At 35.4% G+C, this 65,628-nt stretch overlaps 1 protein-coding gene across 1 annotated transcript; it reads right to left on the bottom strand.

Annotated features, from left to right (window-relative positions):
* Positions 1-12,110: 12,110 nt before the first annotated feature.
* LOC136033963 (protein spinster-like) lies at positions 12,111-64,318 on the bottom strand. The gene is made up of 9 exons (XM_065714990.1): positions 64,125-64,318; positions 59,157-59,359; positions 53,965-54,116; positions 43,954-44,154; positions 37,576-37,710; positions 34,248-34,509; positions 22,035-22,133; positions 14,223-14,448; positions 12,111-12,781 (listed from the first exon to the last, which is right to left on the bottom strand). The coding sequence occupies exons 1-9, from the start codon at positions 64,258-64,260 to the stop codon at positions 12,717-12,719; spliced, it is 1,479 nt and encodes a 492-aa protein (XP_065571062.1). The 5' UTR covers positions 64,261-64,318; the 3' UTR covers positions 12,111-12,716.
* Between the last annotated feature and the right edge of the window lie 1,310 nt (positions 64,319-65,628).

Here is a 65,628-nt window from a genome sequence, read left to right as displayed (position 1 = left end):
AAAACTAGTTTTTTTTATTTAATTTCTGAACGTTTTTGAATTAATGCATGTTTGATTTTGGCTCTCCGCACATAACTTATTAAAATGAAATTTGCATATTAATTCTTTTTTTTTGGCTAAATGGCTTTCTCTTAGTTTTGATCAGACGATTTTGAGAAGTAAGGGGTGGGGAAGGAGGCCTAGTTGCCCTCTAATTTTTCGGTCACTTAAAAAGGCAACTAGAGCTTTTAATTTTTAACGAACGTTTTTATTAGTAAAAAATATACGTAACTTAAGAATTAACTTACGTAACAAACTTATGATATGTTTAAACAAACTATTATGTATATGAGGGGGTTTGTCCCCTCGTTAATACCTCGCTCTTCACACTAAATCTCTAGTTCTGTCCCAATTCTTTAAGAATGACCCCTGAATCAGAAAGGCCGTAGAATAAATCGCTGAAATTACTAAAAATACTTAAGCATAAAGAGCGAGGTATTTATCTCCTCCTATATACCTCGCTCTTTATTCTAAAGTAGTTTTAGAATCCCCTATGCGTAATAATCTCTGTTCGTTTTAAGTTTTAATGCTACTCCTTACTTTGAATTGAAAAAACTTTTTCATGTTTATTTTTTCATTGTTTTTTTTTTTCATAATAATGCTAGAAAATCCCGCGTCCTTTTCATTGGATTTCTCTTCCCCCATGGCATACTAATCCAAGGAAATATCCTCCCACATAGCCCCCTCCCCTCAAACCCCAACCCGAAACCAAAAAAGAATCCTCTTGAAAACGTCTGTACACTTCCTAATAACCATTACTGTATGTAAACACTGGTCAAAGTTTGTAATTTGCAGCCCCTCCCCCAGGGACTGTGGGGGAGTAAGTCATCCCCAAAGACATAGTATAGTGGTTTTAGACTATGCGGACAAAATGGCTATCTCAAAATTTTGATTCGTTGACTTTGGGATAAAAATGAGCGTGGGAGGGGGCCTAGGTGCCCTCCAATATTTTTGGTCACTTAAAAAAGGCACTAGAACTTTTCATTTCCACAAGAATGATCCCTCTTGTGACATTCTAGAACCACTTGGTCGATACGATGACCCCTGGGAAAAAAACAACAAAAAAGCAAATAAACACGCACCCGTGATCTGTCTTCTGGCAAAAAATACGAAATTCCACATTTTTGTAGATAGGAGCTTGAAATTTTTGCCATAGGGTTCTCTGATACGCTGAATGCGATGGTTTGATTTTCGTTAACATTTTATGAATTTTAGAGGGTTTTTACCCCTATTTTCCAAAATAAGGGAACTTTTCTCAGGCTCGTAACTTTTTATGACAAAGACTAAATTTGGTGAAACTTATACATTTCAAATTAGCATGAAAATCCGATTCTTTTGACGTATCTTTTAGCATCAAAATTCCGTTTTTTAGAGTTTCGTTTACTATTAAGCCGGGTCGCTCCTTACTACAGTTCGTTACCACCAACTGTTTGATGAGGTTAAGCAACGTCCCAATAGTGACTTGAAGTCAGTGGTTCTTGATATGATGTCAAACAGAACGTAGCTTGAAATATCAAACCAGGATGTGATAGAAGTTAAAAGATTAAATATAAGCAAAGGTAATAGTAAACAGGATGCAATTGCTCCTATAGTTGTAACATTCAAGTCTAAAGACCTTGCTTCTAAAGTGTTCAATGAAAAGTCAAAATTAGCTCGCACTGGTATTTTTGTGTCGGAAAATCTGACAAAACAAAGACGTGATGAACTTAGCACGGGATAAATACGGGAATAAGCGAGTGTGGTCTCATCAAGGTCGAATTTATGTGCGTCTAGCTAGTGATTTGTATCCACGTCACTTATGGTCTATCGACGATATTGATTAATAGTGTGTGCTATAATTTAAAAGGCGTTATATTTTCACTATTTTATCGTTTTTTGTTCGCTTATAGCCTCTTAGTTTTTTTATTGCTGTATTTTTTTGTGTGTTGTCCCGCAGCTTTAATGCACCATATCTTTAAGTCCTATGATTTTTTCTAGCTCAAGATCTGGGGATATTTGCTCCCTTGATGAACGTCTACTTCAATTCCAAAGTAATCCAATAGATTTTTTGAGTATTGTTAATAATTCTATTGGTCACATTCAAAACAATTCTTTAAATTTTTCCCATTCAATTAGTAGTAAGTATGTTTCCGATTTAAAGTGTGCTACTAGACGAGATGATAATATTTCAGTCCTTCAACTCAATACTCTGGAACTATGTTCATCGATTGATCAGTTGAGGCAGATGGTTTCTGATGGACAACCTGATGTTGTTGGGTTATGTGAGACCTTTCTGAATCTAGTAATGAAATGCTTCTTGATATACCCGGCTATAAAATGGAACGACTAAATCGCAGAAGAATGGCAAAGGGGGGTCTAGTCTTGTATATTTCTGATGTTATTCCCTATTTTGTTCGAAGCAATCTGTCAAGGAATGATGAAGGGGTTTTTGAATCCCTATTTATTGAAATTAAATTACAAAACAAGGTTTTGATAATTGGTAATGTTTATAGATCTCCGAGCGGATCCGTCCCTTCTTTTCTTCAGGTCCTTGATTAGGTTTTGTATTTAATAGGGAGATATTCGTGTGAACTAGTAATAATAGTAGACTTTAACATAAATCTGATTTATATGGCGTCCTCTACTACGGTGGATTTCCTCTCAACTATGCTTGCTGCTGGGGTTCTACCAACAACGTTTATTTCGACACGTTTAACTGTTACGTTAGCGTCCTTAATTGATAATATTTTTTTGTCTCTTAGTGTGGTTCAGAATTCTGCTGTAGTGAGTGATATTTCAGACCCTTTTCCTGTATTTTCCAGTTTTAACTTCAAAATAATGTTGAGGAGGAATACTCCAGCAGCTTCTTTGAGGTTTGGTCTGACGGAATTAATCCGCTTCAGATCCCATTTAGCTGAACAGACATGGAATATTTTTAGTGAGGATAATGATTTAAACGTTCCTCTTCAGCCCCTATATCCCTCCAAGTCTTGCGGTTGGTGATGTGGTTGTTGAGGGCATTCTATCTGTTCAGGAAGCATTTACATCATTTTTTGCTAATGTTGGGAAAACTACTGCTTCTTCAGTCAGGTCTTCGCTGTCACACCCAGATTACAAATCTTATCTTGGTGTATCCTGTCTCAAGTCGCTGCTGTTGTATCCTACTTCTGATGTTGAAGTAGTCAGGATTGTAAATAGCTTGAAAGGTTCTTCGGCGTCTGGCCCTGACTGCATTCCGACTATGGTAGTTAAGTTCATTCTTCCTTCAATTATTTCTCCATTGACGAAGCTTATATATCTTTCTCTTGAAAATGGGATTTTCCCCAGTTTTCTTAAACGAGCTAAAGGAATTGTTTTATATAAAGTTGGACCTCGAAATGATCCACCCAATTATAGACCTGTATTCTTGCTGTCTGTTTTTAGCAAATTTTTTTAAAAAACCATGCTTTCCCGACTACTAGCTTTTCTAGAGGCTAAAAATTTTTTTCATGATTTTCAGTTTGGCTTCCGAGCTAAACATTCTACGGAACATGCATGTGTAACGCTTTTACATTTTCTCCAAGCCGCGCTTGACTCTGGATTGATCCCTGCAGCTATATTCCTGGATGTCCGTAAGGCTTTTGACTCTTTAACTCATGGAATTCTTCTTTATAAGCTATCACACATTGGTGTAAGAGGACAGGCTCATACTTGGTTTGATTCCTATTTGTCCGGCTGAACTATCTTCTGTCGATTCTCTTTCCCGCTTTGCATCTGAAGTTGAGTTTGGTGTTCCTCAAGGTTCTGTTCCTGGTCTGTTTCTGTTTTTGATTTATGTTACTGACCTTATAGTTGCGGTTAAAAAGCAGAACTCAGTTTGCTGTCGCCTATGTTATCCTGAGTCTTTCAATGAAAAAAAAACGCTGATGACAGTACTATTTGTATTGCAGTTGAAACTGAGCCTGAGATGCTTGCTAAACTAGTGAACCTCTTCTAGAGAGTCGTTCTCTGGTTTGATGCTAATTGCCTTGCCCTAAATGTTGCTAAGTCAAGTTTTTTAATTTTTTGCCATATTTCTCTGGCATGCCATCAGTTAACTGATACCCACCTTTCTAGGGGTTCTCTCAGTAGACCTAAGGATCGATATGTCCAATTCCTCGGATTTATTCTTGATGAGAACCTTTCGTTCAAGCATCATATCGGACTAATTAATTTGAAGATCTCAAGGAGTCTTGGAATTTTGAGGAAACTAAAACACATTTTTTCCTGGATCAGTTTTAAAAATTCTGTTCCATTGCTTAGTTCAGTCCCACGTCTCTTATTACCCTACTGTATGGATCTCAACTTTTTCTTCTTTTCTGAAACCACTATCTAAGTCGTATGATAAAGCAAGAAGGCTTATACAGGAAACCAATTGTTCTACAACTAACCTAACTAGCCCTTTACTTAATTTGCGGTCACTCTACGTTCTTTCTTGGGCGTCATTCACTTTTCATCAACTTCATGGTGATGTTCCCTCAGCCCTACAAACTACTCCTTCTTTCGTCACTGATAGGTCTATGCATCACCTTCGCAGTTCAAGGAATATTAATATTTTGTTTACTCCATCGGTGAGATCTGACTTTAATCCATTAACTGCTTGTCATATGATTTGGAACAGCCTACCTGATTCAGCTGAAGAATGTCACTCGTTTGGTAGTTTCAAAAGAATTTTGAAATTTTTTTAATGTCCTGATATTTTACGTTTAAGAATTTTTTAGATGCCCTCCCGACTGAGCCCTTCCAACACCCAAAAATTCAGCTACCTCCTCCCTTCTCTCTGGGCTGAAATTGCACTTTGGGCCGTTTTTTTTTCATTTTTGTAAAATAAAAAATAATTAAGAAAGGTGTAGTCCTAAGAAGTTTTTCTACAAACTATTGATGGGAAACTGCCCTCCTCTCCCCCCCCCCAAAAAAAAAAGACGCCACTGCTTATAGCTTATAGGTTTGTGTTCCTTTAGGGGCTTAGATCTGAGTTCTGATGTATTTTTTTTAGATGTTGTTTAGATGAATTCGATAGAATTAAAGAGATAAACAAAGCAACAGGTGCAAAGGAAGGGAGGGTGCATACACAATTTGTATTTTAGTTTGTTTGTATTTTACAATTTGTTTTTTTTTATTTCTTTCTTTTTTAATCAAATTCGCGCAAAACCAAGACCTTCAAATTAAAACACACAGAAATTGCCTTGTAAAGGATGAAACTTCCGATTCAAAGTCCCTAGTAGTCCCTAGTAGAAATTTTTTTTAAATATATGGGATTAATCTAGGAAGCAAAAAATCATCCGTCCCGAGGTGAGGGGTAGAGGCTTGTAGCCCCCTGAAAACAGCGTTATAGTTTCTAGACTTGCAACTAGCATTCATTTCTTTTGTAGCTTAAATCTTTGAAAATAAAATACTAGACTTTGTATTTATGACTTTCTACTTTGTGATATTTTTGTAAACAGAAGTGATACCCGAATATTGGGTAGAAAAATGAAATACTTGCTCACGAATTATGCCATGTACTTTTTTTTACTTCTGTGTTATATTTTTTAATCGTAGTTTTACGTGATATTTTACCGAGGGATGAATAGCTCTGTATATTCTTTTGAAGGGAAAGCAAAAAAACGGAGCGGGATGTTTGAAGGTTCAAAACCAGGATTATATGCCCTTATTTTCACATTTCATGCGAAGCAGTTCAGATCAATACGGTCACAGGCCCATAAAGAGGGTGCACTTCCAAAATTAAGTATCCCTCTCCCCAAACTAAGTTTCTTTTGCTTTCATTTGATTCACTTTGACTCAAAATGAGTGGGGATAGGATTATGATGTTAAAAAGCATGGCTTGTCGACTATTTGTCGTAGAATTCAAGAGATAGTTCTGAAAAAACGGCTACGACTTTAGATTCTTCGATTTCTATTGTTTGTGAAAAATAGTGTTTATTTTATTATAATAAAAATTACAATAAAATGAAATGAACATAGATAAAAGGGGGTTTAATTTTCATTTTGTTAAATTGTAAAATGATATGCACCAGGGTCTAAAAAATTGGTTATGTATAGCCCTATTCAATCTGGTAAATAAAAAGTATGTCGTCACAAAAAGTAGGGAAAGGGATGGTAGTATTTCTTGAGAGAAATTTTTCGCGGAAGGAAGTTTCCGTTGGGGGCTGGAGGGTTTCTGAGAAACATTTCACACATAGAGAGATTTTTTGTTTGATCAGAAGTAGAATGAAAAGCACCTATTTCATCAAATTACAGTACAATAAGGAGAATTTTTCACGTGAAATCGTCTCCAACAAATTTTGTGGTAGAATTTTGTAGCGAATATCAAGTTTTCCGGGGATTATTTCCCGAGGGATAATTTTAAGCGGGAGGAAATTTCCATAGATAAAGGTTTTGTGGAGGCGGAATTTTTAATAGAGGGGAAGTGGATTTTCTGGCATTATTTGAAATATAATAAGAAATTAAAGTAAAAAACATGTTTTTTCAGCTGAAAGTAATTAGCAACGCTAGAATTTAAAACGAGTCGTAATTATTTCGTATGTGAAAAGGGCTGCCCTTCTTTAATACCCTCACTTTTTACGCTCAAGTTTGAACTTTTGTCCAAATTCTTAAAGAACGACTCCCTGAAACACAGGGTCCGTTTAATTGGAATTAGAATCTTTCTTAACAGCAGTAAAAAAGCTTAGCGTGAATAGAGGGATGTTGAAGAGGGGGCAGGCTTTTTATGTACGGAATAACCTCTGTCAGTAATAAAATTTAACGTTGCTTCTTACTTTCAGCTGAAAAAACACGTTTTTTACTTAACTGGTTAAAAAAAGACTTTTCCTACAATTAGAGCTTTTCAAAAAAGTAAAGTGCTCCATTAAATCAAAATAAGCAGAAGTCAAGTCAAATAATTTTTTAAGCGTAAAACTACCACAAACTACAATAAATAAATAAATGAAACTCAAAATGAACAGAAACTATTAAACCGTTTACGATATATCGCTGATGCATTTTGTTGATAACTTACTTGTGCACAATGTGTTTCGATTTAGCCCAGCATTCCCCCAAACAGTAACTGGAGAGTTTCACATTAAAACGATTAGACTTAGTAATATTAATACAGTAGTAGTAGTACTGCTACTAGTAGTAGTAGCATGTACATGGGTAGGGATAACCCAAACCACATAGGATAACCCATAAACGCCAGCAGGGAAAGTTATTTCGGGAAACAAAATGCCATCAAACATAGTATACAAACGGAAATATGAGAGATACTACACGATCTTCAAAAAGAAAAATCTGGTTTTATTTTTTCACGTCCAACTTTTGTAAGTTTCCTAACGACAAAGTTGGCCCCCTCCAAACTCTGCAATTTTTTTCCGGTAAGAAAATGACAGTAATATTTGTGTTAAAAAAAATGCAATAAAAAGGGTACTATCATTGAGCAGCACCTACATTCATGCTTAATTCAACTCAAAAAAGGACAAAGATTAGCTTATACTTCCTTCCTCCCTAGATCATCCTCTATGTTTACCGGAATGCTAACAAAAGATAAAAATAAATGTTGACGTAAAAATTTACTTTCTGAAACATTAAGCACTTGTCCCCCTCCCCACGATCTAAGAACCACTGATACTCCTCCAAAGTTACTGATAGAAAATTTTCCCGCAGACAATTCCATCTTCACTGACAATTTCCACCACGGAAATTTCTTGCGGACGATTCAGCCTCAAAAATAAAAAAGCATTCAAAAAAGACCATTTTTTTATTGTTTTTCAGGTTATGGCGGAATTTCCCTATGCGGAATTTTTTTTCTGGAAATCCCACTCGAATGGAAAGTTTCCCCGCGGAAAATTTCCCTATGGACAATTCCTCCATGCATAGTTATTCCCGTGAATAATCTCGCCCACAAAAATCTAGCCCAGAAAGATACAGTTATCGGTTCTTTCAACTATGATGAACAAAATGGCTATCTCTAAGTTTTGTAGGAAGACATTAGGGGAAAAAGTGCGTAAGAGAGGGCAGTGTTTTTGGTCAATTGAAAAGGCCCCTGGAAATTTTAATTTACGTTCAAATGAGCCACCTCCCGATCTTCTAGGACCATTGGCTCAGTACAATAATTCTGGCAATTCTTTTGGCAAAAAAATATAAATTCGAAATTTTCTCAAAGGGGAGGACTTCTCTCAAAGGGGACTTCTCTGATACCCTGAATTTGACGATGAAGTTTTCAATAAATTCCTTGACTTTTGGGAGTTGTTTTCCCCTTTTTTCAAAAGTCTGGCAAGTTTTCCCAGTTTCAGGCATCAATTCAAAACCGTCAGGAGCTTTTTTTGCGTGATTGGGGAGGGATAAAGTGTACGTTGACCTTTAACTTAGAGAAATCGGATATCAAAGATTTTTCACACATCTTGGCTGTCAAACACCGAATTTGCAGGATCTCTAGATCAGTTTGGGGAATGGAGTCAAATATTAAAGATAAAGAAAGAAGCGGGAGAGGTAGGGGAACTTTAGACTTTGAATGGGGGATCATTTTAAAAATCTTGTGTCTCTGGTAATTCAACAATCTTACGCTAAAGCTCCTTTGACATTTAGAATCTGAAATGAAAACACAGTTGCCAAGTGATCTAAAAACCAATTCCTGGTTAAGTAGCAATGCAGACTAAAAGAAACTTTGTGGACCCAGGTTATCGAAATAGCATATCTTCATTATCTCTGGAACAAACTGGAACCATGATTCCCTTGAGATTGTCGGGGGATTTTTGGAGGGGAGAGGAAATTTACCCTGAACTTTGACTTAAAAAGAGGGTCAGAATGTAATTACAGGAAAATGTATGTCTAGGTTGTCAAAATAGCCTAACCTTTTCAAATAGCTAAAAGATTTGTACTGAAAAAAATATCTAAGAATTAAATTTCATGTCTCCATTTAGCTAGTAAGAGAAACTTGGGGGCTGACGTCCTCACACCAACGCCCGAAAAATTTTTTGCAGGGGGAATTTTTTGGGGGAGAAACCGTTCCCCCGAGAACGATTTTCTGGGGAAAAATCCTACCACCGTGGAATTCATAAATTTCTTGACTAAGCAGATCCCTGCGCAACAAAAAAGCCCGACAATAATTTTGGCTACTAACCCCCCCTGCAAATGTTATATTTTTTTTTTGGCTGTAGGCTTACGGGGCTAGTAGACACTCGATTTTTCGACTATCTTGAAAAAACTGGCATTTCCAAAACTTCGGTCAATATTCACCAGGGGCTGAGGGTCTAAAATGAGGAAGGAGGGTTGTTACCCCCCTTCCTGTCAATCATTTTCCAACATCCCTTTCAACTAGCCGTGAAAGTTTCAACTTAATGCCCTCGACTGTTCCTAAGCTATTGCTGATAAACATTTTAACAACCCGCATGCAAATAATATGTTTTGATGTTGACCAATAACCCCTTCAAAATTACTTAAGAGCAGTCACAATTAGGATTGGTCAAAGTCGCAAGTCGTTGTTATCAAACTAATAAGTAGTCGCAGCCGCTGTACAAGTAGCAGTAGTAGGGAGCCTAAAAGTTTCAAGTTGAGACCCTTAGCTATTCCTAAGGTATTACATACACACATTTTTTATAAACAGGATGCACATAGTGTCTTTTGATTTAGCTGAAAACACCTCTCGACATTTATTAAAGTTTCACATTGACACCCTTACTCTTTTGGGATGCAAATGGGTTAAACATTCCCCCCTTTCTCAGTGATAATTCTTGTGCGTAAACATTCAAAAAATTATGTAACTTTGAAATTGCCAAATAATTTGTCCCAAAATAAGCGTGTTGCTTATTGAAAATATTTTATAAATTATCCTAAAGTTTTTTCTTTGATTAATTATTTTCTAAATTTCACTCCTCCATACATGTAACCGGGAGGCAAATTGTGGTTCAATTAAGACCCATTTAGACTCTTAACTCTTTGAGGGCACAGCCAGTTTGGAACACTTTTCCCAATCAAAAATTGCATAATCTATAAATTGTCAAATAATTTACCCAAAATAAACGTGTTCATTCTTCTCAATGTTTTATCAACTATCCTTATGTCTTTTCTTTTACTGATTTTTTTTTTAATTTACTCCTTCCTCAACTTGACTAAAGGCTAATGCCGAAAGGAACAAAATTCTTCATATTTGTCCACTTTTTACCTTCTTTCGTGATTTTGTCATATAATATCAGGTTATAACTGGAAACCCTGCTATTCAAATTTTGCTGCATCAAGTAAAGGAACGCCTTCGAAAGCCGTTTGCAGTCACCAAAGGATACCGCCCCTTTTTTTACAGTATGTTATCCTCGGCATAGCTAATTTATGGTAATCGGACTGTCCGGCCTTGAAAAACAAATTTGAAAGCCAATTAAGTCTTTCCCGGCGGGGAATCGAACCCCGGTCTCCCACGTGATAGGCGAGGATGCTTACTACTATGCTACCCAGCAGTTATTTATAGGTAAAAATATATTACTTTGAGTTGTTGACAAGTCCTCAGATCTAGACAGATTTTCATAAAAGTTGTAGGCAGAGGCGCCAGTATGCTAAATGTTTCGGGGGAAGGTGCAATGGATTTCCTCACTGGCGGGTCATTTTTACCAACCGATTCAGGTAAATATTGAATAAGTCACATGACTGGCCTCCAAAAACGGTGAATATTATACTCGATGCCTTTTTTACGCTCTTTCCAAATATAGTAATCGTTTTTGACACAAATTCAATGTTATGCCCTTAACAGACTTTCATGACAATGATCTTGTTTCATTGATTTTACGTCTAATATTCCCACTAGCCCTTTTATCTAATTAACAAAAAAAATGAGCCATCAAAATATGGGGCCCCATAGTATGTTGTATGTTATTGGGTGGCCCCCCAGGAGTGGGGGGCTCCTCACGTCATTATTTTACCAACTCATTTTTTTTACAGGCGGGCGGAAATATTGGAAGGATATCCCCGTTTCCTCATCATACGTGAGGCCCCTGCTCTTAGCGTTTTGCAAAAGCCATTATTTTACAGACTCATTTTTTTTTACCGACGGGCAGAAATAATGGAAGGATATCCCCTCTTACCACCACCATATTTGACGCTCCTTGTCTTAGGGTCTTGAAAAGTCATTAAAAGAGGGGTGGTTGAATTTCCCAAGCATTACAGAGGGTGGATACAAGGTTTTCTTTTTGTAAAATTACGTTAAGAGATCAGGGTAAAATCATAAATGAGACACTTTTCACTACCTTGTAATATATTGTGGGAATGAAACTTTCGGGAGGAATGGGAGGATAAATTATACACTAAGAAGAATATTTACTCCTTCGTTCAGCAAATTTGGAGTTTTTTCGCATTACTTAGCTAGACAGAATGTGAATATACTGCTTTTTTAGACTCTCCCCAAACATACTATTCGCTTCCCTCGAAAATTTTATTTTAAGCCCTTAAAGTGACACCTAGTTCCTTATTAGGCCTATTTGGCAGCAGAATTTCCTTATTAGGCCTATTTGGCAGCATAATTTCCTTATTAGGCCTATTTGGCAGCAGAATTTCCTTATTAGGCCTATTTGGCAGCAGGTTACCAAAAATTCTTGAAACTACTGCAAACAATCATAAATACTTATTTATATCACCACTGAAAGCGTATTCCTTTATTTCACCAGTCCTCACCTCCTGACCGATAATAAAGAGCTCAATAAAAAGAAGAAAAAAAAAATCATACTTGTAACAATGATTCTAATTGAGATAATTTTGTTGTATTGCATTTAGCCCCGTACAAGCTACGGCGTTTTGGTATTATTGTGGATAGATGTATTTCTTTTAATTAAAGGCATTCCTTTATTTATATTTTAGGTCTTCAGCTTTTAGTCTCTGCTTTTATCCCCATCAAATATCCTTTTTTGCGTCGAGGACAAAGTGTGACAGCGCTCTGAAATATTTATCATTTTTCCACTGTTATTGTACTTATTTTGTAATTTTTTTTTCAATTATTTTCTTAAAGTTATAACCTAGTAAAACCTTCATTTGAATGGGCTCTTTTCAAATACCTAGGTAAACTATGAGCCACTGCATAACGACATGTTCCTGAAATTGCGAGAAATTAAATAGTGCTGTTGATAGATTAAAATTGTTATTCATCTCAAAATACTTGCATGATATCAATAGGTCAAAAACTCTAAAAAAAAATCAAGCGGAAAGTGGCACTTTATTGCACTGTTATCCCTTTTTTTTTTACTTAAAACCTGATCTAGAAACTTCCATTTGAATCACTTTTTCTTACGTTTCTACGACCTTCTGTTCGACACAATTACAAAGGAAGTAAATGAAAAAAAAGAAACCAAAGAAGAAGAAAATAATGAAAACAACTTCGAGTGACATCATAACCGAGTGACATCAGGCCGGTTCCAATCTAGACTATCCTTACTGGGTTCTGGTAATCTCTATAAGAATCTTCGACCTGTAGGCTATTTTAATCTCTAAGCTAATAAAGTCACCTGTTTCAATTTTTGGCAATTTTTGACAAAGATGTTTTCTTTAAGATTCTCTGTGCTATCTTTTGAGGAGCTTCCTCAAACTGGGCTCTGATTGATTCATTTTAAGTCTTGATAAAGCCTTAAGGCTTTTTTCCAAGGGTCCCTTTTAGAAGCACTTTATATATCCTCACTTTTATTCTGTTTTCTTAGCCCTTTTTTCATTAGCATAATGTCATTTATCACTTTTCAACTGTCAATGTCTGTGTTTTCGTATACAGCGTCTTCTGCTTTCTGTTTAGCCTCTATGGCAGCTAAAAAAAAGAAAGTTAATTTAAACACTCAAAAAAGAAACACAGAAAATTATCTGCTTGTAGCTTCATAACCCTCATCCCTGAATAATTAGGCTTGCTTTAATATTATTGCTGTTGTAATTAATTCAGGTTGCGCTTGACGCTGAAATCGTTGCAACTGCTTATGCTGACATTCAATCTAATTGTATTTATCCTGCCTGTAAGGTAAATATTATTAATATTATTTTCATTTTCAAACGATTTATCTTTTGCTTGGGTTTAGAATTTAGGTAGTAATACTTTTTTCCTGGACATCAACGTCTATTGGTATTGCTGCTTCTCTCAAACTCTATTCAACACTCTTCACTCTATCGGGATATCTGTGACTTGAGCTTTGTCACGCCAATGCAAATTAGTGAAAAACATCCCTGCAATTAATTATTATTTTAGATGTTTCTTTCTGTCCTTGATTGACCAAGTACACAGTCATAAATATTTTGCTCGTTAAATTGACCAAAATATCGACAATGCCGACAGAGGTCTAAGTAACACATGAAAGGTCAACCATCTCACTAAATCAAAAGAGGCTTACAGAATTTACTTGAAGCGGTATTGATACTAAAACTAGAGCAGGTTAACTCCAAACTATCTGATAGAATAAGGCCAGACCCAAGGTCTATTGTGAAACTATCACCACTGAAAGTTCAAAGGAGACGAGACATCATATTGCAAAGCACTAATTACCCGTACATGATATAATTTAAATGAGTAATTTAATGTAATTTAAGCGGAGCAAGTATAAAGTAAACTAAAACTATATGTTTAGTTCAAAGATACACCCTATGAAAAATAAAATCATCTTTTACTGAATAAAAATGATAATTTTTCTGTTTAACAAATACATATCAATTACATGACATATATTTTCATTTCAAAAGAATAGAAGGTTTGATCTTCACTTGGCATGTGAATACGATATTCTAGAGCAATGATTCTCAAACATTTACTGCAATGGAAGCCTTTTTTGTTATTAGTAATGTTACAAAGGCTATATTTAAATTATTTTCAGTATAGTAAAGAAATATTTTTCTTGAAACCCAGTTTATTTACATATTCGCATTTTCTCTTTGTTTTTTGTTGTTGCTTTTTTGGGGGGAGGGGTCAATTTTCTCAACAAAAACACCAAAAAAGAGGTTTTTCTTCAATATAAATAAAAAATTTCAAAATTCAGGGGGGGGGAACTACGTAAGAAATACCCTCTACAGACTCTCCTCCGTCACCTGATGTTGATTAAGACAAGGAAAGCATGTTCAATTTTGAAACAACTTATTCTTCGGTCGATGTTTTCACCAGTTCGTTTTACAAACTTGCATCGCTTGTCATTGAATATTGTTGACTTTTTTGTCGACAAGCTCGTCACAAATTTACCCCCTATCGTTTTCTCTCAAGTATCCCTGCTTACCTTCAGCAAGTGCCCGGTCAGCTTTGTCCTTATCTTTTTCAAAAAATAGGGCACTATATAGGGCGAAAGCTCCAGCAAGTACGGTCACTATCACGGTTATGTACATTGCGTATTGTAGTGAAGTAAAGTCGTTGGGATCTAGGGACGATGAAGCACATTCATCATTGTTGTTTAATGGCTGAAGAAACACACTTCCTCCTACAATTGGTTTCAGGGCGTCAGATACCTAAAAACATTAAAGTTCCGTTTAATAGAGACGAAAAAATAATGCATACTATTCATATAAAATAACGTGAACCCATTTAGAGCAAAACACTTTTTTCGGAAGGGGAAAATAAGAAAAAGTTTTTCTCAACTTCAAAATATTTTGTTCGGAATATTATGGTATTTTGCCCTTTTTATACTGTATTATCAGTCTAAGGCAGGGAAAAAATAGGTACATTAAGCCTACTCCCCCTCCCTAGCGGTTGCCAAGTGTTTGGTTCCCTAACACCAGCTGGGGTTCCAGCGATTGCTCTGGTGTGAGAATGTCCTTTATTCTCTGATCTCTGTACTGACTGATGCAGAAAATAATGGTGATTCTTTTGTTTTAGCAGCCCATGATCTTGCCCGTGCTTTTGAATCATCTATCCACGAACATATTCTGTATGCTGCAGCAAAAAGAGGCGTAGAACATACGGTCATCGAACCGCTCTGCTCAAAATATAGCAATCTTCATGTTAGAATAAATTATCCCAGTTGGGATTTCGATATGCTTTTACAAATTGATAAACAAATGAAAAAGGATATAAAGCAAGGGGTATTAAATTCGTAGGGAGAAAATAATGGTAATTCTTTAGTTTTAACAGTACATGATCTTGCCCGTGCTTTTAAATCATCTATTCACGAACATATTATGTATGCTGCAGGAGAAAGAGGCGTAGAACATTCGGTCATCGAACCTCTCAACTCAAAATATAGCAATATTCATGCTAGAATAAATTATCCCAGCCGGGATTGTGACATGCTTTTAGAAATTAATATACAAGTGAAAAAGGGTATAAGGCAAGGGGCATTATATTCGTTGGCAGAAAATAATTGTGATTCTCTAGTTTCAGCAGCCCATGATCTTGCCCGTGCTTTTGAATCATCTATCCACGAACATTTTTTCGAAAAAGAGGTGTAGAACATTCGGTCATCAAACCTCTCGACTCAAAATATAACAATCTTCATGATAGAATAAAGTATCCCAGTTGGGATTGTGACATGCTTTTAGAAATTGATATACAAGTGAAAAAGGGTATAAGGCAAGAGGCATTAAATTCGTCACATCTATTGAATAATTCCCTAATCAAAGTTTAATATGAAGCCACAACAACGTGCATTGTATACGAGATCGCTGTGTCGCTTATAAGTTATGCTAACGACATTTTAAATATTAGCAGAACCCAGCATGAAATGAAGAGGTTTTTTAGTGCATTAAAGGTAGCATATGCTTGTGCTGGTCACACATTCATTACTTAGAAAACGGATTTGCTATCTTTTAATTATAAAGTATGGACTGATTATATATGCGCTATGTTGGAAGATTATGGAAATCAAACCTGTTCAAGCGCTTACTTATCTAGGAGTCCTGATCGATGCGTCAGTGATGACCACTCTTTGGTTTTTTTATGGATATGGAGAGCTTGTCCCGAGCAAGGCGATATTTAGTCGCGATATTCTAGCATGAATGTATAATGCTTTTGTTTCCCTGAGTTTCCTCTATCTTTCTTCGTCATGGGATTGTTTTACAGAGGTAGAGATGAAAAGGCTGCGTACAATTTATTCTAAGTATACCAAGCATTAGCTTAGGCTTCTATAATGAGTAGGGTTTCTATCAGAGTAGCAAATTTCCATAAGAAGTTCCTGACTCTTGGTCGTCTTGGGGTAACTCTTCATAGACAGAATTGAGTTGAATATTTTATTTGAATGCCGATATTGAGTTAGCCCGTTTTGTTTAATGTATTCGTTTAAAATTGTATTTAGTAGTTTGTCTCTCTCATTTTATTTACTAATTTCTTATACCCTGACGCCTATTGTGTTTTATACAGTTTTCTCAGGTAATAAATCTGTATCGCACCATGATATCGTGTCATAAATATGTTTCTAGTATATAATTAGTCTTTTACATAAAAAGAGACATCAATTAGATATAAACAATAATTTTTTTCTTCTAATTAAAGAGGGTTGTTAAAACGCAGAGCAGCCAGACTATTGCAAAGAATTTTAGGATTTACAAAGGGTTGAAATAACAAGCTAGTGAAAGAACCTTGATTAAGACAAAAATTAAGGAAACAAGTATGTTTATGTTTCATTTTTTCATAACAAAACAAAACTCTTCTTTATAAAGGAGCTATACGCAGATTTAAATAAATAAGAAAACAGTTACAAGAGCCATTTAATAAAATTGCGGATTAGATACTGCTATATTCAAGAGTGTCTACAGGAATGAGGTCAAGATGGCTTCAACCCAATAAAAGACCAAAACCTTCAAAGTTTTTAATTCATAGGAAAAATATTCTCCCTCACCGTTTACTTGAACTTCCATTTTAAAGATATTAGTAAAAGTTTATAGTACAGATATAGTGTTGATCGAAAATTATGACTGAATACTGGAATTTCGTCTGAAATTTAGAGTTGAGTCCGATATTTTAATTCTTTGGCAGAAGAACTGAATAAAAAGTATTCATAAAGTATACATAATAGTAACAAATAATCAAAGTATATGAATCCAAGACGAGCTGAAAGTATTCAAACAAATATTAAGGAAAAAAGGAATGTTTTACAGAAAAGTAAAGAGTAACTTCAAAACCTAAGACGATCACAAATAAAGTCCAACACCGATACAAACTTAAAAAAAGCAGAACTTGAGATCAACAAGAAAGTGACATCAAAATGAGCCGAATTAAAAAAATAGATCAATCTAAAAAAAAAAACTGACTTTCAGATATAAGCTTCAAGCCAAACAAAAGTAAAGGTGCCACACCTCCCCATAAGCCTTTTAAAGTTTCAGAGTTTCATTTGAGCTTTGATGAAAACAAAATATATTTATGTAGTTTTTCTGTTGTAAATATAAAAGTGAAAATCAAATTGCCAAGATTTTCAGGAATTAATATCATTATAAATTAAACAATCAATCTACTTTCATTAGTTTGATCCAGTTATCGACTTTTGCGGTGATTTTTTTTTTTGTCGATGTTTCTAGAAATACATAAGCAAATGTGTTATTTCTGAGTTGTATTTTATGTTATGACAAAAAAATCTACCCGCAATATACATTTTCTTCAGTAATGGGCAATTGACGCTCCAATTCTTAGAAACTTTAAGGGTTTGGTATTCCTACTTGTGTTTGTGGCAATTTCTGTTCCTTTTAAGTTTGGCTTGATTAATAATTTTAGTTTCAATTCGTTTTACTTCTTCATCCAAGATCTTTTAATCTGGTCATCTATAGCAGGTTCTATTATATTTACGTTGATGTAATTATTCCTTTTATTTTCTGTTATTTTGAGTGTTCTTTTGATAATAAGTATTATGAGTTTATTTCTGCTTATCTTAGGTTTAAACGTGACTCTTTACTTTTCTTTAAAAATGTTCTTTTTGGGAGAACTTTTTTTTTTATAAATTAGTATCATACAAAAGTAAGAAACCAAAATAGGAATTCATGGAGAACAGCATCTACAGGATTAACGTGGAATTATTATACTATAAATAACAACAAAGAGCAGTAAAAGCCACCTGAGGCCAACACAGCTATGTACAGTCATCTTCCATGCCAATCTGTTTAAAGCCCCTTTCTTAACACTCTCCCGAGAAGTTCCCATTTCCTTTAAATCTTTCTTTATGGCATCCTTCCACCCCATGCAAGGATGACCTGCTTTCTGTTTAGCCCTAGATAATTGGCCAAAATGGATAAACTTTGGCAATCTGTCATCCTTCATGCAAAGAACATGCCCTAGCCATCCCAACCTTTCTTTCATTATAGCCCTAGAAAGCGGGGTTGAACCACATTTTTCGTAAAGCCTACTGTTTGAAATACGGTCAGTCAGCCAGGTACCCAGAACAATCCGTAAGCACTTTCTCTGGAAAGCATCTAGTAAATCTTCATCCGCTTTTCGGAGCGCCCATGCTTCAGAACCATATTTTACTATTGTCATCAATGTAAATTCCAATTTTCTAATCTTGGTTGGCAGACTTATCTTCCTATTCTTCCAAAGTTTTTTTAGCTTAAAAAAAGCACCTTCAGCCAGAGACTCTTAACATCTTCACTACTCCCATCATCTTTACTAATAAGTGAAGCTACCCACCCGATCAATCTTTTGCTACCCAAAGTCGCCTTTTCATCTTCACTTATTCCAAGCCTTAGTGACTTAGTTCTCTTAAAATTAATTTTCAAACCTATTCTAGAACCCTGAATTCGTAAAACCTCTAAAAGTTCATTCATTTTTCTCACAATTTATCTACGATGCTTAAATCATCAGCATAATTTAAGCCCAGGAGAATTTCTCTCCCCGTTTGATTCTGTGGTCTCCCATTGCATTTCACGTGCTCCTTAAGACAAAGTTCATCAAAATAATCCATATAAAGGGGGATAGAACACATTCCTGCTTAACTCCTGATTTAAATGCAGACCTGCTGCTAACTTCATTTACTGCCTTAACCGCAGCAGTATTATTTTTGTACATAGCACTAATCACTTTAATGTATTTGTCTGATACACTGTATAAGGATAAGACCTTTGCTAAAGCTCTTTCATGAACAGAATATAACGCTTGCTCATAATCTATAGAATTGAGGACAAAAGGTGTTTGAAAACTAAGGCACTTCCCAGTTATTAGGCCAAACGTGAGAATTTGGTCGACATATCCTCCACAATTTTCAAAACCACACTGTTATTCTTTCAAAACTTTGTCTACAGCATCTCTCAGTCTAATAAGTATCATATTACTAAATAATGTGCTACCTACAGAGACCAGACTAATTCTGTGATAGTTACGATACTCACACTTATCAACTTTCTTGCACAGTGGTTTGATTAAGGTTTTCCTGAAATCGCTAGGTACTTCCCCTTGTTCAAAAATCGTGTTCACGATCTTCAGTAGCTTATTTCTAACCTCAAGACCACCATCTTTAAGAAATTCATTCACCGCACTTTCAGCATCTGGAGCCTTATTATTTTATAGTCCGTTTAGTACTGTCGCTAATTTATCCCCACAAAACAAATCTTCCTTCACATCCAAGGTATCACAAGCTTTTCATTTTCCTCTATATCTTTTCCTGCAACTGTATCTCGGTTTAGCACATTCTGAAAATGTTCCACACATCTCTCTTTAAGTCTTTCCTTATAGCTAATTGTGGCCCCTTTCTTATCTTTAACTGGGACAAGTCCAGATTGACTACTCCCCTTCAATATATTAACATGCCAGTACAATATCTTATTATTATGCCGTCTAGCTGCATTTTCCAGATCCTCGGCAATTTTATCCATGGCATCCACTTCACACTTCCTTAGTTCATATTTTAATGCTTTCTCCATTTTCTTTACATTCCTTTTGTTTTCATATGATTTACCACTCCGATATTTCTTGTACAAACCCCTTCTTCTCAATATAGAACGTAAAGCTTTTTCACTAATATCCCTAGCTGCAGTCTTAACTTTCTTCCCTAAGACACCATCGGCAACTTCACAAATTGTTTTTCTAAAATTGTTTCAACCAGCTTCCACATTGTCAAATTTTAAACTCTCAAGTTTAGTATTTAACTGTTCCTGGAAAGTTACTCAAAAATTCTCTTCCTGGAGTCTACCAACATCATAACTTCCCGGGAATAGTTGCCTTTCCAAAATTTCAGCTTTAAATTATTCCTAGACACTATTAGATGGTGATCCTTACTTTTAACATCCATAACAGCACTCCTATATACTCTAGTATCTTGTATTGATCCTGCCAGTCTTCAGTTTACTATAAGATAGTCATTAAGACTTACTGTCTTACCATCACATGAATACGATGTAAACTTTTGGGCTATTTTATGACCAAGCACCGCATTAGTTATAAATGGATTTTTCTTTCTACTGTTTTCTTTTCCTATACCGAATTCACCTAGACTAGGACACCATCTATCCCTATTTCTACCGACCTGGGTGTTGAAATTTCCAAGTAAAAATACCATAGTTCTACCTGGGACCCAGTTTTTTTACTCCTGTTACTGTAAGTAAAATTCATCTGAGTCACTGGCATCTCTGTTAGTTGGATCGACAGGGGCATATACTACTATAACTGATACCCTGAACTTTTTAGTCATAAAATGAGCAATTAGTAGTCTATTATTAATACCTTCCAAGCCTATACAAGACTTAGCAGATTCCTTATTCATCATGAGCCCTACTCCCTGTCTATCTACTCAATCCTTCTTGTCTGAGAAAACAAACTGTAAATCACCTAATTTCATGCTTCCTACCCCTGAGATATTTCTTTCTGAAACTCCTAATAACTCCAGTTCAAATTGTCTGGATTCGTCAGTCAAAATGTCGATAGGATTGTCATTTTTTTAGTGTCGTAGCATTCCCAGCCCCAATTTGCATGTTCTTTAAATCATTGGAATGATTTTGGCCTCAGGAAAAGCAGTGATCTCGTATACCAGTGCAGGACGGGGTTCAGTATATCTTCTGAAGTCTACACTGAAGCGCTTAATCCGGCCTACAATGACAACAAGAAGTCCCTTGAACCTTCAGTATGAATAGAGGCTTTGTGCAATCCTGGGCCCATCTTGGTCACAACATGGTTTTCAGCACTTGGCGATCCTCTTCTATCAAAAAGAGTTGAAATCCTGCACAGACAGTCCGAAGCCTTCTACATCTGACTTCTTATATATTTATGCTTACAAATATGATGCTACTACGGGGAAGCAACCCGTAGTAGATAAATTAACTAGAAAGAGGTTTTTGCGCGGAAATACCCGTCAAAACAGACCAAACGCTGAAGAATTACCCATTAATCAGAATCCTGTGCGAATACTGTGGCGTTTACTAGGGTATAATTGAAGGGCACCACTCCTCGAGTGGGAAAAAAGTTGACCGCAAGATCCCCACACTTGCAGGCACCCCGAAAGTGTTGAGACAGTTATTTGCTGAGGCCGTTGACCATAGATTTAGATAGTACTCCCCTTACATCAGTTGTCCTCCTATAGAGGATCCTCCCACGATGGTGTTCTACGTCACCACGTAATTTAGCCCATTACTGGGAGAGGGTTTGTAACTCATGGGACGTGTGGGCCCGCCGGTGAACCCTGTTGTGTGTACATTTGAGAGGTTTTCTTCCTTCTCTACCTGTATTTATGGCCCCGGGTGAGGGTGCTCCAGCTTCTATTATGGAGCCCTAGCGACATCGTCCCCCCTTGATCCATATAGAAAATAACAGCAGTTACTGCCAATCACTGGTTAGAATTGTGCTAATTTGAGAGGTTTTCTTCCTTCTCTACCTGTATTTATGGCCCCGGGTGAGGGTGTTCCAGCTTCTATTATGGAGCCCTAGGGACATCATCCCCCCTTGATCTATATAGAAAATAACGGCAGTTACTGCCAATCACTGGTTAGAATGGTGCTAATTTTACTAAGCTATATGGAAAAAAAAATAACAACGCTGCCAGCCTCAAAAGCCGAAGAGTGGTGAAGACCAACATGAAAAAGTATAGGATTCCTCTTGGGGATGCAAGATTTTTTTTTGGCCAACTGGTGTTTACTGTCTAATCTTCTTCTTGTACTTTTTTCAAAAGGAAATTGACAAATAAACTTACCAATCCAATGAGGTAAGGGCTAATACAATCACCAAGAGCGTGCGACACAAATATATTCAGCGCTGTTGATGTTGCCCTCCTTGTTGGTACTACCACGTTCTAAAATCATATATATCGTTGAACAATTTTGCCCTTAACACATACATATAAATAAAAATTTTAAACATATAATAAAACATACAAATAAAAAACCTTTTTATTTAAAAATTTTTTTTTTATTTAATTGTTAATTTTCGTTTTTAAATTTAATTTCAGAGCGTTTTTTAATTAATGCATGTTTTGATTTTGACTCTACGCACATGAATAATTAAAACAAAATTTGCATATTAATTTTTTTGGCTTTCTCATAGTTTTGATCGGAAGATTTTGAGAAAAAAAGGAGCGAGGGTGGAGGCCTTGTTGCCCACCAATATTTTGGTTTCTTAAAAAGGCAACTAGAACTTTTAATTTTTTACGAACGTTTTTATTAGTAACACATATAAGTAACTTACTAATTAACTTACGTAACAAACTGTTATATTCGTATATTTTTATTACGTATATTAGGGGTCGGCTCCCTCATCAATACTTCAGTCTTTTCACTAAAGCTTAAATTTTTTCCCAATTCCTTAAGAATGACCCTTGAATCACAAAGGCCATACAATAAGTGATTGAAGTTACTAAGAATACTTTAGCGTAAAGAGCGAGGCATCAAAAGGAGGTGAACCCTTCATATGCGTAATATTTTCTGCTCATTTTAAGTTTTAATGCAACTCCTTACTTTCATTTGAAAAATTTCATATTTATCTTTTCATTGTTTTTCTAATAATGCTAGAAAATCCTGCACCCCCTTCATTGAAATTATCTTCCCTAATGACAAATGTCTCCATAGAAAGATCCTCCCGTGTACCCCTCTCTCTATCCCTCTCCCCCAAACCAATAAAAAACCCCTGAAAAGGTCTGTATTCTTCCCAATAACCCCAATAATCATTACTATATGTAAACACTGGTCAAAGTTTGTAACTTGCAGCCTCTCCCACGGGGACTGTGGGAGAGTAAATCGTCCCCAAAGACATATTTAGTAGGTTTTTTGACTATGATGAATAAAATGACTATCTAATATTTTGATTTGGTGACTTCAGAGAAAAATGGTGCCCTCCAATTTTTTGGTCACTTAAAAAGGGCATTAGAACTTTTAATTTCCGTTAGAATGAGCCCTCTCGGGGCAATCTAGGACCACTGAGTCGATACAATTACCCCTGGGAAAACAAAAATAAACAAATAAACACGCATCCGTAATCTGTCTTCTGGCAAAAAACAAAAATTTCTACATTTTTCTAGATAGGACCTTAAAACTTCTAATGTAGGGTTCTCTGATACGCTGAATCTGATGGTGTAATTTTCGTTAAGATTGTATGACTTTTAGGGAGTGTTTCCTCCTATTGTCTAAATAAGACAAATTTTCTCAGGCTTTTAACTTTTGATAAATATTACTAAACTTGATGAAACTTATATATTTAAAATAATTGTCTAGTAGATATAAATGAAAAAATAACTGTTAGATAGTTATTTATCAATAATTTAAATCATTTAACAATAATTTACTCTGCCTTTAAGTGATACTTTGACAGTTAGTATACATATTGTATATTTTGTATATCATTGTATATCATTTATATCTTTGATTTTATATTTTAAATACAAAATATGAATTGTAAATTATTTATATATCGTTATTCACTGAAAATGTGAATACCATACAAAGGATAAATCGTCAGCTTCATAGATAAGATCGACAGTTTAGACTATCTATCAATAAATTTTGTTTTTACTAGTGAAACTCTGAGAGTTAATGACTAGCTCTCAAGCATGGATTTTTATTTATTGATACATTTCATATGAAAAATATGAAATATCTAATGCCGAACTGGCCAGCCATGACAATAGACAATATGACAACATGACAATAGAAAAAAGACAAACTAAAACAACGAGGATAATTCACCTTTATAAAACGAAGCGTCTTAAACACTAAGAAACAAAATCCAAACTAACCTAAAATTAAGAAGAACCTATGTAATTGCTGACACTGTGATTGTTCTTGAATTTTGGGAAGTGGTTCAGTGACAAATTTGTCCTGTATATAAACTGCATGTTAGCGTAGTAACACTATCAGCTTTGAAACAGATTTCAAAATGAACAAGAGATTTTAAAATATAAATAATAAAGAGTTATATATGCCTTACCTATTTTATTTTTCCGTTAAGTAATAAGAAATCCAAATTTTTCATACATTAAATTTAAATTAAAAAAAAATTGGTTTATCCAATGTGTTTCCAACAAATGGACGCATTGAGCTGAAAAACATTTAGACAAACACAACCGAGTTACCGGGTATGAACTTTTTAAATCTAATTTCTCGATCTGAATGCCTTAGGTATTTTCGAATGTTAAACAGAGATAATTATTTTTAAAGGCTATTTTGCTAGTCTATTGTTGACTGCTATTGGTTTTAAAGATTCAAGTAGAAAGATATTTTTAGTGTCAGTCATATGGAAGATAATAATATTAAAGCCAATATAAAAGAAAAGTATGAACTTATTAGTTAACAATGAAATATACTCAATCAAATAGGGTTGAATTGTAAAAACTACAAAAATCAGATACTTTAATTTACATAAAAAAAATATTCAGGGGAAGGGGAGGGGGTTTATATGGTACTAGAACTCTTGAAACATGCTTATGAAAATATTGGCGAAGTGGGGAATGAAATGAACTTATTGTTTGCTTTTGCTTATATATTAATGCTAATGCTTGTGTGCTTCCTTGTAGTTGCCTTATTATGCTTTTGTTACAGGTGCTTGGGTCAAATATACGTATTAACTGAATAGTACATCAAAGAAATCATTACATGGTGTCAGAAGTTCAACATGGATAGTACACCAGCTTCATCAATCAACTGGTCAAGCCCCAATTTAAAATCAGAATGGAGAAAATTTAAGAGACATTGTGAGCTCATGTTCTTTGGTCCACTAAGTGGAAAATCAGACGCAGTGAAATGCTCATACTTACTGATCTGGACTGGAGAAAAAGGACAGGATGTGTTCTCCACTTGGACCTTAACTGACGCGGAGGCAAATAAGCCAAAAGTATATCTAGAAAAGTTTGAGAATTATATTCAACCAAGTGCAAACCCCATCTTTGCCAGATGCATCTTTCATCAGAGAAACCAAGCAGATGGAGAGACCATTGAGTCATATGTCACTCAGTTGAAAGTACTTGCCAATGATTGTGAATTTGATACCCTAGAAGACCAGCTAGTTCGAGATCGGTTGTTCTTTGGAGTCAAGAATGCAAGAATCCGTGAGCGGCTTCTCAATGAGGGAGCCACACTTACCTTGGCTAGAGCAATTGAGTGCAGTCGAGCTACAGAAACTGTGCAAGAGACCCAAGCACTCATGCTTAACGAAAAGGCGCAGATTGCAATTAAGCAGGAGGTGGAAGTGGTTCAAAGACCGAGAAAATCCCCTGCATGCTATTTCTGTGGTGGTCCATACTCAAGAAGCCATAAGTGCCCATCAAAAGGGAAGCAGTGCAGCAAATGTGGGAAGATGAACCATTTTGCCAAAATGTGCAAGAGCAAAGTAGTACATGAGCTTGAAACGAGAAGCGAAGCGGAAGATGGGAGGGAATTCATGATTGAGTACATTTCCACAGAAGAAAAGGTGGAAAAGCCGTATGCTCTGATAAAACTGACAGAAAATGATAGTTAACTGGCGTTCAAAATAGACACTGGTGCTGAGGCTAACATTATGCCACTCAAAGACTTCAACCGATTGGCAAGAAAGCCAGCACTGCTGCCGACTACTGATGTGCTGACCAGCTACACCAGAGAACAGCTAAAGGTACTGGGGACAGCCAAGCTAAAAGTTCAGTACAGGAACCAAACCCCCCAGACCCATACCTTCCATGTGGTCTCCACAGATAGAGCACCCATCCTCAGCCGCCAGTCCAGCGAACGACTTCAGCTGATCAAGTTTGTCCTCAGTGTCAGCAATCCAGCCCCAATCAGACCAGTCATCCAAAAACTATTAAACGAATTTAGTGATGTCTTTGAGGGCATAGGGACACTGCCTGGAACCTGTAAGATATATCTGAAAAAGGGGGCAATACCTACTATACAACCACCGAAACGGGTTCCTTTTGCACTACAAGCTAAGTTCAAAGAGGAGTTAGACAGACTGGAGTCACTTGGAGTCATAGAAAAAGTGACCAAGCCAACACAGTGGGTGAATTCCTTAGTTCTGGTGAGAAAGGCAGATGAGTCACTCAGGATCTGTTTGGACCCTGTTGATTTAACAGAGTAATTTAGAGACCGCATTACCCTATATCCTTATTTGATGAAGTAGCAGCGAAGTGCAAAGGTGCTAAGAAGTTCTTTAAGATGGATGCCCGAAATGGATATTGGTTGATGGTGTTGAACAAACCATCCTCTGAGTTTACAACATTCAACACCATGTACGGCCGGTATAAATGGAACTGATACCCATTCGGATTGATTTCAGCGCAGGACGAATACCAGCGAAACATGGAGGAGGTCTTTACAGAACTGGAGATCGGGCTGATCATTGATGATATTGCAGGCATTGGTTGTAGTGTTGTTGAACATGACGCCAAGCTGAGGGCAGTACTCCAAGCTGCAAGAGACAAGGGAGTGTGGTTCAACAAGGAAAAATGTGTTTTCGACACTACTTCCATCACCTACTTCGGACACAGACTGACAATAAGCGGTATCGCCCCAGACCCAGAGAAAACCCAGGCGTTAGAAAACATGCCCGCACCCTGAAACCAGGAGGAACTACAGACATCCTTAGAAATGTACAATCACTTGTCTAGATACATCCCCAGCCTGGCTACGCTGTACAAACCCCTCAGAGACCTGTACAGACAGCAGAAGTTCGAATGGAATACAAGCCACGAGGAGGCCAAGAGAGGGATTCAGAATGCAATCTCCAAAAACCTCTCCTACTTAGATCCAGAGGCCAAGGAGATTGAGGTGATCACAGATGCATCCCAGCATGGTCTGGGTGCCCAGCTATCAACGGACGGAGTAACCGTTGCTTTTGCATCTCGCTCTCTAAGTGAGACGGAGCAGCGTTACTCCCAAAGGGAAAAAGAAATGCTCGCAATAATCTTTGCTTGCAAAAGATTTCACCAGTATCTGTTCGGAAGAACGATCTGCGCGACCACAGACCAAAAGCCCCTTTGTCGATCCCAAAGTCGATCTTTGGGAAGTCTATACAAAGGGCACCTCCAAGGCTGCAGCGAATGATGTTGGCTATTTAGCCGTATGATATCAAGCTTAGATACAAACCTGGAAAGACTATCCCTGTAGCGGACACTCTATCCCGCCTGCACCTTGTGGATACAGACATTGAGTAGCAGGTGGATATGGAAATTCTGGTTCACTCAGTCCTTCAGACTGTACCCATAGCAAGCCAAAGGCTAGCACAAATACGTAGAGAAACGACTAAAGACGAAACGCTAAACTCCCTGTTGGAAACAATACAAGTGGGTTGGCCAAACAATAAAAAAAGCCTAGACAGAAAACTTGGGCCCTTCTGGAATTATTGCCATGAGTTGGCAGAACTTGATGGCCTTGTTGTTAAAGGGGAGCGCATAGTCATCCCGAGATGCATGAGAGCAGGCATATTAGGCCAATTACACTCTTCCCATCTAGGAGTGGTGAAGACCAAAGAGAGGGCAAGAACGTCTGTATTCTGGCCAGGCATCACTCAAGATATCGAGAGGCTGGTCAACCAGTGCGAGGCATGCACCAAGTTTGCCATGAACCAACAGAAGGAGCCGATGATCCTGCACAAAATACCCGACTACCCATTCCAGCATGTAGCTGCTGACATGTTCCATCTCAACGGACAGGATTACATGGTCACTGTCGATTACATGAGTCGGTTCTTTGAGGTTGATCGCCTGACAAACACCACGTCACGGCAGGTCATCAACAAACTGAAATCTCACTTTGTCCGATATGGGATTCCCGAGTGACTTACAACGGACAATGACTCCCAGTTCAGCGCAAAAGAATTTGAGCAATTCATTACTGACTGGGGAATAATACACTCAAACTCAAGCCCAAACTACCCTCAGTCCAACGGCTTAAGTGAAAAGGCTGTTCAAATAGCTAAAAGACTCATGGTGAAGGCCGCTGAGAGCAAGAGTGACCCGTATCTGGCACTATTGGAGTATCGGAACACACCCATTGATGGATTTGCCCCAGCTCAAATAATGGTCGGACGCCAACTGAGATCACTCCTGCCCAGCATCACACAAACTTTGCAACCAGGAGCTTTCCAATTTGACCGATTCAGACAAAAGAGGGAGAAGGCCCAAGAGACACAAAGCAAACACTATAATCAGCATGCAAGGAATATGGAACCACTGAAAATGGGTCAGAAAGTGTGGGTCCAGTTGACTGACCAGAGAACCTGGAAGAAGGCAACAGTTTGCAAGACTGGCGACATCCCTCGTTCATACTATGTGCGTCTCGAAGAAGGTGGGACGTTCCGCCGCAACAGAATACACATCAAATCAAGACAAGACCCGATGGTGACTGACCTGCACGATAGTGCTAGTTGCCAAGTCGAAACTTCGAGCCTCTGGCCATCGAAGAATGTTCCCGATCCCTTAGCTGATTCCTAAGAGACTAAAGACCCCCCCTACAGTGGATTCTTCTCCACCAAAGCAAGGTGTCACAAACAAAGAGGCGGAGGCCACGGATCCGGCTCATGTAGATCAGATTAACCAGGGAAGAAGCGCGATGGCAACTCGTTCTGGTCGTCAGGTGAAACCCCCAACAAAGTTGAATTTGTAGAAAAGAAGGGAGATTAAATGAATTGATTGTACTGTATAAAAAAAAAGAAGATGAAATGAACTTATTGTACTGAATTAAAAAAAAAATAAAAAAAAATTATAAAAAAAGAAGATGAAATGAACTCATTGTACTGAATAAAAAAAAAAAGAAGAAATGAACCTATTGAACTGAATTAAAACAAAAGGCAAGTCGTTCTGGTCGTCAGGTGAAACCCCCCGGCGAAGTTGAAATTGAGCATATACAAAAAAAACATCGTTCAATCAAATGAAGAAAAGAAGGAAGATGAAATGAACTTATTGTTTGCTTTTGCTTATATGTTAATGCTAATGCTTGTGTGCTTGCTTAAAGTTGCCTTATTATGCTTTTGTTCCAGGTGCTTGGGTCAAATATACGTATTAACTGAATAGTACATCAAAGAAATCAGTACAGGGAAGTCTAAGTTCCCTCATCAAACTTTCAAAAGTCAATGGACTTAAAAAGTGTTAGTGAGAGAGTATCTAGAAATGGACCCTAGTTACACTCTACATCGAAATCATAGGGTTCGTAATAACCAATATCGGAAAACTAAGGCCTTTTCTTCACTACAGATAATGCAAGCAAATATTTTAACTCTAGATGAGATTAAAGGCATGACAATACACCCTACAAATGTATTCTACTTGCAATCTGTGTCTGTAGTCGATATGCATATGCTATTGCAGTAGGAACAAAAAAAAGTATGAAGTTGCTAAAAATATAGAAAGTATTCATGATCAAGATTGTTATAGAAAAATTCAAATGGATCAAGGTAGCGAATTTGTTAATCCATATGTAGAGAAGGTACTGTTGAAATACAATACAATGCTCTATCAGAATAATGTTCCTGTAAAGGCTGCATTGACCGAGCGATTGATATGATATATTCTACTTTTATATTCAAGATATTGTACATTGCAAAATTCTGCTGCTTTTGTTCAAGATCTGAATAAAATTATGCGAATTTATAGTAGACGCCCCCATCGATCTCTGTCCAACGTTAGCCCTAAGGAAGTTCACCAAGGAGGTCATGACCCACTTGACACTTTTCCTAAGCAATATTCCAATGAAAAGGTTGCTAAGAAAAATTCAATGCTTGTGATAATGTTTGAATTAATAAAACTACTAATATCTTTAAAAAGGAGGATTACTATTGGTCTACCGATCTCTTTAAAGTGTCAAAAATCAAAGGCTTGAAGCCCATAACATATCGTCTACGGGACATTAAAGATGAAGAGATTCTCAGTGGTTTTTATGACTATGAACTTCAAAAAGCTAAAAAGGATAGTTAAATTAAAAAGATCTTAAAGAGTTGTACACAAGGGTAAGGGACAGTTTTTTTTCAATGGCTGCGATATAACTCTGATACTGATTCTTGGGTAGCAGTTGAAGACATAAACAATGCCCAATAGTTTCTATTTGACATTCATATTTAATGTCTCTAATCCACTCTACAATGATTTGAATAAAACAAAATATTTGTGGACAAAACTCTCTCCCACCATCAAATTTGATGGTAAGTATGAAGTTGCTCTTGTCGATTGTATTCTCTAAAATAAACAGAATATCCTAAATACACAGGATATACCGAAAATTTTATATATGACAAAAAAGTAGACCACATGATTGTTCACTCTTTAGCGAGAATTGGACAGAAACAATGAACTCAGGTGAATGTCTTTTTGTCATATTACCATACAAGGAATTTGGTAGGATGAATGATTTGTGGCTTGCTATCAAAGGAAGAACCACCATACGTAAGAATGGTGCCTTTCAATTCAACAGGGTAAAAAAGGTTATTCTCAACGCCAATATGAGAGATATTCTTGTTTTGAAACAGGCAATGGTAAATGGGCTGTAAGTACTAGTGACATGAATCGTGTCATTTTCACTGAATATCCACCTGGGTTCACCTCGGACAGTTGTATATTTATTTACACTTCTTTCGTTGAAACTTCGAGAGCTAGTAAAAGCAACATTCCCCTCCTAAGTGTTCAATGAAAAAACAGTCAAGATCACATTCATCTTTGCAATATAAAGCATCTTCATTATATCCCTATAAACACTTAAAGTAGCAACTCTGTCAGTTATCACTAAGAACTTAATTAGGTGAACCTTTAGCAATAGCAAAAGGTTTGGCCCAGATTATATGTAATTTTCGACCCACTCAATAGCAAGATGTCTAATAGAAAATTGCATTCGTTTGTAATGCTAATGATTGCTCTGTTGTAACTCTTTGTCCAAGACAAATGGGTTAGATAACTTCGAAGACCACACTTCCTTTATGACCCGATGTAACAGTCTTTCTCATACGGCAGTACTTCATGTTCGAAACCAACAGGTTATGGGTTTTGTTGCTTTGGCAGTGGAAATACTAAGAGCTGGTGGAAATAATATCAAACTACTTGTACATAATGCAATCTTTAATCAGCGACATGTTGCTACAGGTTCACGCATCTTCACCGACTCTTCATTGATCAATGGTAAAATTCCTTAGAAACTGGCATTGGCATTTATAAAAAGTGCTATTGCTATAAAAGCGTGGACATGCTGCCCACTCAAATTTGAAATGTTTTGAGTTTCATCTCTTATATGTAAAATAAATAAAATACCAATCTATAATTTATCCTTTGATAAATACTATAGGAAATACTTTACAATGCAGTCCCTAGATCAATATTCTTTTTGAAAATGGTGTAACTGACGCAACGTTTGCAAAAACTCATAGTATTTTTGTATTGGACTTGTCTGTCACTCAAGATATGAGTTTTGTACGAACGGGGAGCGTATGTTGAATCGATTAGTGATTGATAAGGACAATAGGCCTTGTCGATTCATTAGCCGAAAGTATTACATCAGTCTCATTAAATCAGCTTAAAACTTACTTGGAAATTACTCCCAAAGGAAATGTTCTACTAGAGCTCCCCCCAAAAACACGAATTAAAGAAACAGCTTGTTTAATATGGATCCGTATATGTCAAAATACATATCCTATTTTAAACCATTGGATTTCCTTGAAAAAATTCAAAGTGTTAATAATACCATTATCATTGTTAATAGCAGTTCATCGACGGCAAGGAAAGGTCATTGGCTCTGCATCTTTCAAATAACGAAAAATATAGTTTTTTTGATCCATTTGGCCTACCATGTGATTTCTATACTCCGCACATCAACAACTTTATTGAATACAGTTGGACAACTATTATTCAAAAACATAAGAGAGTGCAGAATTTAAAGACTAAAAGTTGTGGTTTTCAAGCGCTACTATATTTAGTTTTCCGATATCATGGTTATACTTACATGGAATTTCTCAACATTTACGTAGACAATCCTCGCCTGAATGAATTCTTACTGGAAAATATGCTGTCATACTTGTATAATATTGATTTCTTTGCCCCATAAATTAAATGTTCTAAAATGTTTGTAAATTGTTTTTTTAATAAAAAATGTATATATACATTTTTTCTCTTCTTATTCTAACGGTTGAAGCGTAGACCTGATTCGCCCTCTCAAATCAATTTTAAACCATGACGATTCCAGTCTGTTAGAGATTAACTAAAACGTTATTTAGGGTTCTTTCTAATCATACCAGGAGGAGTGTTCTCCCACTGATCATATTTATCAAAGCGATAGTTTGGGCATAAGAATCCTCTAGTATGAAATTCACAAATCCAATACAAATAGTCTTTAATTAGTACTGCATAACCTCTATGCAATTTAAAGGGGTTGCATAATCTTCACTTTTCATCATACTCGTCAAAACTTGTACAGTTGTCAAATGATGAACAGCTCTCCAGTGTATTCATGCATATTGGTCATGTATAGAGCATTTTCTAGTGCTGACGCCCTCACCACCAAAATGAAATTGAGTTACGATCGATAAAGAAAGTTTTCCCTTCTAGTTCTAAAGAGAGAGGAGTAATCGGGTGACTTGACAAAACCTGTTTGGACAGGATCTTCTAAATTTTTGATTTATTTATTTGCCTATGGAAGGAGTTTAGATCATCCCTGAATTCCTAAGGTAGTGTTTCAAATCGAATCCACAATATCATTTTGGTTTTTGTTTCAATTAATATGTCTATGAATTCAGTAAATGCATTTGGGTCACGACGTAAAAGTTTCGTAAAATAGTCCAAAGACTGAGAATCATTTCTCATTACACCGCTAAGTATTCTTTGGGAAAATATTTTCCTTTGAAGAGATAACTCTAGAAAATCATCATCCCGAATAAATCTTTTTTCCGAAATCATAAGATTCTACATGGTTTTTTGTTTCGTAAATCCATTCATTCTTAAATCCCAACACTCTCACTGTTTTATATGGGTTAAACAAGATTCTTCATACTTCCGAAATATTCCTAGATGAACCGTAACCTAGCAAAGCATCTAACAATAACAATCATTTCTAATTTAGAAACATTTTTACTACATAATTACAACAACATATCACTCATTTCCCACTTACTGATTCAACTTATTAACCTCAATATATTTCACTATTGCAGCTAAAGCAGCTTGTACTCTATGCATATTCACTATATCAAGTTTTGCTGCACAACATAACTGATGCTCCAATTTGAATTTGCTCAATGAGATCACATGTCTTGTATACATATCATCCGATAAATGGCTTAGTCGAGATCCTCTTGTAATTTGTACTGCTACGTTTGGTACTCTTATCGTTGTATCATTGCTACTACTTCCAATAGTGTAAAGAAACCACTCATTTTTTGCCTGCTTGGCTCGTCAAATAAAAAATTGCCAACTAAAAATATATTCAAATAGTTCCCTCTCTGAATTCTACTTTCTTACTAATATGAAATAAATTTAAAATCCAGCCTTTTATTGGGTCTGTTTGCTACGGTTGGTTGCTAGGGTTTCAGGGATATATGCAAATGAGAATCTCATGGAAGTATGCAAAAGATATGTATCCTCTGTAGTATGGTTATGTAAGTAGGTCAATGACCCAAATATAACCGATCATTATAGCTCAAATAAAGTGCCCTGCCTGTGTTATAGGGAAGATTTAGTACCAAAATAGGAGTATACTCACAGGAGCTGGAACCCGGACACTACTATTGTCATATTAATAGACAGGATCGATCATTTGACTGTTTTTCAGTAGCATACTAAGCTTACCAAAGGGTCTTCTACAATTAGCAGCCAGTTCATGTGCATGTGGTGTTTTCTAATATATAAAATTTAAACACTAAATTATTTATATATTCATTAACATATAAATTATGTAAAACTGGTAAATCAGTAACTGTTAGCTTCATAGAAAGGATTGATAGTTTTGGCTATTTAAGGATAATTTAACTAACTTACTAATGAAACTTCCACAGTAAGTGACCAGTTGAGATTGACAAACAGCTGTCCAATTATCAGGAATATCCATACTGATGTAGTGTCATAGGGTGCAAGATAAATTACAGCATAGAAGAACGGTGTACCTAGTAGCAGACCGACACCAGTAACAAGGGCTTCCGATGCAATATATCGCGATTTTAAGAGTCTTCCCAGATAAGCACCGGCTGGAACACCAATAAGACCACAAACCATAGATATGACTCCAAATAATAATGAAAACCTGAAATATATAACGCCTTATTAGCAATAAACAACGGTAATTCAGAAGCCGGTGCTTTACGTCTCACGGAAATGCTTTTTCTCCTTCACACTACGCAAAAGAACCTTTCACAAAAGCATAAATTGAGACTTTAAGCTACCTTAAGCACTGATAAAGAAACTCAACTTCGGTCTAGAATTATACACCACACAAGTTTATGTTACGTTAAGTTAGAACAGCAACACAATTGAATTTCTTAATAAGCAATTAAAATAAATTGTATATACTTTTCTAAGAATCTTTTCACGCTTGATCAGAGTTTAAATATTTTTTTTTCATTCTATATTCTTAATTTTTCAATAGTTTGTTTATGATGATTGTAGACGAAGATGATAATGTATTTATGGATTGTTTTATTGGCCTAGTGTGAAAGGTTGCACTTAACATAATGCAACTTAACCATTTGGCATGTAATTACTTACAAAGGGTGACATTTACTTTAGATTCACATAATATTCCTTCATGTGAAGCAAACTCTATTGATCATTTCTGTCCGCTTTCCCCTATCGTAATTGGCATATTATAGATTTTAGTTTATCAATTTATACCAAAGTGTGTTTTGTCCTCCGTTCTTGCTAGTGGAAATAGTCGAGCATTACTGTATTTGGTGTCAAAATACTTTTTGATTTTGTATATCAACTATAATTTTGCCATTAAATATTTTTTAATTACCTTGACTATGCAGCTCTGACTTTATACAAAATTAAATTCGACTTCTAAATCAGGTTAGAACCAACTTATCGTTTATTCCAAAGTAATTCTGGTATCAGTTACACAAACCTTAACTAATTAGCCTAAAAGCGGCTGTTCGACTACAGAAGCTCATAAGCAGCTCAGCAATGAGTATAGCCTAGGCCTTATATGTTTCGGGTAAGGCTTGGAACATATTCACGGAGAACAAGTACAAGACCCCGATAAGAAAGTTCAACATTTTCAAATTTTTACTGAATTTTTAACATCAGAATAAATTAATATAGAATCACTGAGATATTGTAGGTTTTACAGTCATCTAAACTACGGTTGACACTTGGAATAAAGAAACACTGACTTACAGTCTAATAAAATTCAGAGTAAACGCAGTGGACTTTGAAAATTGAAATATTCTTAAGTAAGAGTATTGCCACCTAGTTCAATGTCTCCAAAGTAAACACTTGATGTTAAAATAGATGAAATTTCTGTGAAGGAACTGAATGACCTGGAAAAAAGTCCTCTATGTGGGCCTTCCACATCTGAATTTATTAGAAGAAAAAAAAATTCTGATAAGTCTCAAATACATTTGAAAGCCCCTCCTAGGAGGTCCTTCCAAATCTCAATTTGCTACAAGAAAAAGTTTTTTGATAAGTTTTATCGACGTATGAAAGCTTTAAACCCGCTTAATCTTTGCTTCTATACCTGCCTCATCAGCTTGATGATAATATGCTGCTATTCATGGTAATAATCATTACCATCATCCATTATAATTTCAATTGGTTAAAACCATTATTATTATAATTTTTACCATTATTAACTGGATGTAACTTGTTCAAAGAATTTGGTAATAGTTTGACAATTTGGCAATAGTTAAATTTCCATTTAATACAAGAAAATATGTTTAATAAGTCTTGGAGTCTTTAGAATGCTTTAAATACCATATAATATTCTTTTAATGAATAAGGTCATCAAGTATTCAATGGTATGTTGATTGCTCAGGTAATATGAAACATAAAGTGTTAAAAACTAATTTCGAAGAATTTTGACGTTTTGGAATGGGTCCTTCCTTTTGGCAATTTTGCACCATTCTAATTTTTCAACACTTACTCATAAATACTTGACTATCAAAATCTATTAGAAATTAAGCTATCGAGGGACAACATGGCTCGTATCAATGACAATTGTTAAAGCTGCTTTTGGCACTGATTGGGGAAAGAACAATAACACAAACCATTACAAATCATGATGTATTTTTAGCAATATTAATTAGTTAATTTGGGTAAGACCAATGAAAGTTCTTAACTACTACTACCACTGACAGCTCACAACAGGACCAAGTCGCCAGATGCCAACACATCTACATATGGTCTTCGTCCATCAGAATCTATTCAAAACCTCCCTTTTTACACCCTACCAGGAAGTTCCCATATCCTCTAAGTATTTCCTTACGTCATCATCCTGGCCCAACCGAGGACGACATGCTTTTTGTTTAGCCCTTAACGGTTGGCCGAAAAGGGCAATCTTTGCGAATTTTTCATCCTCAATATTCAGAAGGGGCCCTAGCCCTCTCAACCATTCTCTCATTATAGTCCAAGAAAGAGGGACTGAATCACTCTTTTCGAAGAGTCTACTTACAGTTAGTGAGGTACCCAAGACAATCCGTAGGCTTTTTTTCTGAAAAACACTTACCAAATCTTCCTCAATTTTTTGGAGAGCCTGTTCTTCAAAGCTATGCTTTACCACTGTTATTACTGTAGCTTCCAGTATTTGAATCTTGATTTGCCGACTTATCTTCCTATTCCTCCAACTTTTTTCAACTGAGAAAAATATCCTGTGCCTTGGCTATTCTACTTCTAACATCTTCACTGAACCCACTGCCTTTACATCTTATTAACATTAGTTTTTAAACTCGATATAGCACCCTGAACCTGTAAAACCTCAAAAATTTAATAAATTTTGCTAAAACTTTCATCTACGATGCTTAAATTATCAGTATAATCCAAGTCCAGGAAAATTTTACTTTCCCATTTAATTCTGTGTTCTACCATTGTCTTTGCCGTGCTTTTTTAAACAAAGTCCATGAAAATAATCCATTCAAATGGGGATAGAACACAACTCTGCATATCTTCTGTTTTAATAAATAACCAGCTACTAGCCTTATTTCCTGCTTTAGCTGCAGCGGGTTAAACCGGAACCTCCTCAGAAGGAAGGCAGAGTGGACAATAGAAAATTGACTCTGTTGCTATACCAAAATAACCTTGAAGTGAAAATGGTACGTAGCGGATTTAGAGCATAGTTGAAGAAGCTTGTAAAATGTTTGAAATAGAGCGTACTTACTTTCCAATTGATGTGTCTAAATCACCAGTCTGTACAACTTCACCAAGAGCAACAAATTTTGGACCCCACCAGGCGACGGCACCCGCAAAGAAAGCTATACCTGCTGCAGACAGGGTTATGAGGATGTAAGTCAAACTGAAAGGATAAATGAATTATACCGAAGATATCTTAGCCACCATTATCATTTTATTCTCTACGTCTAATAGTATTTGGTCATATTTTAGTTAGTTAATAGCTTTAAATGAAAGGGAATACATTTGATAAACGTTTCCTTTTGTCAAAGCTAAAGCTTTTGATATTAAATCTGAACCCCCATGCTGCTGCTAGAGTAACTGTAGACTCAATGGAGCCTGAGTGTACGATACTGCAGTTAGTGCAGTTACAACAATTTTTACTGACTTCAAAACAAATTGCACAAGCTTTGTAATTTCCATGTTTCTATGCATATAGTTATCCAAAGAATAAGAAAACAAAATCGCCACAATAAAGAAACGAACTTCTATAGCCCCAAAATAAAAAATTACCAACTCTGACTTAAGATTCTTTTCTTAATTTTTTATTCACTCCTCTGAACAAGGAAAACCCGTCGTTTGGCAATGTTTGTATTGCATGTATGGTTGCTTCATGCTAGACAAAAATCAAAGGGGAGTAGCAGTAACATCTGACTTTATACATAATTGTACAAAACACAGCAAAAAACTGTTTACTTGTATTCTTGTTACTTTTTATGAGTCAAACATTTTTTTAGCGGGAGGGGAGGGTTCAAACCATATAAAGCCCCTCCTCCTTAAATGCAGCTCTGATGCTAGATCAGGTTTTTTATTGTAAAATTGGTAAAATGGTGGTCTTTTTCATTACAAACACAAACACGCAATAGACAGCTTCAGGTACGCACATAGTAGGAGGGGGTAAAGTCTACTTGCCAAAGGTGACACATTAAAATGGAAATTTTCCTTTAATTGGATAGTTATTCATGACGAAATCCCGCTGCACACAAGGTCCGTATTTTCACAAATTAAGACTCAATTGGATGGTGTGTCATATTTGAGATACCAAATATTTTAATGAGTCAATTGTATCAAATCTACTTAAAATGAAAAAGCAGTTAAAGTAACAAGAACCGTGAAAATGAAATCTGATTATTTAGTGGAAACTCGCAGAGTTGCAGAGTGATTGTTAAGGGAAAACTTACAGAGTTTCCACTTAACAATCAGAAAATTTGATCTTCAAATTAAAATCAAAATTTTTATTCATTATCAAATAAAAAATCATCCGATCTTCACTAAATGAAAAGAATGACGTGTTATGATACTTAATCTATATATATAAAAATAAGTTGTCTGTGTGTGGATCTGTGGATCAGGTGACGTCACACTAAATTATTTCACACTAATACAAAAGAAGAAAAAAACTAAAAAAGGTAAAAACTACAAAAAAAACTAAAAAGAAAAAAAACTAAAAAAACTAAAAAAAACTAAAAAAAGGTAAAAATCTAATAACTAAAAAAAACTGAAAAAAATAAAAAAAGGCAAAAACTACAAAAAAAATAAAAACTAATAAAAAAACTAAAAAAGCTAAAAAACTAAAAAAACTAAAAAAAACTAAAAAAAGGTAAAAAACTAAAAAAAACTAAAAACTAAAAAAGAAAAAAACTAAAAAAAAGGAAAAAACTGAAAAATAAAAGAGAAAAAGAAAACTAAAAAAATATGAATAAATATATATAAAAATAAGTTGTTTGTGGGTTATGTCTGTCTGTCTGTCTGTCGAGTGACGTCGTGTTTGTCCGCATATGACGTCTGAATTATTTCACACTAATACAAAAGAAGAAAAAAAACTAAAAAAGGTAAAAACTACAAAAAAAACTAAAAAGAAAAAAAACTAAAAAAGCTAAAAAACTAAAAAAACTAAAAAAAGGTAAAAAACTAAAAACTAAAAAAAACTGAAAAAACTAAAAAAAGGCAAAAACTAAAAAAACAAACTAAAAACTAATAAAAAAACTAAAAAAGCTAAAAAGCTAAAAAAACTAAAAAAACTAAAAAAAGGTAAAAAACAAAAAAAAACTAAAAACTAAAAAAGAAAAAACTAAAAAAAAAGGAAAAAACTGAAAAATAAGAGAAAAAGAAAACTAAAAAAATATTAATAAATATAAAAAATATAAATATAAATATAATATAAATTAGCAATCAACAAAGCACCGAGACACAAATGACGACCGGGACACAGGGAGTATAAATGACGACCAGGACATAAGTAAAAAAAAAACTAAAAAAACTAAAAAAATGGTAAAAACTACAAAAAAACTAAAAACTAATAAAAAAACTAAAAAATCTAAAAATCTAAATAAACTAAAAAAGAAAAAAAAGAAAAAAGGAAAAAAATAAAGGAGAAAAACAAAACTAAAAAACGAATGTATATACAGACCGGGACACCGGGATACAAATGACGACCGGGACACAGGGAATATAAATGACGACCGGGACACAGGGACACAACTACAATGGGGACGCCGGGGGGCACAGGGGGATATAAATGACGACCGGGACACCGGGACACAAGGAATATAAATGACGCCCGGGACACTCAAAGAGAAATCACAGACTGGAACACCGGGACACAAATGACGACCGGGACACAGGGAATATAAATGACGACCGGGACACAGGGACATAACTACAAAGGGGACGCCGGGGTGCACAGGAGGATATATAAATGACGATGGCGACCCAGGGAATGGTCGATTAGCAATCACCATCAACAAAGCTCAAGGGCAATCATTAGAATCATGAGGTATAGATCTGAATACGGATTGTTTTCCCATGGACCATTATATGTTGCATGTTCAAGAGTCGGTAAACCTGAAAATCTATTTATATGCACAGACAATGGGACAGCAAAGAATGTTGTATATTCGCAAGTTTTACGTAGTTAAAAACATATATATATATATATATATATATATATATATATATATATATATATATATATATATATATATATATATATATATATATATATATATATATATATATCTATCTATATTCACAGGTGGGACATAGGGACACAACTACAATGGCGCGTAACTAATATGGCACGTAACGACTTACGCGCGCGGGGGGGCTTGGGGGGGGCGCGAAGCGCCCCCTCCAACTAGGTATTGGGGTGGCGCGAAGCGCCACCCCAACAGCTAGTATATGAATAATTTTTTTGTCTTTTTTGAAAATATTTCATAGTATTGGGGTATGCATAAAGTCGAGATAAATAAAGTCCCATATATTTTAGGCAATGACTTGACAGCCCTTGGTCATCCATGACTGGAACTCCGAGGGCTCCAATGCTTCCTCCACTTTCCCCCACCCTTTTTTGGACTCAGAACTTTTTGACTAGGAATTTCTTGGACTTCGATTTTTTTTACCTAAGGTTACTGAATCAAAATTTTTGCATAGCCATTTTGCTCATCATAGTCGAAAAATCTAATAACTATCTCTTTGAGAACAACTTAATCTTCCACAGTCCTCGGGGGCAGGACTGCAAGTTATGGACCCATTGTTTACATATAATATTGGTTATTGAGAAGTATGTAGACAATTTCATGGGGATTTTTTGTGGTGGGGGTTGATCGAGTTTGGGGGCTACGTGGGAGGATTTTTACATGGAGGAATTTATCATGTGGAAAAGAGTTTCTATGAAGGGACGCTGGATTTTCCAGTATTATTTAAAGAACAATGAAAAATCAAATGAAAGAACAATTTTTTTGATCTGAAATTAGGGAACAACATTAAAACTCAAAAACAAACAGAAATGATTACGTATATTAGTGGGTTAATCCCCTCCTCAATACTCGATCTCTACGTTAAATTATTTTTAGTAGCTTCAGAAGAGCTATAGATTCAAATTAAACGGCCTTGGTGATTCAGGGGTCATTTTTAAGGAATATGTGCAAAGAGCGAGGTATTCACGAAGTGGCGAACCCCTCATATACGTAATAAAAATATTCACATATAGAAGTCAATCCAAACTTAAGGAGTGACATCAAAATTTAAAACAAACAGAAACTACTCTGTATATGAAAGGGGGCGTCCCCATCTAAAAACCCCGCTTTTCACGCTAAAAGGTTGACTCTATCACACTTCTATCTTCTAGAACAATAAAAGACTTTAGTGTAGATATTAGGGCGTTGAGGAGGGGGCAGTATCTTTCATACATGAAATAATTTCTGTTCGTTCTAAGTTTTAAGGTCACTCCATAGTTTCAGTTAAAAAAATAAATTTTATATATAATGTAAAATAAAAGTCTTTGTCTTCACCATTTAGATTTCTTGTTTTAAGATGAATCTTCAATATATTTCGTTGTTGTAATTAAAACACCTTACAGCCTATGCACGTCTGTAGTCCTTAGGTTAATCAAAGTATATATAAAAGTTCAATATATGTACCACTTTAAAGACAATAATTTGAAACCATTCCTTTCTACAGCATATTTTCATACGTGAAAAGTGGAAGCAAACTGCTTTTATCTGTTTCAGTCATAGCCCATATAAAAATTTTTATATATGTACATTTTAAAACAGAATTATTTGAAACCTGAGAAATGTCCCTGTCTATAATATTTTTTACATACAAAGGGGAAGAAAACCGCTTTTATTTCTTTAGATCACACTCTATATGAAAATTCAATATGCGTACCAATTAATAGTAAATAACACCTGAGCACCGGACAAAAACCTTGTCGCCTAGTTGCCTAGTGAAATCATTCACGCAACAATGCCTAGGTAATATTTCACTGACTTTAATACCTAGCCTGTCCTTCTCTAGCTTGCGTCAAACAATCAATAACAACGAACTTTAAAATTCTGATCAATCAATATCACGCTCGACACCTACACTAGACAAAGACATTTTGTTTTTATCGGATTATAAAGATCCCATGAATTGGAACGGGTGTTGATGTCACACAAAACTACATCATCCTGAGTTTCAACTAAGGAATCTTCACATGACTAGCTAGGATCTTAGTGGGAATTCCTGCCATAACCTTGTCGGAATTGGTTGCTAGAGGCCGGCCAGAATTCGTTGCTAGCCCCCTCCCCACTAGAATTGGTTACTAGAACTCCGTTGAAATTTAGCTGCTAGGTCCCCTTTTGGAAATGGCTTCAAGGGCCCCGTTGGAATTGGCTGCTAGAGACCCCCATTGGAATTATTTACAAGAGATCCGTTTAGATTGGCTTCTAGGGTCCTCTGTTGGAATTGGTTGCTTGGGGTCCCCAAATAAAATTGGTTTATAGGGCCCCTGTTGAATTAGTTGCTAGGGCCAGGCTGGATCTGGTTACTAGGACTTTGCATAGGTAAAAAATTAACTATGATGTGACACCCATGTGGGTGCAATATGTCTTCCTCATTTATATCAAGTGGTTTCCCGCTAGACTAACACCCCATAAAACCTATCAAAACAAGTGTCATTGACAAAGGAAATTGCATAATCCTCAGGTACAAACGGGGGTTTCCCACTTGACTAGCACCCTGTGAGCTCTAGCAAAGAAGTCACGCGAGATTACGTCATCCTCAATAAATTTAACATCAATTGTGAGATTACGTCACGCTCAATGATTAGGTAATAAATTATGTAACAGCACGTGTGTTTTGAAGAACTTCCAAAAATAAGTTCCGGGACTGGGATTTGAAGAAATATGGGTCTGATTATGGTGCCTACGGGGGTACTACCAAAGCGTAGTATTCGCTATTGGGAAGTATGTAAACATTTTAGTAGGATGGGGGGACAATCTTTCTTCTGAAGTTTCTCCAAAGAAAGTTCTCTATTGGGAGAGAAATATCCAGGGGTTGAACTTCTCAGGGGAAACTATACACTGGGGAATCTGCCAGATTTCCTAAAGAAAATTCTTTTATATGGCTTGCTTTCTGGTTTCTGTCTCAATTTTACGCTTAGAGTTGTTAAGGGTAATTGTCAAGGGTGAATTTTCACCAGAATTGAATTGTCTAGAGAGTATTTCCGTGAGGAGGGGGATTTTTCCATGAAGGTTGGACCAGATTTTCTGGCATTATTTCAAAAAAGGATCAGAAATTAAATAAAAAATACGTTTTTTTTCAGCTAAGAGCAAGAAGCAACATTAGAACTTAAAAATAACAGAAATTACTACGTATATGAAAGGGATTGCTTCCTCCTCAACATCTTGCTCTTTATGCCAAAGCTTGTTTTCTTTCCCAATTCTTTCAATCGATTCTTGAAATACGATACTCTTTGTGTTTTAAGTTTTAATATTGTTCCATACTTTCAGTTGAAAGAACTTGTCTGTTTTAATCGACCCAAAAACTTACATACTAGCAAATTGGTAAAAAGAAAAAAAGAAAAGAAAAATCAGCTTACTTTCTGGACAAATGTTTCAGATCTTCTTTATATGACGTAGTTTTCAGACGACTTCCTTCTGCAATTCCCCTCTGTGGGTCTAAGATAACAAAAGCAAATAAGGCAGCCTCTATCCATCCAAGAAAGGGTGTTATACGAAGACCCCACTCCCAAGATGCACCAAACTGGAGGGGTAAAGCTCCAGCAACATACCCCAGGCCACTAGTAAAGATATAGTTATAAAAACATAAAGAAAAATATTAAAACGCTCAAATATATAAAAAAAATAAATAAAATCAATGCAAACAAAATAATTATCCATGGATTTTTTTCGCTGCTTTTAGTTTAGGTTTGACACTTGGTTTTCAAGTTTATAAAACAATTTGTGCAATAGAACAAAATGAGTCCTTTAACATCTCTTTACGATGGTGTGGTGGTCTTTTAGCCCAACTAATGTTTCAGTAGCTTGCTGGTGAACAGACACTTTATGAAACTTACTAAGGAGGCAGGGAGGGAGAGTATACGTAGGGGTGATTTTACACCTCCAATGACGGGTTTCGGACTATAGATATTACCCATTGGTACCCATTTATACTTCTAAGCTTTTCTACTGGAAAAATGACACCAAAAGTGCCGTTTTTATTGCCATATGGTACTTACAAATGATAGAATTGAAAAAAAAAGCACGTAGATATGAGCAATAGTTTTTAATGTGCCACTAAACATCTCTGCACGATGTTCTGGTAGCCCATTAGCCTCAGTATTTTCAATTGAGGCATGGCACCAAAAGTGTTTCTTTTAGGGCCATGTAGTACTTGAAAATTCAGGAATTTTTACAAAGAACGTAGATATGATCAATAACAACCATCTAATGTGTTTACAATAGTTGGACCTCTTTACGATGCTCTGGTAGCCAGTTCGCTGCACGACGTGAGAAATGGCACCAACAGTGTCATTTTTAGTGCCATTTGCCACTTGCAGATGGTGGAATTTATAAAAAGCACAAAAATATAAGTAATTTTATATATATAGATATCTTTTAAAGGGCAAATAAAAATCTCTTTAAGATGTTTCGGGTACCCGCCCGTCCTGGTAATAAAAAAGGAGACACATCAGCGCTACCAATGCGAAAAAAGTTATTTTCCTTGTTGTTCATCTCTTATGGGTTTCAGGCTTTTTTCGAAACGACCATAAGTTTTTTTCGCAATAAAGTTTTACTTTTAGGTCTAACCGAAATAGTTACACTCCTGAATCAGTGTCAAATGGCAATTTTTCCTCATCGGGTAGTTTTTCAACTCTTTTCAACTTTTTTCGGTTTTGTTAGCTTTTGGGTAATATGCTATGGTTTGCTCTTTATTTATGTTGCAACTACTGTTGCAACCATAGTGTTAACTTTCAATGACTTATGATTGCCTAGTATGGTACTACTTCTTTCAGACTATCTATTTTCTAGAAAAATTGTACGGAAAACAGAAAGCAGTAAAAGAATTCGAGAAGTGCAGTTTTTTCGAAATATACATACACAAGTTTATCAATTCTCCCTGTCAAAGTTATTTTTACTTTATGAACCGAAGCCTGTAAAAAAAAAAAACATGCTTCATTTAAACAATTTTCTTCAGCAAAAAAACGCTAAAAAGCTATCTTTATTTATTGCTTATTACCTAGCTTTTCGGCGTCTTTTCCAGAAAATTAGTCTACTCTGCAATTTCCGTCCCTTTTTTTCTCAATATTGGACTAAATCGGAAAGACAAGTTAAAGGTTGTAATTTAAAACTTTCAACCAGTTAGTTTTAGCTATCAGTCATAATAACTAGTACATGATTTTATCCCACTTATAATAGAAAGGTTAAACAGTGAGGAATTTTGTATGCCGTAAGATTCTTAAATTAAAAGTCATAAATGGCTTTGTGTCTTGGGCAATGGGAGGGGGAAGGTTATTATTAAAAAGGTCAAATAAATTGATTTTAAAAATCAAAATAGTCAATAATTTGGAGTTTTAGGGTTGCACAGCTCAAAGCTCCCCATCTCCTGTGTTCTTCCCTAAACAAATTTAAAGTTTTTTTTTTAAAGGATACTAGTCTGTCTTATGCGTTTTTCTGAACTTAAAAGTATTCCAACAAAATTCTTTTTCCTTTACATTCAAAAAAATGTGTAAGATTAGAATAAAGTCATTTATTGCGAATCTGGGGAGGAGGATCGATGGGAATGCTGAGCATGTGCATTCAATTTAGCATCTATTCTCATGTTTTTATGTTTTCATATTTAGCTCTGAAATATTTTAGAAGCCATTTTTTTTTACCATTTGGTTTTTAAATGTTTTACTTCTATACAACCATTTTGTAAAGACGATTTGACAATGAATCTTCCCGACAACAAGGCTTCCGAAGCCTTTTTAAAAAATCAAAATTTTCCAATTTCTGATCTAAAGAAACGTCTTTATCTTTCGTACCGTTAATATTGAACGAGCATATAGTGAAGTATTAGCACTCATTTCCTTGTATAAGATGACCGTTTCGACAGAAGTTCACGAAGAATTTGGCATTCAATGAAAATGGCACAAGATTGCACATTTTGGCGTAGCCAGGCACAGAGAATTAGGCAAGGATTCATGTTGCCCTGCGCAACGTGAGCAGCGATTTTCTTTGTCATAGTTTGATTTTAAGTAACTTGATGGTTGGCATTCATAACAGCATTTGGGTGGGCGTTGGAATACATAAACTCGACATATCTCATACCCAATCTTTATACCAAGTCGAAGTGCAGTAGCGAGCACAACAGCGTTTAAAAAAATTTAATGATTCCAATATATTTCGTTTATTTTACTTTAAAGCAACAATCTCTCAATGCAGACGAAACATCATTGCGAAAGGCCCTTGTAGCAATCTTGTCAATTCGTAAACTCTGAATCTACTGAGAAGGAAAATAATTCTTGCTTCACAATACAATAAAAAATTATGTTTAGCATATTTTGAGCAACACACGCCTCCTAATGTGAATATGGCCAAAATTATACATTTCCCATGTGCTTTTCCTTTTCTCTATTTCATCAGTGTTAGTTCCATTTACGGCTAACCAGGTTGAAGCAAGAGTGACGCATGGCAAAATGCATTACAAATATTTTAATTTTGGCAAAGTACTTGCAAATCTGAGGGTATTGGGGGGGGGGGGGGTAAAACGTAGTGGAATAGCAATAAAAATGACTTAGCTACAGTTTTTCTGTATATTATGTAGTAAAAATTGTTTTCTTAACGTGTTATCCTTTCAAAATTCCCAATTCTATCGTTGTACCCAAAAAATCGGTATATATTGATTTTCAAAGTCAGTTCTGGCTCAATTTGGTTAGAAAAGTTGAATAGTCAAATAAATATGCCTCGCGACTGATTGTACCCCCTGTAGCTCCCGCGGCATGGGATGCAAGTCATGCAAGTTGCATATTGTTAATACACAAGGTATAAACTTTGGAGGGTCGCTCATTCGATTGGAAATCGAAAGTTCTGGTTCTCTTTTTGAGAGTTCAAAGTGATTGAATGTCCTTTTCCCCCAAATATGTCAAATCAAAATTTTAAGATAGACATTTTGTTTAAAATAGTCCAAGGGTAAAAAAAAATCCTGTTTTCGAGTTTGACAACCCACTTCTCTGAGCCCGTGATGAAAGAGCTGTAAGTTAAGAAAGCTGTACTTAGTTAACATATAAGGTTCCTATGGAAGGGGTGATTTTATAAACTTTGGGCGACGCTTATTTGACGAGAAATCAAAAGTTCTAGGTCTCTTTTAAAGAGTCGAAAGTGATCAGACGGAAATCTACCCCTACTGCCTTTTTCCCAAAAAATACTCGATTAAAATTTTTAGATAGCCATTTTCTTTAAAACAGACCGAAGGTCTAGTAAGTGTTCTTACTGGATCAAAACCCCCTTCCATCCCCCGAGGCAAAGGCTTTAAGTTATGTAAGTTGTTTATGGTTAACATTTGAGGTTTTATACGAAAGTGGTGGCCATATAAACTTTGGAAGAGGTTCATTCGATTAGAAATCGAAAGTTTTAGTGCCATTTTTAAAAGTCAAAAATGATCAGAGGGCAACCAACCCCCACGTTTTTTTTTACGAAATGAATAAGATCAAATTTTTGAGAAAGGCATTTGGTTCAAAATAGTTCAAAGGTAAAATAAATATGCCTCCAGAGTTGACACCCCCAGCCTCCGGAATATGGGCTATGAGTTATGCAAGTTGCCTATTGTTAACATATAAGGACTTTTTTGAAATAGAGGATATGTTCGATCCGGGGTCTCGAAAAAGGATTTTGGCATTATGGTGAAACTTTAAGCAAATATTGAGAGGGACACCGAACACAATAGAAAAAGAAAATACTATATACTTACTAGTTTTCAAAAGGGAATATTAGAAATGCCTAAAAAACGACCGAGGGTATTAGGTTGAAAATTTCGCAGTATATTCAGGAGATGCTGAATAGAGATTGGAGGGCAACCACCCCCCCTCCTCCTTGCCCTTTTAGGTGCCCCTTCTGCTCAGCACCTTTTGATCAAGATTTGGAATTGTCATTTTGTTCGAAACTAGTCAAAAGATCTAGTTTTGCTACACCTCCAGAGATGCCATGCTCCTATAGCCAAGGATTATAAATAATCCTTAAATCCTAGCTATAGGTAAGGATTGTAAATAATGCAATTTGCCAATTGTTTACATAAAGGAATTATCATTAGGAATAGGTGAAATATTTGATTCTATATGCATCCAGAAAGACTGAGGTCATTAAAGCGAGACTTTGAAAAATGATGAGGGGCATGTTAAACAAAGTCAAAAGGCCCTGTGTGAATCCAGTTTATCAAAAAAAAAGGATCTGCTATATTTCAAGAACGGCTTATGGTATTAAGTTAAAACTTTCAAAATATGTTAAAGGAGGTATTGAAAAGTGGTTAGAGGGCTGCCAAACCACCCCCTTGCCCATCTTAGTTTTCTCCACCTAGAAATGTTTGGTCAAAATTTTAAAACGGGCATCTTGTTCAAAATAGTAAAAACCTCAGATAACTATGCCTTTGGTGATGATATGATACCCCGCATCCACAGAGAAGGATGCCAAACATAATAAAACACACTATGTGTGTGCTGGTTGTAAGAAGAACGTACCAGCAATACCCAAAGAACAGACGATGACATTAAGTTGAAAATTTCAGGAGATATTGAAGAGCTGTTGTAGAGCATCTCCCCTTGCCTTTTTAGATGCCTTTTCCCTCGTCACTGATTGAAATTATGAAAAACTACTTTCGTTCCAAAGAGTAAAAAGGTCTAATATCTACGCCGGTGGGGACGCAATGTCGTCACAGGCCCCAGGGCAAGGGTTGTAAGTTGTAGAATTTGCTCCAATTTACATGAAAGACTGATAATTAGGAAGGGGGGGGGGTATTTGATTCTAGGTGGGTTCTGAAAGGTTAAGAGTATTAAGCCGGAATTTCGAGACATGTCAAATTAATCTAAAAGATACTATGTGCATCTTGTTTATCCAAAAGAATGCATCTGCAATATCACAAGAAGATCTGAGGTTATTAAGTTTAAACTTTCAGGCTATGTTGAGGAGGATGTTAGAAAGTGGACGGATGGTACACAGTCCCCCTCCCCTTCCCTTTTTAACTGCAATCAAGAAATTTGATCAAGACTTAGAAATAGTCATTGTTCAAAATAGTCAAAAAGTCAAATACCTAGGCTTCCAGGTATGACAAAACTCCCGACAGCACCTTGGGCAAGTGTTGTAAGCTGTATAAATTGTCTATTGCTTATATAAAAGGCTGGTTATTGGCGAAAAGGACAAATTTGATTTTGATTTTCCAAAAAAGCTAAGAATATTAAGGTGAAACTCTTATGTTGATGGGGACGTTAAAGAAAACCAAAGCCCACTGTATGTAAGAGGGTTGTCAAAAGAACACAACAGCAATATTAAAGGAACAACTAAGGGTGTTAGTTTGAAACTTTAAAGGAATGTTTAAAAAGCAACAAATGGCGACTCTCCCCTCTCTTGCCCAATCAGATGCTCTCCTTTAAGCTAAGATATCTTAAAAGTGTATTTTATTTGAATAAGTTACAACGTCTATTAGCTCTGTTTCTGGGAATGTCATGCCTCCGCATCCCCAGCAGCAAGGAATGAAAGTTATGGGATGTGTCCATTTTTACATACAAGAGTTTTTTATTGAGAAAAAGGGGCAAGGTTCGATCCTGGGTGTTTCGGAAAAAGCTAAGGTACTGAGGCAAAATTTTAAGAAATAGTGAAGGTATGCTGAGCTATATTGGAATAAATTATTTGTATCTAAGTTATCGAAAAGGCGTATCTGCATTATTTTAAGAACGAGTTAGGTCATTAACTTGAAAAAATAATAGACACTACTACTACTGCTTCAATTGGGGCTGAAAATGAGACTGGTGGCGGCTGCAACTATAGCTACTTTCAACTAAGACAACTTGCAACTGTGACTGCGCTTCTCACAACTGCTACCACATCTATGTTTTACTATGTTCAGGGTAGGTTGAGGGCGAAGTTGAACTTTGAAACTTTCATTTTGAAAGAATATCACTTTGATGCTTTGATGAAACTTTAGTGTTGAAGCGAGGAATGTTGAAAAGCTTAAAACTCTGGTTGTCAAAAATGAACAGAAACTAATGAAAAAAAAATTTCGAAAAAGAAGTTCTTCAAAAAAAAGTAAAGCGCCGCACTAATCTAAAGTAGTAGTAATCTAAAGTAGCAGTAGTAGCAGCATGCACATAGCATCTTCAACTTTTTGCATTCCCTTCAACACGCTGAAAGTTTCAAGTTAACACCGTAATCTGTTCCGAAGTATTGCTTATATGTTCTATAGACAATCTGAATGCACATATTGTGTTTTGATTTATTTTAATGCTGATTCAATATTCCCAAAAAATTTTGCCTTAATACTCTTAGCTTTATTAGTAGTGGTAGTACCAGTAGTAATAGCACTATTGGTTGTAGTAGTAGCCTTAGCTTTAGCAGTAGTAGCGGCAGTAGCAGTAGCGGAAGTAGTAAGAGTAGAAGCAGAAGCATTAGGGTACAAATATTGTCTCGGTTAGTCCAACATCCCTCCCAACGAGCTTTGTAAGTTTTGACTTCACACACCAAACCATTCTTAAGATATTGCTTATACGCCCTTTTGAAAACTTGCGTACAGACCGCGTGTTATGATTCAATCCAGCTTCCTCCTAAGTTTACCCTGAAAATTTCACCTTCATACCCTTAGGCATGGTTGTAATAGCAGTCAAAGTAGAAGTACTAGTAATAGTGGTACTAATAATAATGTTAACAGCAATAGAACTAACAGTAGTAGCAGCAACAGTATTAGAATATTGCCTTTTGATCAGTTGAATATCCCTCTCATCAAGCTTGGAATTTTCAACTTAAAACAATTAGCTATTGCTATGAAATTGCCGATTTGCCCTTTTGATCACCTGTATATTCATATACTTCCTGAAGGTTTTATCTTAGTATTCTTAGCCTTACCAGTAGGTGTAATAGAAGTAGTAGTTGCATTAGTAGTAGTAGTAGTAGTAGAAGTAGTAGTAGTAGTAGTAGTAGTAGTAGTAGTAGTAGTAGTAGTAGTAGTAGTAGTAGTAGTAGTAGTAGTAGTAGTAGTAGTAGTAGTAGTAGCAGTAGTAGTAGTAGGAGTAGTAGTAGAAGGAGTAGTAGTATTAGTAATAGTAGTAGTAGTAGTAGCAGTAGCAGCAGTAGTAGTAGTAGTAGTAGTAGTAGTAGTAGTAGTAGTAGTAGTAGTAGTAGTAGCAGTAGTAGTAGTAGTAGCAGTAGTAGTAGTAGTAGTAGTAGTAGTAGTAGCAATAGTAAAAGTAGCAGTGGTATTAGTATTAGTAGTAACGCGTACATATTGTCTTTTGGTCAATGGATTTTCCTCTTTAAGCATTCTCTGAAAGTTCCAGCTTAATATCCAAATCCATTCCTCAGTTACGTCCTTTTGACAATCTGCGTGTACATACGCAAGCCTCATCTTGATACAGTAGGCTATTCCAAACTTATTGCTGATACATATTGCTCTTAATCCCCTTTTGATGCCTTTTTTCATGTTAAGACTCTAAGGCTTACTTTGCAGCAGTAGTTGGAGTAGTTTAGTAGCAGCGGTAGCAGTAAAAATAACGATGGTAGTAGTATTAGTAATAGCATAAACATATTCAATTTTGATGAATTGATCCTCTCCTTTAAGCATTATCTGGAAGTTCAAAGTTAATATCCATATTCATTCTTGAGATAACAATCTGCATACGAATAGTGTATCTTGATTTAGTTCAACTTTAACCTCGACATTTCTTCTGATGTTCATTTCAATATCTTCAGCTTTAGTAGTACTCGCTACAGTAGCAATAGCTTCAGCGTCAGTAGTGGTGGTAGCAATAGTAGTAGTGGTAGTTTTAGTAGTAGTAGTTGTAGTAGCAGGCAAATATTGGCTTCATGATCAATTCATTATCTCCCTTATCATTTCCTGAAAGCTTCAAATGAATATACTCAGTTACTCATGAGTTGCGCCCTTTTGATAGCCTGTATTCACGTAATGTCTTTTGATCTAGTTCAGTACTCCCCCAACAGGCTTTGAAAGGTTCACCTCAATGCCTATCGAATTTTTGTAAACTAAAAGTCAAACATGCCAACTTTTCTCAATAGCATATACTATAAGTAAACAATGGACTAATTGCCTAACTAAGAGCCATTACCATGTAGGCTGTGAGAGGGGGGGGGAGTGTCATCGCCAAGAATATGAGTACTGGAGCTTTCAACTATGCTTCACAAAATAGCTCTCTTAAAATATTACTGGAATTTTTTTTAGGAATTGGTGGGCATGCGGTGTGAGGCGCTGGTTACCCTCCTATCAATCTATTCCTAAAAAGCACACTAAAATCTTATTTAACCCGGGGCATAGCAGACAACCCTTGCCCCCGGGCGTTGAAAGTTTGTTTAAGCCCTGGAGGCATTGTTCTATGATCTTTGGACTATTTTGAACAAAATAGCTTTTTCAAAATTTCGGTCGGATGCATTTAGGGAAAGGGGGTGTATGACACACGGAGCTAGTTGTCCTCTGATCATTTTCGACCCTTAAAAAGAGCACTAAAACTTCCGATTTCCAGTCATAAAAGCTCCCTCCAAAGTTTATACAACCATACTTCCTACAAAAACCGTACATATTAACATCAGGCAACTAGAATATGTTATGGTCCCTTCCCTTAGGGCTTTGGGGGGATTAACATCCCCAAAGATATAATTATCGGACCTTTCAACTATGCTTAATGGAATGGTTATCTCAGACCTTTAATTGGGTTTGCTTTGGGAAAAGATGGGCGTGGAGGGAATTATTTCCCCTTCAATCCCTTTTGACTCTCAATAAGGGCGCTAAAATTTCCAATTTCCAATTGAATGAGCTTCTTCTGAAGTTTTTGTGAAAATTCTATTTATACGAAGTGCCTTTGTGAAGAAATAAATAGCAATACATTGTGCTCACATCACTCTTTACTCAGGCAGCGCTATTGCGCTGGTTATGATTTTTGGCTGTTTTGAATGTGAATTATTAAAAAAATGTAATTGTGCTAGAAGGCGTAAGTGCTATTTATTTTCCCAAATCGACTCATTTCTCAATTTTAGAGATTTCTACACTTTTTTCCAGCTCTAAGTGTTCATATTTGCTGTTTATCTTAATGTTTGTATTTAAATGTTTATACTTGCTTCAAAAATTTAACAACAAATTGGTCCCAGGCTATTTTCAATTCTTCAATAAACGATTTTACAATAACTCTGACAGTTATTAGCAACGTGTTTTGAAACAGACATACTGTAAATCGATCCTCTAAACGTCCTTCTTGCTGCTATTGCAAAGTTACATATTTTCATGAATGTGAGGATAAAAATATAATTTTGATGTAAAAATTGATTCTAGGAAGTGTTCAATTTCTGTTCCGCATTGAAAAATAGTTCACTAGACAAACATAATAAACATCTTCAGTAGATAGACATCTTTGACTCCTTACCTTCCAACGGGAATGGCAAAATAAAAAAATGCAAGCATTTTGGACCTTGCGCCTCCAACGAAAAGATCGGAGATTATTGTCGGTGCTATTGTAGTAAAGGAAGACTCAAACACTCCAAGAATACATCGAAGAACAACAAACCAGACAAAATCCTAGAAAGTAAAAATTAAAGCGGATCTGATATCTTAAAATTATTTTACATGTCTCGGCGTTGGCTCACCGTCTCAAAGACAAAGGGACCATTAGCAAGCTTTTCAAGCACCAAAGGAAACTCACAAAACTGTTTTGAAAAAATTGATATGGAATCTTAAATTTGTGAACAGCTTGGAAGCTTACGAGATGCTAGTTTAAACAAAGAAAACGTATGATATTTTACTAATTGTTCTGCAAAGCGCTGTCTAGTCTATACAGCATGAATAATACACAGCCTCGCGTTGACAAATTTTTCAATCAAGGCAGGTAATACAACAGGGAACTCCTGAAGCTGTCGAATTACTTAAATGATATTTCCTTTAAGCTGATTTCAAATGTTTTTCCGAAAGGTCTTAGAATATATTTTAGGGCCACTCTTTCTTAAAAATTCTATTTGATTCAACTGAAAAAATAAAACTCACACTTTTTAGTGATAAGTTTGATTAAATCTGAATATTTGTATCTCCGGGAAAAAAGCGATAAAATAAAGATTTTTTTTAAGATTTCCGGGAATTTAGGTATTGGATTTTAGTTTTCTGTCGTTTATTCGGATCTCTTATCCAAGTTCTACGAGCTATGGCAAGGCCATCCAATCAATTCTAGCTAGTTCAGCCACAGAAACTAAAAAATTATAGTAGGTGAGAAATTATAATAGGTCCAAACATATTAAAAAGTATAATAGGTGAGAAAATTATAATAGGTCCAAACACATTAAATCGTTAGATGGAGTTCAAATTTTAATAAGCTTTATTTAGACTTGTACAATTATTTTGAATTCTGCTGGTAACTCTGCCTGTTTCTGCATGCGTTTTGTATTTAAATTATTATCAAATTATGGTTAAGCGCTACAGATTCATCTCACATCGATTTTTCATACATATTTAATATAGTCATTATATCCTACAATTGAACAGGGTTCTCCCCAAGATACGTTCCGAATAAAATTAAGCTTGTGTCTTGGATGGTGTTTTGACCCTTTTTGCCACAGAAAATTGAAATTTTCGAGAAAAAAAGGCACTTTTCTATCATTTGGTGTACATTTTTAGCAGTAATCTGAGGGAGTTGCGTAAATATTCTTTTTTATGGCACTTGGTATCTACCAAGTGAAATATAGAGATCGCAAATTCTGTCGGTCTTTTTGTCTGTCGGTCTGTCTGTCTGTCCCGGTTTTGCTACTTTGGCACTTCCAGGTAAGTTAGGATGGTGAAATTTGGCAGAAGTGAAACCAAACTAGATTAAATAAAAAATGTCGTTTCCCCGATTCGACCATCTGGGAGGGAGTGGGAGGACGTTTAAATCGGAAAAATTAGAAAAAATGATCGGATCTGCTCTCTTTGGGGGAGTTGGGGGAGGGTTTAACCCTGAAAATTTGAAAAAATGGGTTGTTTTTAACTTACGATGGAGTGATCGGATCTTAATAAAATTTGATGTTTGGAAGGATATCGTATATCAGAGCTCTTATTTGAAATCCCGAACAGATCCGGTGACATTGGGGGGAGTTGGGGGGACCTAAAATCTTAGAAAACGCTTAGAGTGGAGGGATTGGGATGAGTCTTGAAGTTGGGGGGGAGTATTTGGAAAAATTAGAAAAAATGAGGTATTTGTAACTTACGAATGGGTGACCAGATCTCAAAGAAATTTTATATTTAGAAGAATCTTGTGCTTTAAAACTCTCATTTTAAATTCCGACCAGATCCAGTGACATTGGGGGGAGTTGTAGGAGGAAACCAGAATTTTTGTAAAACGTGAAAATCGAGGTATCTTACGAATGGGTGATCGTATCTTAGTGAAACTTGATATATAGAAGGATCTTATGTCTCAGATGCTTCAATTTCAATTTGAATCTGATCCGGGGACATACAGGGTTGGAGGGGGGAGCCAGGCATCTTGGAAAACGCTTAAAGTGGAGAGATCGGGATGAAACTTTATAGGAAGAATAAGCACAAGTTATAGATACAAGATTGACATAATTGGAATGAATCTGTTCTCTGTGCGGGAGCTGACGATTTTAATTTGGAAAATTAGAAAAACTGAGGCATTTTTAACTTAAGATCGGGTGACCAAATCTTAATGAAATTTGATATTTAGAAGGAACTCATGTCTCAGAGCTCTTATTTCAAATCTTGAAGAGATCTGTTCACATTGGGGGGGAGACCGAGGGGGAAACTGGAAATCTTAGAAAACGCTTATAATGGTCGTAGATACGTGATTGAAATATAGCCGGAATGGATCCGCTCTCTTTGGGGGAGTTAGGGGGTGGGGTTCAGCGCTTTGGTGCTTCTGGACGTGCTAGGACGATGAAAATTGATAGGCTTGACAGGAGCTGCACAAATTGACTTGATAAAGTCGTTTTCCCCGATTCAACCATCTGAGGGGCTGAAGGGAGAGAAAAAATTAGAAAAATTGAGGTATTTTTAACTTACAAGTGGGTGATCGGATCTTAATAAATTTTGATATTTAGAAAGACCTCGTGACTCAGAGCTTTTATTTTAAATCCCGACCGGAAAATACAATCTTGGCTCTTGGTTCTTCCGACCTCGTCACAAGTGCCATATCAGCTCTTAGCTCTTGTTCTTTTAAGAGGAACTGTTTTTGCTTCAAATCACTAAAAAAGCAAGGCTTCACCTCTGAAAATAAAAAAAACTTTTGCAAGGTCATACGATCAACGGCTCATAAAATCATATAGAAAAATAAATCGGAGCTACAGCTTCTCAAAATCGGGATACAGTGTTTTGGTATGTGCTTGTTCCTCTAAACATTCTTGTTTTTGTTACAGTGTTTCCTTCTTTGTTCATTCTTGTGTTCGTACATCTGTCTGTTCCTATGCTCCATCGTCTCCGTGGTCTATTTGTTCCTGCATTTGCTCCATTTCTGGTTCTATATTTGTTTTTGACTTTGTTGCAGCATTCTCTCACTTGTTCGTTCCGGCATCTTTTCATTGTTACTTTCTACCTGCATGACTTTTCATGTATTCATAAGTTTTTTTCACCTGCCTTTTATCCGATATTGTTTAACGTTTCTGTTCCTGTGCTCCTTTCATTCCGTGCTACTTTGTTCTCGTGTTCCCATGTTTTTCCTGTTTCTATTCCTGTATTTATTGCTTTGTTCATTTCCGTGAACACTCTTGTGTTTCACATACTTTGAATTTTCTTATGTTTATGTTGGTTGATAAATGCATAGGTAAGGGTATATATTCGGGTGATCAGATGCTGTGCATGCAGATTTTAACAAAGAATTAAAAATATCTACGATTCTGAAATTTCAACCAACCAAAAATAACCCTTGTTTGTCAGCTTTGTTGACAAAAGGGCCCCCGAATATCCCCAATGTGGTATCTTGCATAAGATGTAATAATTTTATTTTACAGCCGTTATTTGAGCTAAGGATCTAATGCCAAAGGAAAATATATTTATAGTATGTTACAATTTTCTGTTATATAAATGCCACACATCATTAAACGTCTGATGGTATGTAAATATTTGGAAGACACTCAAGTTACATTCACTCAACTCTATGAAAAACTTACCGAAGGCAATATAATGCCATTAGTAGCTCGTCAAATGAGCAACTTCTGCAGTCGTTTAAGTCACTATCCCTTCTGAAGAAATGGTACGAGACCTTGGTATCAATTTCGATACCCAACAAAAATTTTATATGCATGTTTCAGCATATCATGAGACATGCGAACTACCGCCTATCGTCTTTGAAGAGAAGTTTCAGAGAATTCGATCTTTGAAATTTCCTTTTGCTTAACAAGTCTCTTGTTCGCCCACTTCTCGAGTATAGCACATCCGTCTGGTTTCCATTAAATGTAATGGATGATCTTCGTGTAGAAAAAGTACAAAGGAGGGCATCAGGGATGATTCCTTACCTTCAGCATCTTCCCTAAAAAGAGCGACTCTACGCTTGGTATTCCGTCACTAAATTTCAGACGGCGTCGTGGTGACCTTATCAAACGTGTTCCGTATTATTAAAGGTATAGGTGACCTGGATTTTGATTCATTTTTCAAATACAGTCACTATCACATAGCCCGCCACCACCATAACAGACCGCACCCCCCCCCCCCCCAAAAAAAAGAAATAAGAAAATAGGGCAATATTCATTTTTTAGTAGGGTCGTTTCACCTTGGAATAGTCTACCCGTTGAAGTCTCGAAAGCTGGAACTGTGCAGATATTTATACGTTCTTTAGTGAAGACCCCTTTCTATTTGGGAGTTTTTTATGTTTAGTTATAAGTTGATCTTTTAGTTATGAGTTTTTGTTTGAGTTTATGGGTATTGAGTATAAGTTTTTTTTTTCTAACATATCTTCTTCTAATATTCATAAGTGTTGCTAGTGTTGCTAATTAACTTATTTATTGTTTTGTGTCTATTGCGACAAGCATTATTGCTTACTGTTAGATTTAGTAATAAATAATAAATAAAAATAATATTAAACGCATTAAAGTGCCCACTTCCTCTCTTATTAATTTCATTTGTCAACATCTCTCATTGATTTCTTTACGTTAAAGTTTGACAAATTTCATTAAAGTAGAATTATCAAATCTTTCCAATAGTTATCTTTCTCTTCTATATATATATATATATATATATATATATATATATATATATATATATATATATATATATATATATATATATATATATATATATATATATATATATATATATATATATATATATATATATATATATATATAACGAAAAGAGAAATCATCAATGCAACAGCACAAACACATTAAAAAAAAAAAAAAAGGAGATAGAAGGAGAAAGGGAAAATTGTTTTCCTAAATTAGTGATTAATATAGACCAGCACTTGAATGAGGCCTTAACCCTACTCATCCATACAACCACATAGGTCAAACAGCATAGCCATACACAATCAACCATAAAGATTAATCCATGAACAGGCAGTCATATCGTCAATAAGTATAAGTCGATTTACGAAAATTTTATTATTAGACTACCGCTTATGGTCTGGAGACTAAATAAGACACTTACATCTCGTCCCATGAATGAGCTAGCCATGCCAGCAGCACTCCAAAGAATTATACCTATTACCATGATATACCGTCTGCTGTACCTATCCCCTAAGTAGCCCCAAAGTGGGGCAGCAATAGTATAGGCTGTTATGAAGAGAGTCTGGATTAGACCTCCCTCTGCATCTCCTATTCCAAAGTGACATTGTATATCTGCAAGTGTTCCTGCAAAAAATAAAATAAAACTCATTAGAATATGTGTTCTATCATCAAAATGAGGTAATTGACCTTATTTTGGTGTTACACAAGGAAAGTACAAAATTATGCTTATGCTTGCAAAATGAAAAAAAAGAAAAAAAGGATCGTGTAAATTTTTCTATGGTTTGTCTCTTAATAATAATTTTAGCCATTAAATTTCTTCTTTTTTTTACAATATTTTGATCTTAGACAGAGGACCATAGTATTACTTATGTAGATATTTTTTTTTTATCAATCGAAGATTAAATTGTCTGCCTGAAAGAAATAAAGTAAAAATGAGTAGCACGACAAAATAGTTTGCATAATGTCAGCAATCAATGAAAAATCATTGTACTCTCAGCTAAAATTGTAGTCATAATCGTTTGCAAAATAAGTACACCACAATAGCAATTTTCTATTCTTTCCAATGGAGCTGCTGAACATTACAAATTTTCAAATATTTTGTCATTTAACGTCAATACATGAAAAAAGAAGTTTCCTGTCTTGCTATTTTTTTTCTTTGTGATTGGTAAATTAAAGCTTCAACAACATAATCAAATCACCGCCTTCATCTTTTGTTAAGGCAAAGAGGCCTTTTTGGGGACTAAAATCTTGTGGTGAAATCTCTTAACCACAATAGAGGGCACCCTATTACCATACCGGCTTTGGCTTTGAAAGCGAAGACATTTATTGAATAAAGCAACTTGATTTCTTGAACGTTAATATCGTAGTGCATCTTTCTTGGAATATCCTTTTGATTAGATATAATACTTCCAAGATTCTTTAAAATTATTTAAAGAAACGTTGAAATTCTTTACTCTAAAGAACTGTTCAAACCAGATCAATCGGCTTTTTGTAGAAGTCATGTAAAACCTGGTGCGAAATATGATCAGTAATTCCGCGATGAGGCTTCGGAAAGTTCTTAGCACCTCACATTGTCTGCACTTAGAAGACAAGAGAAAATTAGAATCAATACATACAAGCCTCCTGAGTAGTGGTGCCGCAGCTCAGTACTATATATATATATATATATATATATATATATATATATATATATATATATATATATACTAGCTGTTGGGGTGGCGCTTCGCACCACCCCAACACCTAGTTGGTGGGGGCGCTTCGCGCCCCCCCAAGCCCCCCCGCGCGCGTAAGTCGTTACGCGCCATATTAGTTACGCGCCATTGTAGTTGTGTCCCTATGTCCCACCTGTGAATATAGATATATATATATATATATATATATATATATATATATATATATATATATATATATATATATATATATATATATATATATATATATATATATATATATATATGTTTTTAACTACGTAAAACTTGCGAATATACAACATTCTTTGCTGTCCCATTGTCTGTGCATATAAATAGATTTTCAGGCTTACCGACTCTTGAACATGCAACATATAATGGTCCATGGGAAAACAATCCGTATTCAGATCTATACCTCATGATTCTAATGATTGCCCTTGAGCTTTGTTGATGGTGATTGCTAATCGACCATTCCCTGAGTCGCCATCGTCATTTATATATCCCCCTGTGCACCCCGGCGTCTCCTTTGTAGTTATGTCCCTGTGTCCCGGTCGTCATTTATATTCCCTGTGTCCCGGTCGTCATTTGTGTCCCGGTGTTCCAGTCTGTGATTTCTCTTTGAGTGTCCCGGGCGTCATTTATATTCCTTGTGTCCCGGTGTCCCGGTCGTCATTTATATCCCCCTGTGCCCCCCGGCGTCCCCATTGTAGTTGTGTCCCTGTGTCCCGGTCGTCATTTATATTCCCTGTGTCCCGGTCGTCATTTGTATCCCGGTGTCCCGGTCTGTATATACATTCGTTTTTTAGTTTTGTTTTTCTCCTTTATGTTTTTCCTTTTTTCTTTTTTTTTCTTTTTTAGTTTATTTAGATTTTTAGATTATTAGTTTTTAGTTTTTTTGTAGTTTTTACCATTTTTTTAGTTTTTTTAGTTTTTTTTTTTACTTATGTCCTGGTCGTCATTTATACTCCCTGTGTCCCGGTCGTCATTTGTGTCTCGGTGCTTTGTTGATTGCTAATTTATATTATATTTATATTTATATTTTCTATATTTATTAATATTTTTTTAGTTTTCTTTTTCTCTTATTTTTCAGTTTTTTCCTTTTTTTTAGTTTTTTCTTTTTTAGTTTTTAGTTTTTTTTTGTTTTTTACCTTTTTTTAGTTTTTTTAGTTTTTTTAGTTTTTTAGCTTTTTTAGTTTTTTCATTAGTTTTTAGTTTTTTTTTAGTTTTTGCCTTTTTTAGTTTTTTCAGTTTTTTTTAGTTTTTAGTTTTTTACCTTTTTTTAGTTTTTTTTTAGTTTTTTAGCTTTTTTAGTTTTTTTTCTTTTTAGTTTTTTTTGTAGTTTTTACCTTTTTTAGTTTTTTTTCTTCTTTTGTATTAGTGTGAAATAATTCAGACGTCATATGCGGACAAACACGACGTCACTCGACAGACAGACAGACAGACATAACCCACAAACAACTTATTTGTATATATATTTATTCATATTTTTTTAGTTTTCTTTTTCTCTTTTATTTTTCAGTTTTTTCCTTTTTTTTAGTTTTTTCTTTTTTAGTTTTTAGTTTTTTTTAGTTTTTTACCTTTTTTTAGTTTCTTTTAGTTTTTTTAGTTTTTTAGCTTTTTTAGTTTTTTTATTAGTTTTTATTTTTTTTGTAGTTTTTGCCTTTTTTTATTTTTTTCAGTTTTTTTTAGTTATTAGATTTTTACCTTTGTTTAGTTTTTTTTAGTTTTTTAGCTTTTTTAGTTTTTTTTTCTCTTTAGTTTTTTTTTGTAGTTTTTACCTTTTTTAGTTTTTTTCTTCTTTTGTATTAGTGTGAAATAATTCAGACGTCATATGCGGACAAACATGACGTCACCTGATCCACACACAGATCCACACACAGACAACTATATATATATATATATATATATATATATATATATATATATATATATATATATATATATATATATATATATATATATATATATATATATATATATATATATATTATATATATATATATATATATATATATATATATATACTACAACTACTAATAACTCACTGCTGCAACAAGCCATCTGAGGCCAAAACAGGAGCGTGCGTTCCTCTTCCATCACCATCTTTTTAAAGCTTTAATCTTTACAACTTCCCAAGTAGTTCCAATTCCCTTAAATCCTTACTTACGACCCCTTTTCGCCTCTTTTGGGGACGACCTCCTTTTCGGTTGACCCTTGACTGATGGACAAAAAGGACAATCATTGCAAATTGTCATTCATCATCAGCAAAGCTTGCCCTAAACATCTCAATTTTTCTCTCGTTATGGTCCTAGAAAGCACCATAGAGCCCTATTTGTCGAAAAGCTTACTGCTTTAAATACAGTAAAACGGCTACCAAGACAATTTGTAGACAATTCCTTTGGAAAACATCTAATAAATCCTGCTCCGTCTTCGGAAATTATCACTTTTCTGAAACATGCTTGATTACTGTTATAACCAAACCTTCCAGATTTCTAATATTGGTTTGAAGGCTTATCACCCTATTCTTTCAAACTTTATCAACTGTAAAAAAACGCCCTGGGCCTTGGCTATTCTACTTTAACACCTTCAGTACGTCCACCACCTGTACTATTAATGCTACTCAAGTAAGTGAGACTATCCATTTCATCGATCTTCTCTTTGCCCAACATCACCTCTTCGCCAACATTTATTTCTGGTTTAAGTTAATAGTCTTCTTAACATTGATTTTCAAGTCTACTCTTGCACCCTGAACTCTTTCATTTATTTTGATAGCATTTCCAACTAGGACACTTAAATTACCTATATAATCTAAGTCACGGAGAGTTTAACCTTGGAGATTTGATTGTAAGTAAATTTTGCTGTGTTCCTTAGGAAAAAGCCCATTGAAATGGTCTATAACTAAGGATAGAATACGGCCCTGCTTAGCTTCTAATTCAATACGAAACCAGCTACTAACCACATTGTTTACCTTAGCTGCATCAACGCTGCTCTAGTAAATCGCGCTAATTGCTTTAATGTGTTTATCTGACATATTATACAAAGATAAGACCTTCACTAAATCTCATCTATCGGCTGAATCGAACATTTCTTCATATTCTAAAAACTGAGAAATAAAGAATCTGATAAGTCAGGCACTTCTCATTTATTAACATAAGAGTGAAAATTTGCCCAATGAACCCGCTTCTCTTCTTAGAACTCCACTGTTCTTTTCTTAAATCTTAATCTATCATTATACTAGTAATATGCTTTAAATAGAAAACACGCTGATACTTCTTTAATTAACAAAGTTTTTTTTTCTTCACCTTTCACATAGAGAGGTTAAACCAACGTTTTCCTAAAATTGCTAGGTACTTCCCCTTTTTCTAAAATAAAATTCAAAATCGTCAGTAGGTTATGTCTAACTTCAAAACCACCGGATTTCACAAACTCATTTACCAAAGTATCAGAGCCTGGGTAATATCAGCGTGCTGTCCTTTCCTGTTCTTCCTTTCAACTGATGACTTATATGATAGATTACTCTCAATAGCAAACAACAAGATGAGATAAATCTCCTAGGTTTCGCAATTGTTGACAAAAAAATACACAAAACATTAATTCTTACATATTTTGAGCATTCTAAGGAAGGGCAAAGCTCTATCAGGCACATTGGTCTTATTTAAACAATAATGATAAAAATTTAATAACCAAAAATAAAATACCTGCAGTCGTGTATCTGTCCATAAAATTGATGAGATTCCCAGCGCATAAGATAGCAGCAGTTAAATACTCCTTTCTGCTGTTCTTATTTCCAGCTGACGATGCAGATGATTCATATGAATTGCCTTTAATGCTCATTCTGGGGCTTGATAGAGAGTATTTCTGATAAAGCTGAACAGTATCAGAATAGCTTCTGACTACTAATGTTTTTTTAATAAAATTATAAGTATGTTTATCTTTAAGAGAACAAGATTTCTTATCTTTTTTGTGACAAGAATAACCAAGAGTAAAAAAAAAACATTTTGATCGCTTTAATCAATTAGTAAATATTTAAATGTCATTCAAAGCAAAAACAATGTGACCAAACTGATTTGCAGAAAGAGAAAAAAGCTTTATAAATAATTTATTTAGGGAAAAGATTACATGCTTCCAGAGTCTATATATATATATATATATATATATATATATATATATATATATATATATATATATATATATATATATATATTACGCCTTAGAAGACTTACCTTTTATGCCTCAGCCCTGCAAAGTGTGACAAAATAAAAGTAACATGGCTTACCAAAGGGAAGAGTACATTCATCTTAAATAATTGATTGAAATACAATTTCAAACACAAAATATTTTTAAACTTCAGAAAAAGATCAATGTATATTCATATCTTCCAATAGTACATGTTTCTTTTTTTAATTATGCCGCTACAGCTATGTTAAATAACTGCTATTCTAAAAGAATATTAATGCAATACCCTTTTAGTAATTCAGTTAACAAGGAATAATCTTTGCTTTGAGTTCCTGGGATGTTTCAATCAAATTTTGTGGAAACTTGACAAAAGAGGAAAGTTTGGTTTTTGGTGTCGGTTTAATAGATAATTCCACAATTCCTTGATTTAGCCAGTGTTTACCAGGAAACCCATAAATTGTAGTGAAACTAACTTAGGAAATATCGGGAAAATTCGAATTGACATCAGGAGGAAATGACATCAGATCTGGATGAAATGAATACTATTAAAAAAAATAGTCATTTTCTGAAGAATAGTATTTATGTTATTGAATTTCAATGCATAATGGCAGCCCAAAATTAAGTTCATATTTGTGTTAAATCAACTTAAATTTCAAATACTGAAGTTTTGGTTGTATTTCGATTATTGCTTTAAAATTGAGAGTTGTATTAGTATCCAGTTAGTATTATCAAAGGAACACGTTGTCCTTCATGTAGCTACCAGAATGGTTTTGTCAAACGCCCTAAGAAAATAAACACACAGGAGTTACTTAAATACGACGTCATTCGTCAGTAAAGCATCGTTCCGAAAAATACATATGTTATGTCATCTTGTATAGGAAGATGCGGTTTTGTCAAAAATTTTATTTGCTTTAATATTGTCTTGCTGCTTAAAAAAAACATAAATCTAGAATACACGCTCCACTTCAGAATAAGCTTTCAAATGAGCCCTTAAAGAAATATTTATGACGTTTTAGTTCACTATGG

This window comes from Artemia franciscana, chromosome 12 (assembly GCF_032884065.1).
Source record: "Artemia franciscana chromosome 12, ASM3288406v1, whole genome shotgun sequence".
In the NCBI taxonomy this organism is placed as follows: Eukaryota; Metazoa; Arthropoda; class Branchiopoda; order Anostraca; family Artemiidae; genus Artemia; species Artemia franciscana.
This window is presented reverse-complemented; position numbering and strand designations above follow the sequence as displayed.

What these genes read in the sequence shown, in the direction of transcription:
- LOC136033963 (XM_065714990.1), bottom strand. Translation starts at nt 64,260, where the DNA reads ATGAGCATTAAAGGCAATTCATATGAATCATCTGCATCGTCAGCTGGA. An exon ending in CTGAAACATTTGTCCAGAAA is followed by an intron (nt 37,711 to 43,953) that starts GTAAGCTGATTT and finishes TTATCCTTTCAG; the next exon opens with TTTGACTTACATCCTCATAA. An exon ending in GCCCTTACCTCATTGGATTG is followed by an intron (nt 14,449 to 22,034) that starts GTAAGTTTATTT and finishes TAATGTTTTTAG; the next exon opens with GTATCTGACGCCCTGAAACC.